The 72,089-nt window shown below is 46.3% G+C and overlaps 1 protein-coding gene across 1 annotated transcript; it reads left to right on the forward strand.

Moving 5' to 3' along the window:
- Nucleotides 1-14,367: 14,367 nt before the first annotated feature.
- LOC121847027 (skin secretory protein xP2-like) lies at nt 14,368-55,094 on the forward strand (the record flags this gene model as incomplete). The annotated part of the gene is made up of 3 exons (XM_042326318.1): nt 14,368-15,036; nt 54,355-54,651; nt 54,705-55,094. Coding segments are annotated over 3 exons (1,356 nt in total), but the record flags the coding sequence as incomplete, so codon positions are not given.
- Between the last annotated feature and the right edge of the window lie 16,995 nt (nt 55,095-72,089).

The following is a 72,089-nucleotide window of genomic DNA, read 5'->3' on the forward strand; positions in this document are numbered from 1 at the left end:
CATTACTTTAAGACATGAAGGTCAGTCAATGAGGAACATTTCAAGAACTTTGAACATTTCTTCAAGTGGAGTCGCAAAAATCATCAAGCTCTATGATGAAACAGGCTCTCATGAGGACCGCCACAGGAAAGGAAGACACAAAGTTACCTCTGCTGCAGAGGAAAAGTTTATAACAGTTACCAGCCACAGAATTTGAGGCCCAAATAAATGCTTCACAGAGTTCAAGTAACAGACACATCTCAACATCAACTGTTCAGAGGAGACTGCGTGAATCAGGCCTTCATGGTGAAATTGCTGCAAAGAAACCACTACTAAAGGACACCAATAAGAAGAGAATTGTTTGGGGGAAAAACATGAGCGTTGGACATTAGACCAGTGGAAATCTGTCCTTTGGTCTGATGAGTCCAAATATTCGATTTTTGATTCCAACCACTGTGTCTTTGTGAGACACAGACTAAGTGAATGGATGATCTCCGTATGTGTGGTTCCCTCTGTGAAGTTTAGAGGAGGAGGTGTGATGATGTAGGGGAGCTTTGCTGGTGACACTGTCAGTGATTTATTTAGAATTCAAGGAACACTTAACCAGCATGGCTACCACAGCATTTGGGATGAGTTGGACCGCAGAGTGAAAGAAAAGCAGCCAGAAAGTGCTCAGCAAATGTGGGAACTCCTTCAAGACTGTTGGAAAAACAACAGGTGACTACCTCCTTGAATCTGGATGAGAGAATGCAAAGCTGTCCTCAAGGCAAAGCGTGGCTACTTTCAAGATTCTAAAATATATTTTTTGTTTACAATGTAGATAATTGTAAAAATCTTTGAATGAGTAGGTGTTATCCAAACTTTTGACAGGTACTGTACATACAGTACATTCGGAAAGTATTCATACCTCTTGACTTTTTACACATTTTGTTACATCCTTATTCAAAAATGGATCAAATTATTTTTTCCCTCATCAATCGAAACACTATAATTACTACAATTACAAAGCGGAAACGGGTTTTTAGAAATGTTTGCAAATGTATGTAAGTTTTTACATACGTCTTCAGACCATTTGCTATGAGGTGCATCTTGTTTCCATTGATCATTCTTGAGATGTTTCTACAACTTGCTTGGCCCTGTGGTAAATTCAGACATGATTTGGAAAGGCACACACACCTGTCTCTATAAGGTCCAACAGTCTACAGTGCATGTCAGAGAAAAAAACAAGCAACGAGGTCGAAGGAATTGTCCGTAGAGCTCTGAGACAGGATTTTGTCGAGGCACAGATCTTGGGAAGGGTACCAAAAAATGTCTACAGCATTGAAGGTCCCCAAGAACACAGTGGCCTCCATCATTCTTAAATGGACAAAGTTTGGAACTACCAAGACTCATCCTAGTGCTGGCCGCCCGGCCAAACTGAGCAATCGGGGGAGAAGGGTTTTGGTCAGGGAACTGTTTTATACATTTACAAAAATGTCTAATGAAACTCTTTTTGCATTGTCATTATGGGGTATTGTGTGTAGAGTGATGAGAAAAAACATCAATTTAAATCAGTTTGTAATAAGGCTGTAACATAACAAAATATGGAAAAAGTCAATGGGTATGAATACTCTGAATGCACTGCATATGGCACTAATGTCCATCTCAGTCCAATACAGCTTTGTGCTGGTTTGACCTTAAGCAGTCAATGAGGTGTAGTGTCTGTGTGAGAGGAGAGGAGGGAGAGGAGAGAGAGGAGAGGAGAGGAGAGGAGAGGAGAGGAGAGGAGAGGAGAGGAGAGGAGAGGAGAGGAGAGGAGAGGAGAGGAGAGGAGAGAGGGAGAGGAGAGGAGAGGAGAGGAGAGGAGAGGAGAGGAGAGGGAGAGGAGAGGAGAGGAGAGGAGAGGAGAGGGTGTTGAGCAGTAGAACTGGTGATGGGGGTTGGGGTGAGCACAGAGAGAGAGAGAGAGAGAGAGAGAGAGAGAGAGAGAGAGAGAGGGTGGAGAGAGAGAGAGGTGGAGAGAGAGAGAGAGAGGTGGAGAGAGAGACAGAGAGAGAGAGAGAGTAGATGCATTGTAGAGAGACAGAGGGGAGTAGGGGAATTAAGAGAGGTTGAATGAAAAATAGAGGGCAAGGTGAGATGGAAGTAATTCTTTGTGAAGATGAGTGAGGTTTTCAGAGTGCAGTGGTGACTGTCTAAGAAAGACGGAGAGAGGGAGGGAAGTAAAGCGAGAGGGAGAGAGAGAATAAAACCCATAAATCATATTTTTCTCAGCACCATTATCCATCTGCTACCACGTGTCACAGTGTTGATCCCAGTAAAGGGCCCATGGAGGGGTCAGAGGCTGAGGATAAACCCGAAATTGGTGCCATGCTTTACGGGTATTATGCAATGCCTGGCCAGGCTAACTGGGGGGGCTTTCACTGGACATCTTGTCCTAGCCGTAATCCTGCCAACATTATGCCGCCCGGGAGACTAACACACACTGCCCCAAGAGGACACACACACATAGACACACACACAATATACAGTGCTGCTACTGCCAAGGCTGGGGACTGGACACTGACCTGGACTGATCTGGGATTTTACACATGCTCTCCATCTCTGGTACACACACACACGCACACACGCACACACGCACACACACACACACACACACACACACACACACACACACACGTACACACACACACACACACACGTTGCATTGCATCATTCCGCGACAGCAGCAGCTTTCCCATATCAAATCAAATCAAATCAAATTTTATTTGTCACATACACATGGTTAGCAGATGTTAATGCGAGTGTAGCGAAATGCTTGTGCTTCTAGTTCCGACAATGCAGTAATAATCCAACAAGTAATCTAACTAACAATTCCCCCCAAAAAACTACTGTCTTATACACAGTGTAAGGGGATAAAGAATATGTACATAAAGATATATGAATGAGTGATGGTACAGAGCAGCTTAGGCAAGATACAGTAGATGGTATCGAGTACAGTATATACATATGAGATGAGTATGTAAACAAAGTGTCATAGTTAAAGTGGCTAGTGATACACGTATTACATAAGGATGCAGTAGATGATATAGAGTACAGTATATACGTATACACATGAGATGAATAATGTAGGGTATGTAAACATTATATTAGGTAGCATTGTTTAAAGTGGCTAGTGATATATTTTACATAATTTCCCATCAATTCCCATTATTAAAGTGGCTGGAGTTGAGTCAGTGTGTTGGCAGCAGCCACTCAATGTTAGTGGTGGCTGTTTAATTAACAGTCTGATGGCCTTGAGATAGAAGCTGTTTTTCAGTCTCTCGGTCCCAGCTTTGATGCACCTGTACTGACCTCGCCTTCTGGATGATAGCGGGGTGAACAGGCAGTGGCTCGGGTGGTTGTTGTCCTTGATGATCTTTATGGCCTTCCTGTAACATCGGGTGGTGTAGGTGTCCTGGAGGGCAGGTAGTTTGCCCCCGGTGATGCGTTGTGCAGACCTCACTACCCTCTGGAGAGCCTTACGGTTGTGGGCGGAGCAGTTGCCGTACCAGGCGGTGATACAGCCCGCCAGGATGCTCTCGATTGTGCATCTGTAGAAGTTTGTGAGTGCTTTTGGTGACAAGCCGAATTTCTTCAGCCTCCTGAGGTTGAAGAGGCGCTGCTGCGCCTTCCTCACGATGCTGTCTGTGTGAGTGGACCAATTCAGTTTGTCTGTGATGTGTATGCCGAGTAACTTAAAACTTACTACCCTCTCCACTACTGTTCCATCGATGTGGATAGGGGGGTGTTCCCTCTGCTGTTTCCTGAAGTCCACAATCATCTCCTTAGTTTTGTTGACGTTGAGTGTGAGGTTATTTTCCTGACACCACACTCCGAGGGCCCTCACCTCCTCCCTGTAGGCCGTCTCGTCGTTGTTGGTAATCAAGCCTACCACTGTTGTGTCGTCCGCAAACTTGATGATTGAGTTGGAGGCGTGCGTGGCCACGCAGTCGTGGGTGAACAGGGAGTACAGGAGAGGGCTCAGAACGCACCCTTGTGGAGCAGGGTGGAGATGTTGTTGCCTACCTTCACCACCTGGGGGCAGCCCGTCAGGAAGTCCAGTACGCAATTGCACAGGGCGGGGTCGAGACTCGAGCTTGATGACGAGCTCGGAGGGTACTATGGTGTTGAATGCCGAGCTGTAGTCGATGAACAGCATTCTCACATAGGTATTCCTCTTGTCCAGATGGGTTAGGGCAGTGTGCAGTGTGGTTGAGATTGCATCGTCTGTGGACCTATTTGGGCGGTAAGCAAATTGGAGTGGGTCTAGGGTGTCAGGTAGGGTGGAGGTGATATGGTCCTTGACTAGTCTCTCAAAGCACTTCATGATGACGGAAGTGAGTGCTACGGGGCGGTAGTCGTTTAGCTCAGTTACCTTAGCTTTCTTGGGAACAGGAACAATGGTGGCCCTCTTGAAGCATGTGGGAACAGCAGACTGGTATAGGGATTGATTGAATATGTCCGTGAACACACCGGCCAGCTTGTCTGCGCATGCTCTGAGGGCGCGGCTGGGGATGCCGACTGGGCCTGCAGCCTTGCGAGGGTTGACACGTTTAAATGTTTTACTCACATCGGCTGCAGTGAAGGAGAGTCCGCATGTTTTCGTTGCAGGCCGTGTCAGTGGCACTGTATTGTCCTCAAAGTGGGCAAAAAAGTGATTTAGTCTGCCTGGGAGCAAGACATCCTGGTCCGTGACTGGGCTGGTTTTCTTCTTGTAGTCCGTGATTGACTGTAGACTCTGCCACATACCTCTTGCCTGTAATACAGCTGTGAGTTTGGCCACCTGCCCTCTGAAAAGGGGAGATAGCGGGAGAGGAAGATCTCTAAAACACCAGGCTCAGAATATGTCCATATCTGTCCATTTCTTTGCTGCTCGTGAAGATGGAGCAAGGTAGACAGAAAAACATGTATATTGTACAGAAACCAGATGAAAATCAATTTAAAAAATCATCATCTTTAAAATCTCGAATCTAAAACCACTTGTTGAATACACAGACGTTCTATTCACGTCAGTATAATCCTGCTTGTCAACCTCAGGGTTATTCTAGCGTTGATGGATAATACGTCTATATTTAAGAATATGAAAAGAGACTAAATCCAATTTATCTCAGAGCTCTTTACACCCTCTTCCCCGTCCATTAGATTTATCCTGTCTGCATCCCAAACGGCAACCTGAGCTCTACATAGTGCACTAGTATAGGGAATGAACTATATGCACTTTAGTAGTGCACTGTATAAGGAACAGGGCTAGGCAGAGCAATCGGCTTTCTGTTAGAAAAATGGTGATGATGACTTTATCTGACATTTGTAAAAAAAATATAGATAAAAAAAAAAGGGCAGATTTCGGTGAGTATTATCAGGCTGTGAACAGTCTCTCTTCTTCTCCCTCCCCCTGACTTCACCTACAGACTGGGGGAGGGGGGGGGAATTCTGTTCTTGGGTGTAAAGAGGATGGTTTATCTTTGGTGCTGTCTACTGCTGTTTAGTGTGTGTGCATGCGTGCGTGCGTGCGTGTGTGTGTGTGTGTGTGCGCGCGTGTGTGTGTGTGTGTGCAGGGCCTATGATCAGCCTCACAGAGTGCAGGAGGAGAATGATAATGGTGGAGGTCAGGTCATTATCTCCATGGAGATCTGAGAGAGAAGACATGAAATACACTCCTAATGCTGGTCTCAAACCTGAAGCACAACTCTCACACACACACACAAATACACACACACACACACACACACACACACACACACACACACCCACACAAATACACACACACGCACACACACCCACACAAATACACCCACACAAATACACACACACACCACCCCTATGATGTGAGATTAACAGGTGTAGCCGAAAGCTGTGTATTAGAGGCATTGTTTTGATGAATCTGATGTGAAAAATACACATGATCCTCTTTCACTTCACCGGCATCAAAACATTCCAGACGGAGCCCATTTAAATACACTGCTTCTTCCTGCCCTGAATCCCCTGGTTTCACTTGATGGGGATGTATCCTCCGGCAGCGTGTGTGAGTGTGTGTGCGTTCGAGTGTGTGTGTGTGCGTTCATTCGTGTGTATGTGCATGTGCATGTGCATGTATGTGTGTGTGTTTATGTGTATGTGTGTGCGTGTGCGTGTGCGTGTGCATTCGTGTGTGCGTGTGCGTGTGCATTCGTGTGTGTGTGTGTGTGTTGCATGGTGCAATGTCCTCTAGCTCCCTCAATACAGGTCACATTCTATTAGCTGAGCTGGGAGTTAAGTGAACCCTGATGGTTCTAAGGCCCTGTCAAGTCTGCTCTGTTCTGTTGGGGAGGAGAATATACATCTGCTGTCTGAAATATACTTTCTTATTTCGCTGTAGCCATCTAGAATTTCAGCCAGGTCACCCGTGATACAAGTCAGTATTGGACGTCCATCCCTGTCTGAGGACGTTATGAGATGATGTTAAAACTGGCCACTAGGGGCAACAGTGAGCAGTATTACTTTCAAGTCGGTTTCTGGGGTTACGGGCGGGGATGGTGGATGGGAGTAAGCATCTGCCTCTGATTCCTAAGGGCCTAAGGTTTTCAGTTCGAATCCAGCAAAGGAAAGTTATTTTTGTTTTAAGCCTATCCCAAAATGTAACCCTAACCTTAAACATTCTGAGTTAATGCCTAAACTTAACCTTAAACACTGCGAAATGTGATTTTTTGAACCACTTTGAAATGTGATGTTTGAGAAACATTGATGAACATCTAATTTTGACGTGAGATGAGAGAGAGCTAGTTGTAGAATGTATCTTCATACCCCATTCTAGAATCTGTAAACAGAACCATATCCTGCTTCCTCCATGGTACGACTCTCAGAATGTTCTGGCTAGCACGCTGCTTTGCTAACACAGCTATCCTGGAAAAACAACAATAACACCACTCTCTCTGTCCTTCCTCTGCTCTATGTACGCATCTCCTAGAGATTGTTCTCAACGTGTATGGGGGGAAAGTGGAGAGTGATTTGATGCATACTCAAACAGACACACACACACTGCAAAACAATACACGAAGCTGTCTTAGTTGCCATGGTTACTTAAAACCCGAAAGCAGAGAAATACAGATAGAGAGATGAAGAGAGATGGAGAGCAGCATCCTCTTACAAACGATTGAAGCCAGAAGGAAGAGATGAGCACCAGTGATTCCCTAACGTGGGCCCTTTTGAACCCCCCCCACCCCCACACACACACTTGTCTATTTATACATATGCTCTCTGTCTGTCTCTTTCCATATGTATGTATTGATATGTTTATCTATTTATTCTCTCCACAAGGGCAAACAAGGCCAGGGCCGCTCACTTATTGAATGAACAGCTATGGGGAAGCATTAAGCAATAGTCTCCAGTAACCTGGCTCGATGTATTTGTTAAATTGGGACCAATGGAGAGAGGCTGTGGCCTACCGGCTAATTGATCTTCAGGGCTGGTGAGCTGGTGGAATGGAGGGTACAAGTCAGGGCTGCCCCAGGTGAGTGCACGGATTGAGGTAGATGCCGTGTGATACAATATATCTGTAGTTCTGTAGGGTCGGTGGTGTGGAAGGGTGGGTCAGGGTCTGTAGGGTTGGTGGTGGGTTGGGGTGGGTCAGGGTCTGTAGGGTTGGTGGTGGGTTGGGGTGGGTCAGGGGTCTGTAGGGTCGGTGGTGTGTAAGGGTGGGTCAGGGTCTGTAGGGTTGGTGCTGTGTAAGGTTGGGTCAGGGTCTGTAGGGTCGGTGGTGTGGAAGGGTGGGTCAGGGTCTGTAGGGTTGGTGGTGTGTAAGGGTGGGTCAGGGTCTGTAGGGTCGGTGGGCCAGGGTCTGTAGGGTTGGTGGTGTGTAAGGGTGGGTCAGGGTCTGTAGGGTTGGTGGTGTGGAAGGGTGGGTCAGGGTCTGTAGGGGTGGGTCAGGGTGTAGGGTTGGTGGGTGGTGGTAGGGTGGTGGGTCAGGGTCTGTAGGGTCGGTGGGGTCTCTGTAGGGTTGGTGGTGTGTAAGGGTGGTGGTGGGGGTCGGGGTGGGCTGTAGGGTTGGTGGTGTGTAAGGGTGGGGGGTCTGTAGGGTTGGTGGTGGTGGGGTGGGCCAGGGTCTGTAGGGTTGGTGGTGTGGGGTCTGGTGGTGGTGTAAAGGTGGGTCAGGGGTCTATAGGGTTGGTGGTGTGTAAGGGTGGGTCAGGGGTCTATAGGGTTGGTGGTGTGTAAGGGTGGGTCAGGGGTCTGTAGGGTTGGTGGTGGGTCGGGGTGGGTCAGGGGTCTGTAGGGTTGGTGGTGTGGAAGGGTGGGTCAGGGGTCTGTAGGGTTGGTGGTGTGTAAGGGTGGGTCAGGGGTCTGTAGGGTTGGTGGTGTGGAAGGGTGGGTCAGGGTCTGTAGGGTTGGTGGTGTGGAAGGGTGGGTCAGGGGTCTGTAGGGTCGGTGGTGTGGAAGGGTGGGTCAGGGGTCTGTAGGGTTGGTGGTGTGGAAGGGTGGTCAGGGGTCTGTAGGGTTGGTGGTGTGGAAGGGTGGGTCAGGGTCTGTAGGGTTGGTGGTGTGTAAGGGTGGGTCAGGGTCTGTAGGGTTGGTGTGGGTTGGGGTGGGTCAGGGGTCTGTAGGGTTGGTGGTGTGGTGTCTGTAGGGTCTGTGGTGTGTAAAGGTGGGTCAGGGTCTGTAGGGTCGGTGGTGTGTAAGGGTGGGTCAGGGTCTGTAGGGTTGTTGGTGGGTCGGGGTGGGTCAGGGGTCTGTGGGGTTGGTAGTGGATCAAGTTGGGTCATGTCTGGGGATCTGAACCCCAGTGAGAGGGTCATGTCTGGGGCTCTGAACCCCAGCGAGAGGGCTATGTCAAGTAGCTCTGATGGAGGATGGTTTGGGCTCCTGTTGTGGGCCAGTGTTGGATGGAGAGTAACCTGGGGACAGGGTCATCTCTGGAACCCAGAACAAAACTACTGTGTAAGTGTGTCAGATGCTCCTGGGGGCAGGGTGTTTATAAGTTCTGGGGGCGGGGTGTTTATAAGTCCTGGGGGCAGGGTGTTTATAAGTCCTGGGGGCAGGGTGTTTATAAGTCCTGGGGGCGGGGTGTTTAAGTCCTGGGGGCGGGGTGTTTATAAGTCCTGGGGGCGGGGTGTTTATAAAGTCCTGGGGGCGGGGTGTTTATAAGTCCTGGGTGCAGGGTGTTTATAAGTCCTGGGGCTGCGTGTTTATAAGTCCTGGGGGCGGGTTGTTTATAAGTCCTGGGGGCGAGGTGTTTATAAGTCCTTGGGGCGGGGTGTTTATAAGTCCTAGGGGCGTGGTGTTTATAAGTCCTGGGGCGGGGTGTTTATAAGTCCTGGGGCGGGGTGTTTATAAGTCATGGGGGCGGGGTGTTTATAAGTCCTGGGGGCGGGGTGTTTATAAGTCATGGGGGCGGGGTGTTTATAAGTCCTGGGGGCGGGGTGTTTGTAAGTCCTGGGGGCGGGGTGTTTATAAGTCCTGGGGGCGGGGTGTTTATAAGTCATGGGGGCGGGGTGTTTATAAGTCCTGGGGCGGGGTGTTTGTAAGTCTTGGGGGCAGGATGTTTATAAGTACTGGGGCAGGATGTTTATAAGTACTGGGGGCAGGGTGTTTATAAGTCCTGGGGGCAGGGTGTTTATGTCCTGGGGGCGGGGTGTTTATAAATCCTGGGGGCAGGGTGTTTAAGTCCTGGGGGCGGGGTGTTTATAAGTCCTGGTGGCATATTTGTTTACGGACATATTCAATCAATCCCTATACCAGTCTGCTGTTCCCACATGCTTCAAGAGGGCCACCATTGTTCCTGTTCCCAAGAAAGCTAAGGTAACTGAGCTAAACGACTACCGCCCAGCACTCACATCCGTCATCATGAAGTGCTTTGAGAGACTAGTCAAGGACCATATCACCTCCACCCTACCTGACACCCTTGACCCACTCCAATTTGCTTACCGCCCAAATAGGTCCACAGACGATGCAATCTCAACCACACTGCACACTGCCCTAACCCATCTGGACAAGAGGAATACCTATGTGAGAATGCTGTTCATCGACTACAGCTCGGCATTCAACACCATAGTACCCTCCAAGCTCGTCATCAAGCTCGAGACCCTGGGTCTCGACCCCGCCCTGTGCAACTGGGTACTGGACTTCCTGACGGGCCGCCCCCAGGTGGTGAGGGTAGGCAACAACATCTCCTCCCCGCTGATCCTCAACACTGGGGCCCCACAAGGGTGCGTTCTGAGCCCTCTCCTGTACTCCCTGTTCACCCACGACTGCGTGGCCATGCACGCCTCCAACTCAATCATCAAGTTTGCGGACGACACAACAGTGGTAGGCTTGATTACCAACAACGACGAGACGGCCTACAGGGAGGAGGTGAGGGCCCTCGGAGTGTGGTGTCAGGAAAATAACCTCACACTCAACGTCAACAAAACTAAGGAGATGATTGTGGACTTCAGGAAACAGCAGAGGGAACACCCCCATCCACATCGATGGAACAGTAGTGGAGAGGGTAGCAAGTTTTAAGTTCCTCGGCATACACATCACAGACAAACTGAATTGGTCCACTCACACAGACAGCATCGTGAGGAAGGCGCAGCAGCGCCTCTTCAACCTCAGGAGGCTGAAGAAATTCGGCTTGTCACCAAAAGCACTCACAAACTTCTACAGATGCACAATCGAGAGCATCCTGGCGGGCTGTATCACCGCCTGGTATGGCAACTGCACCGCCCTCAACCGTAAGGCTCTCCAGAGGGTAGTGAGGTCTGCACAACGCATCACCGGGGGGCAAACTACCTGCCCTCCAGGACACCTACACCACCCGATGCTACAGGAAGGCCATAAAGATCATCAAGGACATCAACCACCCGAGCCACTGCCTGTTCACCCCGCTGCCATCCAGAAGGCGAGGTCAGTACAGGTGCATCAAAGCTGGGACCGAGAGACTGAAAAACAGCTTCTATCTCAAGGCCATCAGACTGTTAAACAGCCACCACTAACATTGAGTGGCTACTGCCAACACACTGTCAATGACACTGACTCTACTCCAGCCACTTTAATCATGGGAATCGATGGGAAATGATGTAAATATATCACTAGCCACTTTAAACAATGCTACCTTATATAATGTTACTTACCCTACATTGTTCATCTCATATGCATACGTTGATACTGTACTCTATATCATCGACTGCATCCTTATGTAATACATGTATCACTAGCCACTTTAACTATGCCACTTGGTTTACATACTTATCTCATATGTATATACTGTACTCGATATCATCTACTGTATCTTGCCTATGCTGCTCTGTACCATCACTCATTCATATATCCTTATGTACATATTCTTTATCCCCTTACACTGTGTATGACAGTAGTTTTTTTTAGGAATTGTTAGTTAGATTACTTGCTCGTTATTACTGCATTGTCGGAACTAGAAGCACAAGCATTTCGCTACACTCGCATTAACATCTGCTAACCATGTGTATGTGACAAATACAATTTGATTTGATTTGATTTGATTTGGCAGGGTGTTTATAAGTCCTGGGGGCAGGGTGTTTATAAGTCCTGGGGGCAGGGTGTTTATAAGTCCTGGGGGCAGGGTGTTTATAAGTCCTGGTGGCAGGGTGTTTAATTCCTGGGGGCGCAGTATTTGATCATGGAGAAGAAGCAGAGCTCTACACCCCTCTCTTTGCAAGTTAGGGGATTTGTATGGGCCAAAGTTAGGGGATTTGTATGGGCCAAAGTTAGGGGATTTGTATGGGCCAAAGTTAGGGGATTTGTATGGGCCAAAGTTAGGGGATTTGTATGGGCCAAAGTTAGGGGATTTGTATGGGCCAAAGTTAGGGGATTTGTATGGGCCAAAGTTAGAGGATTTGTACGGGCCAAAGTTAGGGGATTTGTATGGGCCAAAGTTAGAGGATTTGTACGGGCCAAAGTTAGGGGATTTGTATGGGCCAAAGTTAGGGGATTTGTACGGGCCAAAGTTAGAGGATTTGTATGGGCCAAAGTTAGGGGATTTGTATGGGCCAAAGTTAGAGGATTTGTATGGGCCAAAGTTAGGGGATTTGTATGGGCCAAAGTTAGAGGATTTGTATGGGCCAAAGTTAGGGGATTTGTACGGGCCAAAGTTAGGGGATTTGTATGGGCCAAAAGTGGCGAACACTTGAAAAATTGTGATATGTCTAAATGATCTACTAAAAATCTGTCCTTGTATCCCACAGTCTGTTGACAGGCGCTACGATGTCCATGAGTCAATAGAAACAGGGTTAGCGTTCATCTCCCATGAGAGGCCATGAAGTGACAGTGTTCAGTGAACCCACTCTGTTTCTGTTGTTTTGTAATACAAGACACTTCCCATGTTTAAACTAACGAGGAAAAACCACCATCTACGACTAAGAAACTTGGAAAGGTTTATAAAACACTCACACTCTAAAGATTGTATTGTAGTTGAATTGTATGAATATTGTATTGTAGTTGAATTGTATGAATATTGTATTGTAGTTGAATTGTATGAATTTTGCATTGTATCTCTATGGAGCGCTATTCTTCAAAACACAAGTCCCAAGCACCATGCCATTGTCAGTGTCAATGTGTAAGTGGGTAGACCAATCTTTTCTCACTATTTTCTCTAAACATGTGGTTTGGTTTCTCTGCCCGCCTGTCTGTCCATTGTAGCAGCAGCATATGGTAGGTGCAGCACTGACTGTGTGGTTGTGTAAATGCCTCCCTCAGCTAGACAGGGAGTCCCAACTGACACCTTATTCCCTATTTAGTGCACTACTTTTTACCAGGGCCCATTTGGGACATATCCTTGGTCTGTTATCTATTTGTGTATCAGATGAAAGGGGACAGAGGACTACACGGAGGGAGTAGAGAGAATCCTAAAGGGTTTAATAAGAAAAGCGATCTTGATGGATTACAGACCTTCTCCACTTCTCAGACATTTTCAAAATGATAAATCGCAAAGGCCATGTTTTTTCCCCTCCCTCCCTCCCTCCCTCCCTCCCTCCCTCCCTCCCTCCCTCCCTCCCTCCCTCCCTCCCTCCCTCCCTCCCTCCCTCCCTCCCTCCCTCCCTCCCTCCCTCCCTCCCTCCCTCCCTCCCTCCCTCCCTCCCTCCCTTCTCTACTTCCTACTACCCTCTGCCTTTCTTTTTCCTTCTCTTCATCATACCTTCTCTCTCTTCCTCCCTTATCTCATCCTCCCTTCTTCTCTCTCTCTCTTCTCCTGCCTTTGTCATGGTCTCAGGAGCCTTTCTATAGTGAAAGATTACAGGAGAATTGCAGGACCGTGGCCCGTCAAGGGACTTTTATTCATATTTATAATGCATGTATAACAAGGCAATCTCAGCAGCTGCTATTCCCCCTACTGCTGTTTAGTGTGTGTGTGTGTGTGTGTGTGTGTGTGTGTGTGGGTGAGTTTACATGCACACCTGCTCGCTTCAATCCGTACGTTTGTGTGCTTCTACCTCTGGGCTGTGTGGGCTCTGTAATGCCCCTCGAACACCAGTCAGTGGTCATGCATCCCGAGTCCACCCCTAGCTCCTCCCCCAGCTCCATCCCCATCCCCAGTTCCATCCCCAGTTCCATCCCCAGTTCCATCCCCAGCCCCATCCCCCCAGCTCCATCTCCAGCCCCAGCTCCATCCCCAGCCCCAGTTCCATCCCCAGCCCCATCCCCAGCTCCATCCCTAGCTCCATCCCCATCCCCAGTTCCATCCCCAGCCCCCCATCCCCAGCTCCATCCCCAGCTCCATCCCCAGCCCCAGCTCCATCCCCATCCCCATCCCCAGCTCCATCCCCAGCCCCAGCTCCAGCTCCATCCCAATCTCCAGCTTCATCCCCATCTCCCATCCCCAGCTCCATCCCCGGCTCCATCCCCATCCCCAGCTCCATCCCCAGCCCCAGCTCCATCCACAGCTCCATCCCCATCCCCATCCCCAGCTCCAGCTCCATCCCAATCTCCAGCTTCATCCCCATCTCCCATCCCCAGCTCCATCCCTAGCTCCATCTCCATCCCCAGTTCCATCCCCATCCCCATCCCCATCTCCATCCCCAGTTCCATCCCCATCCCCATCCCCAGCTCCATCCCCAGCTCCATCCCCAGCCCCAGCTCCATCCCCATCCCCAGCTCCATCCCCAGCCCCAGCTCCAGCTCCATCCCAATCTCCAGCTTCATCCCCATCTCCCAGCCCCAGCTCCATCCACAGCTCCATCCCCAGCCCCATCCCCAGCCCCATCTCCCAGCCCCAGCTCCATCCCCGTCTCCAGCTTCATTCCCAGCACCAGCTCCATCCCAACCTCTAGCCCCAGCCCCATCCCAAGCTCCTTCCCCAGCTCCAGTTTCAGCCCCAGCTCCAGCTCCAGCTCCAGTTCTATCCCCAGCACCAGCTCCATCCCCAGCTCTAGCCCCCCATCCCCAGCCCCAGCCCAAGCTCCTGCCCCAGCTCCAGTTCTATCCCCAGCTCCAGCTCCAGTTCTATCCCCAGCACCAGCTCCATCCCCAGCTCTAGCCCCAGCCCCAGCCCAAGCTCCTGCCCCAGCTCCAGTTCTATCCCCAGCTCCAGCTCCAGTTCTATCCCCAGCACCAGCTCCATCCCCAGCTCTAGCCCCAGACCCAGCCCAAGCTCCTGCCCCAGCTCCAGTTCCATCCCCATCTCCAGCTCTAGCTCCAGCTCCAGCTCCAGCTCCAGCTCCATCCCCAGCTCTAGCCCCAGACCCAGCCCAAGCTCCTGCCCCAGCTCCAGTTCCATCCCCATCTCCAGCTCTAGCTCCAGCTCCAGCTCCATCTCCAGCCCCAGCTCTAGCCCCATCTCCAGCTCTAGCTCCAGCTCCAGCTCCAGCCCCAGCTCTAGCCCCATCTCCAGCTCTAGCTCCAGCTCCAGCTCCAGCTCCAGCCCCAGCTCTAGCCCCAGACCCAGCTCTAGCTCCAGCTCCAGCTCCAGCTCCAGACCCAGCTCTAGCTCTAGCTCCAGCTCCAGCCCCAGCTCTAGCTCCAGCTCCAGCCCCAGCTCCAGCTCCAGCCCCAGCTCTAACTCCAGCTCCAGCCCCAGCTCTAGCTCCAGCCCCAGCTCTAGCTCCAGCTCCAGCCCCAGCTCCAGCTCCAGACCCAGCTCTAGCTCCAGCTCCAGCCCCAGCTCTAGCCCCAGACCCAGCCCCAGCTCTAGCCCCAGACCCAGCTCTAGCTCCAGCTCCAGCTCCAGCCCCAGACCCAGCCCCAGCTCTAGCCCCAGACCCAGCTCTAGCCCCAGCCCCAGCTCTAGCCCCAGCCCCAGCTCCAGCCCCAGCTCTAGCCCCAGACCCAGCTCCAGACCCAGCTCTAGCCCCAGACCCAGCTCTAGCTCCAGCCCCAGCTCCAGCCCCAGACCCAGACCCAGCTCTAGCTCCAGCTCCAGCTCCAGCCCCAGCTCTAGCTCCAGCCCCAGCTCCAGCCCCAGACCCAGCTCTAGCCCCAGACCCAGCTCCAGCCCCAGACCCAGCTCTAGCCCCAGACCCAGCTCCAGCTCCAGCTCCAGCTCTAGCCCCAGACCCAGCTCTAGCCCCAGACCCAGCTCCAGCTCCAGACCCAGCTCTAGCCCCCCAGACCCAGCTCCAGCTCCAGCCCCAGCTCTAGCTCCAGCCCCAGCTCCAGCCCCAGACCCAGCTCTAGCTCCAGACCCAGCTCCAGACCCAGCTCTAGCCCCAGACCCAGCTCTAGCTCCAGACCCAGCCCCAGACCCAGCTCTAGCTCCAGACCCAGCTCTAGCCCCAGACCCAGCTCTAGCTCCAGACCCAGCCCCAAACCCAGCTCTAGCCCCAGACCCAGCTCCAGACCCAGCTCTAGCCCCAGACCCAGCTCTAGCTCCAGACCCAGCCCCAGACCCAGCTCTAGCCCCAGACCCAGCTCCAGACCCAGCTCTAGCCCCAGACCCAGCTCTAGCTCCAGCCCCAGCTCCAGCCCCAGACCCAGACCCAACTCTAGCTCCAGCTCCAGCTCCAGCCCCAGCTCTAGCTCCAGCCCCAGCTCCAGCCCCAGACCCAGCTCCAGACCCAGCTCTAGCCCCAGACCCAGCTCTAGCTCCAGCCCCAGCTCTAGCTCCAGCCCCAGCTCCAGCCCCAGACCCAGCTCCAGACCCAGCTCCAGACCCAGACCCAGCTCCAGCTCCAGCTCCAGCCCCAGCTCTAGCTCCAGCCCCAGCTCCAGCCCCAGACCCAGCTCCAGACCCAGCTCCAGCCCCAGACCCAGCTCCAGCCCCAGCTCCAGCCCCAGACCCAGCTCCAGACCCAGCTCTAGCCCCAGACCCAGCTCTAGCTCCAGCCCCAGCTCTAGCTCCAGCCCCAGCTCTAGCTCCAGCCCCAGCTCCAGCCCCAGACCCAGCTCCAGACCCAGCTCTAGCCCCAGACCCAGCTCTAGCCCCAGACCCAGCTCTAGCTCCAGCCCCAGCTCCAGCCCCAGACCCAGACCCAGCTCTAGCCCCAGCTCCAGCTCCAGCCCCAGCTCTAGCTCCAGACCCAGCTCTAGCCCCAGACCCAGCTCTAGCCAGCACAGAAGCAGTGTATAAGCCCACCTTTGTCCACCTCCATCCTTACCAGCATGTTCTGTTCCTGCTCCAAGGTTAACATTTTAATGCAGTGGGCTAAATCAGGTTCACAGAGTGATACTTGGTAGTTTTAAAACACACATCACAGGAGAGACCAAAACAGAGGGAGACTAATCCTTCATACATAATAGATAACGGAATCCTCTAAAACAGAAGAACGAGAGAGAGAGAGAGAGAGAGGTGGAGAGAGAGAGAAGTGGAGAGAGAGAGAAGTGGAGAGAAAGACAGAGAGAGAGAGAGAGGTGGAGAGAGAGAGACAGAGAGAGAGAGAGGTGGAGAGAGAGAGAGAGAGGTGGAGAGAGAGAGAGAGAGAGAGGTGGAGAGAGAGAGAAGTGGAGAGAAAGACAGTGAGAGAGACAGAGAGAGAGACAGAGAGAGAGAGAGAGAGAGAGGTGGAGAGAGAGAGGTGGAGAGAGAGAGAAGTGGAGAGAAAGACAGAGAGAGAGACAGAGAGAGAGACAGAGAGAGAGAGAGAGGTGGAGAGAGAGAGAGAGAGGTGGAGAGAGAGAGAAGTGGAGAGAAAGACAGAGAGAGAGACAGAGAGGGAGACAGAGAGGGAGACAGAGAGAGAGACAGAGAGGGAGACAGAGAGGGAGACAGAGAGGGAGGGAGGGAGGGAGGTGAAAAGATAGAAAGCCTGACATTGTTAAGTTTATGAAAAGCACGGTGGCTAGGAAAAACTCCCTAGAAAGTCCAAAACCTAGGAAGAAACCTAGAGAGGAACCAGGCTATGAGGGATGGCCAGTCCTCTTCTGGCTGTGCCGGGTGGAGATTATAACAGAACATGGCTAAGATGTTCAAATGTTCATAAGTGACCAGCAAGGTCAAATAATAATAATCACAGTAGTTGTCGAGGGTGCAGCAAGTCAGCACCTCAGGAGTAAATGTCAGTTGGCTTTTCATAGCCAATCATTAAGAGTATCTCTACCGCTCCTGCTGTCTCTAGAGAATTGAAAACAGCAGGTCTGGGACAGGTTGCATGTCCGGTGAACAGGTGAGGATTCCATAGCCGCAGGCAGAACATGTAACGGAATTCTTCGTCCTCCACTAACGAGGAGTAAGAAATGTCGGACCAATGCGGAGCGTGGTATGTATTCATGATGATTTATTTTACTGACACTGAAAATACAAAATAACAACGTGAAAATAAACGAAAACCTAAACAGTCCTGTAAGATGCGTAAAACACTAAAACAGAAAATAATCACCCACAAAACACAGGTGGGAAAAGGCTACCTAAGTATGATTCTCAATCAGAGACAACGAAATACACCTTCCTCTGATTGAGAACCATACCGGGCTAAACACATAAACACAACATAGAAAAAAATAACATCGACTACCCACCCCAACTCATGCCCTGACCATACTAAAACAAAGACATAACAAAGGAACTAAGGTCAGAACATGACAGAACAGTTTAAACTGGAGCAGCAGCACGGCCAGGTGGACTGGGGACAGCAAGGAGTCATCATGCCAGGTAGTCCTGAGGCATGGTCCTAGGGCTCAGGTCCTCCGAGAGAGAGAAAGAGAGAATTAAAGAGAGCATACTTAAATTCACAAAGGACACCGGATAAGACAGGAGAAGTACTCCAGATATAACAAACTGACCCTAGCCCCCCGACACATAAACTACTGCACATAAATACTTGAGGCTGAGACAGGAGGGGTCAGGAGACACTGTGGCCCCATCCGATGATACCCCCAGACAGAGCCAAACAGGCTTACACACAATGATGGATCTATCCCTTGGCCGCAGAGCTCAGCTAAAACCTCTCTCTCTCTCTCTTGTTGCTTCTCTCTTATTCACTGTCAATACTGCGTTAAGTATGTAGACAGTTTAGTAGAAATGAATAATAATCACGTTATCATTTTCATTCTCAGATAACATGGTTAATTAAAAAAGGGGCAATATTCAAGCTATAAGATCATTATAATAATTCTAATAATCACATTAGAAGTGTATGCCTGCTTTTTGTACATCAGCTGCACAAAATGCATCCATCCCTACTTCCAGCTAATTCTACAACATCTGTATTCTCAGTGGATTGCAGAAATAATACAGTAATATCCCTGTATTCCTGTATCCTGTATCCTGTGTGCTCTGTGCGTGTGTGCGTGTGTGTGTGTGTGACAGGTGTTAGAGTTGGTTGTGAGTGAGTGGTGATCTAGCTGTGAATACATGTTTATGTCCTCAGGCTAACTGTAAAAACCCATCACTGCTACAATGCACACACACACACACACACACACACACACACACACACACACACACACACACACACACACACACACACACACACACACACACACACACACAAACACAAAGGCTAGCTGTACGATCCAATCACTGCTACACACAGATAGGGAGCCTGAACACTATGGGGGCTTGTTCACAACAATGTGTGGAATAGAGAGAGAGAAGAAAAAAGAGTGGGATGGAGGGAGAGAGAGAAGAGAAACAGAGAAAGTCCTTAGACGCGTGTGGGCTAGGTGTAAGAACCTTCCTCAAAAAAACACTCCATCAAAATTTGTCTCCTCCTCTTCCTCTTCCTTCAACTCTTCTTCCTCGGCAGGCGATTAGGCCTGATCCATCCTCTACACTCCTACCGCTCACTTCTCTTCCCCCCCAAAAAACAAGTGTGCTTCCCAAAATGGCACCCTATAGGCAGTGCACTATATAGGAAAGAGGCCGCCATTTGGGCCACTCTGACCGACACAAGCCACTCTGACCGACACAAGCCACTGTGACCGACACAAGTCACTCTGACCGCCACAAGCCACACTGGACAACACAAGCGTACATAGATGCTGTCATGACATAAACAACAGACTGTAACATATTACATGCAGTGCTTTGCTTTTATTGGCCAGGTCGCAGTTGTAAATGAGATCTTGTTCTCAACTAGCCTACCTGGTTAAATAAAGGTGAAATAAAAAAACATATTACATCAATGTTCGATATCTCCAGCTCCTCCACCACCAATCAGTAGTTCATACATGTTCACTATGTCTATTCAAACACATCCTATATCCTTATAGGGAAGACCATTTTGTTGCCATGTTGGCTGCATGAAGTGTCACAACTTAACTTAGTTATTTTCGTTTGCTGTTACCTCTGTCTTGAGAGAGACATTCCCAGGAGAATAAGGAGTGTTGAGAAAGGGTCTAGGGGACAAAGAGCTGTCACCTTACAAAGAAGTGCTTCAATTTGCACCACTTTGAAATTATCTGAGCGCAAATAGCCTTGACCCCGGGCTATCTATGTCTAGGGATAGCACAGAGCAACCTGCACAGCACAGTCTCTTTCTATCTCTGTTCCTTCCGTCTCTGCTCTCCGCCACGGCACAATGTAGAGAAAGGCAGGTATACCACTGCTGAATGAATGGTTTTATCTACAACACATCCTCTCAGAGCTGGATAATCAACCAGGGAATAATTGCAGTAGTTTAGCGATGGCTGGAGTTCTATTTAAAGCTGAAGCTGTTCCTCTTATAAAATAACCAGCTTGTGTCGGAATTTAGAATTCCCAGTGGGAAAAGTAATTGGTTTCTTTGGTTCTGCGGGGGTCTCCAGAGCCGGAATGGTTCCGGTCGGCTCAGACATCTGGCAGTATCCCATTTTAATTCCATGTTTCAATGGGTAACCTGGAATCTGGAACACAAATGGCCTTGGAGAACCCCTAAACTGCTTTGAATTGTGTTAATGAAACACGTACTGTAATGTGGAACTATACTGAACAGAAATATAAACACAACATGTAAAGTGTTCTCTCATGTTTCATGAGTTGAAATAAAAGATCACATCATTTTGCATTAGCACAAAACGCTCTTCTCTCAAATTTTGTACACACAATTGTTAAAATAATCCAAGATAATCCTTACACCTGACAGGTGTGGCATATCAAGAAGCTGATTAAATAACATGATCATTACACAGGTGCACCTTGTGCTAGGGAAAATAAAAGGCCACTTTATAATGTGCAGTTTTGTCACGCAACACAGTTTTGCCACAGATGTCTCAGATTTTGAGAGAGCATGCAATTGGCATGTTGACTGCAGGATTGTCCACCAGAGCTGTAGCCAGATAATTGAATGTTAATATCTCTACCATAAGCCGCGTCCAACATCATTTTAAGGAATTTGGCAGTACGTCCAACCGGCCTCATAACTGCAGACCACGAGTAACCATGCCAGCCCTTCCACATCTGGCTTCTTCACCTGTGGGATCATCTGAGACCAGCCACCCAGACAGCTAGGGAGAAATTCTGTCTGTAATAAAGCCCTTTTGTGGGGAAAAACTCATTCTGATTGGCTGGGCCTACCTCCCCAATGGGTGGTCCTGGCTCCCAAGTTGGTGGGCCTATGCCCTCCCAGGCCCACCCACCCACCCCTGCCCAGTCATGTGAAATTCATAGATTAGGGCCCAATGAATTTATTTAATTTGACTGATTTCCTTATATAAATTGTACATCAGCAAAATCTTTGAAATTGTTGCATGTTGCCTATATTTTTGTTCAGTATATATGAAAACATGTGCTCTCTCTCTTGCACACACACACACACAAGCTCTCCACCCCACACCCCAACTCCTCCCCACATACAACTTCCATCACCGTGTTGTTTCCTGGTCCAGCTCTACATTAGTTCTCTCTACTAGGAAGCATGGTGCTGTAGACTAGAAACCTCACCATGTTGTTTCCTGGTCCAGCTCTACATTAGTTCTCTCTACTAGGAAGCATGGTGCTGTAGACTGCCTGTCTGCCTGCCTGCCTGCCTGCCTGCCTGCCTGCCTGCCTGCCTGCCTGCCTGCCAGCTGCAAACCCACACAGAGGCATATGGGGGCTTGATGTTGTTAGCTTGTAAAACAATTTCAACAACAACCACAATTGGATGGAGATAACAGAGCAGCCAAAGCAAAGAAAAATAAGTATGGTCAATTTAATGCAGCTGATACCAGTTGTGATGCTAGTTGTGTTTGTGTTTGCCAGCTGTGATGTGGTGTGGTGGGGTTACAACATCTGGCTAAACCAATGCAGAATTCAACTGAAGGCTGTGCATGTACGTGTGTGTTAGACTCATTTTGAATAGTAAACAGTGAAGAAAGTGACCATAATCACTGGGATGATTAGACAAGGAAGGGAAAGGTCACTGGGGGTTGATCCATCTCTCTCATTTGCTGATTTATTTCTGGCTACCCTTACCCTTCATTACACTCTCTCCCTTCCCCTCTCTCCCCTCATTTCTTCCTCTCTCTCCAGTTCTTTCAATCTCTCTCTCTCCCTTCCCCCCTCTCCCCTCATTTCTTGCAAGCCAAGGTTATTGTACTATAAAGAATCATTGCAATGGACTTTGTTTGTCCTGTTTAGACATCAGTGAGAGAGAGAGAGAGTGACTGAGTGCAGCATTGTAGTTCACCTCAGTGCCAAGAGAGGTCATGTGTGTGCTGTTATTTCATTTAACTTTATATGACAGTCAATTAATATCTAATTATTACTGGTTATTGCAGCATAATGAACATGTAGGAGGAGAGGAGAGAATTTGACCTCCAAGTCTTTGGGAGCTAAGTGATCCCTCAGCATGGTGTCATTTCAATAAACCGGTGAAGGATGTGTCTTTACAGAACATCCTGTACAACGCTATATTGAACTGGTTGTTATGGTTCACGTAGAAACAGCTCTATGAGGACCCTTTCTGTATCCCAAATTTGGCAAGGCCCAAAAATGTAGAGAAATGGAGAGGGGTGGAGAGAGAGGGGAGAGAGATACAAATAGAGAGGGTTAACATGATGCACAGAACACAGTGCCTCCCAGGCTCTCAAGATAGAAGAAGAAGAAGAAACCAAGAGAGGAAACTGAGTACAGCGGAGGAGAGGAAATGAGAGGACTATTTAAAGAGGCTTATACTGTATATTGGGAGAGATGGGACCTGCATTACCTGAGGGACGCATATGGATAGGACGCACTCCTCTGTCCCCTGTCAGGACATTAGTTAGAACAGGGCTGAGGCTGAGGAGAGAGATGAGATCTGAAGTAGGGGCTAAGGAGAAAGAAGGAGAGAAAGAGAGAGAGAGAGAGAGAGAGAGAGAGAGAGAGAGAGAGAAAGAGAAAGAGAAAAACTGAAAGAGAGACATCAAGTAAGTGTCTGTTTTTACAAGGTGTTGTGGACGGGGGTGGTGGATGGTTTGGGATAGTATATTTTTAATAAAATCAAATCAAATTCTATTTGTCACATACACATGTTTAGCAGATGTTAATGCGAGTGTAGCGAAATGCTTGTGCTTCTAGTTCCGACCATGCAGTAATAACTAACAAGTAATCTAACAATTTCACAACAACAGCAGGCTGGTGTGTCTACGGACATATTCAATCAATCCTTATCCCAGTCTGCTGTTCCCACATGCTTCAAGAGGGCCACCATTGTTCCTGGTTTCAAGAAAGCTAAGGTAACTGAGCTAAATGACTACCGCCCCGCAGCACTCACTTCCGTCATCACGAAGTGCTTTGAGAGACTAGTCAAGGGCCATATCACCTCCACCCTACCTGACACCCTAGACCCACTCCAATTTGCTTACCGCCCCAATAGGTCCACAGACGACGCAATCGCAACCACACTGCACACTACCCTAACCCATCTGGACAAGAGGAATACCTATGTGACAATAATGTTAATCGACTACAGCTCAGCATTTAACACCATAGTACCCTCCAAACTTGTCATCAAGCTCAAGACCCTGGGTCTCGACCCCACCCTGTGCAACTGGGTACTGGACTTCCTGACGGGCCGCCCCCAGGTGGCGAGGGTAGGTAACAACATCTCCATCCCGCTGATCCTCAACACTGGGGCCCCACAAGGGTGCGTTCTGAGCCCTCTCCTGTACTCCCTGTTCCCCCACGACTGCGTGGCCTCCAACTCAATCATCAAGTTTGCAGACGACACTACAGTGGTAGGCTTGATTACCAACAACTACGAGACGGTCTACAGGGAGGAGGTGAGGGCCCTCGGAGTGTGGTGTCAGGAAAATAACCTCACACTCAACGTCAACAAAACAAAGGAGATGATTGTGGACTTCAGGAAACAGCAGAGAGAGCACCCCCCTATCCACATCGATGGAACAGTAGTTCCGTCAAAATTTAGGGAGCCTTGTTTTCAGATTAGCCTTGTTAAAATCCTCAGCAACAATAAATGCAGCCTCAGGATATATGGTTTCCAGTTTACATAGAGTCCAATGAAGTTCTTTCAGGGCCGTCGATGTGTCTGCTTTGGGGGGGGGGATAAACGGCTATGATTATTATCGAAGAGAATTCTCTTGGTAGATGATGCGGTCAGCATTTGATTTGTAGGGAATTCTAGGTCAGGTGAACAAAAGGACTTGAGTTCCTATATATTGTTATGATCATACCATGTCTCATTAATCGTAAGGCATACACCCCCGCCCTTCTTCTTACCAGAGAGGTGTTTGTTTCTGTTGGCGCGATGATTGAAGAAACCAGGTGGCTGTACCGAGTGAGCCATGTTTCTGTATCCCGAATGAGCTATGTTTCCGTGAAATAAAGAATGTTACAATCTCTGATGTCTCTCTGGAAGGCAATCCTTGCTCAGATTTCGTCTACCTTGTTGTCATGAGACTGGACATTGGCGAGAAGTATACTCGGGAGCAGTGCGCGATGTGCCCATTATGGAGCCTGACCAGAAGACCACTCTGTCTGCCCCTTCTGCGGCGCCGTTGTTTTGGGTTGATGGCTGGGATCCGATCCATTGTCCTGGGTGGTGGACCAAACAGAGAATCCGCTTTGGGAAAGTTGTATTCCTGTTCGTAATGTTGGTGCGTTGACGTTGCTCTTATATCCAATAGATCCTCCAGGCTGTATGTAATAAAACTTAAGATTTCCTGGGGTACCAATGTAAGAAATAATACAGAAAAAAATTAAGTACTGCATAGTTTCCTAAGAACGCGAAGTGAGGCGGCCATCTCTGTCAGCGCCGGAAGTCTCAAAACCACAAATTCCTAGGATTTATAGTGTTAATTAACCTCTCTGGGATATGTGGGACGCTAGCTGATGATAGCACCATAGTAACAAAGAGAAAAAAAGCATATTTCAACCCTGCAGGCGTGACACAAAACGCAGAAATAAAAATTTAATTCATGCCTTACCTTTGACGAGCTTCTTCCGTTGGCACTCCAATATGTCCCATAAAACATCACAAATGGTCCTTTTGTTCGATTAATTCCGTCCATATAGATAGAAAATGTCCATTTATTTGGCGCGTTTGATCCAGAAAAACACTGGTTCCAACTTGCTCAACACGACTACAAAATATCTCAAAAGTTACCTGTAAACTTTGCCAAAACATTTCAAACTACTTTTGTAATACAACTTCAAGTAATTTTTTACGTAAATAATCAATAAAATTGAAGATGGGATGATCTGTGTTCAATACAGGAAGAAAACACTGAAACATGGCTGGGTCTTTCAGCATGACAATGATCCCAAACACACCGCCCGGGCAACGGAGGAGTGGCTTCGTAAGAAGCATTTCAAGGTCCTGGAGTGGCCTAGCCAGTCTCCAGATCTCAACCCCATAGAAAATCTTTGGAGGCAGTTGAAAGTCCGTGTTGCCCAGCAACAGCCCCAAAACGTCACTGCTCTAGAGGAGATCTGCATGGAGGAATGGGTCAAAATACCAGCAACAGTGTGTGAAATCCTTGTGAAGACTTACAGAAAACGTTTGACCTCTGTCATTGCCAACAAAGGATATATAACAAAGTATTGAGATAAACTTTTGGTATTGACCAAATACTTATTTTCCACCATAATTTGCAAATAAATTCATTAAAAATCCTACAATGTGATTTTCTGGATTTTTTTTTCAAATTTTGTCTGTCATAGTTGAAGTGTACCTATGATGAACATTTACAGACCTCTCTCATCTTTTTAAGTGGGAGAACTTGCACAATTGGTGGCTGACTAAATACTTTTTTGCCCCACTGTAAATATTCTGCGGGTGGTGTTTTTTGTAATGATTTCAGTGACCAGTGCTGTTGTTGCTGTTAGAATTACTAAGGTTCCTAAGACAAACCCACGTTTTATTCGTAAGAGAAGTTTGAAGTGTTTTAACCTGTCTAGGACTGGGGTTCCGCTAGCGGAAGTATTAGGCACCGTTTTAAAGATAAAATTCTCATTAATCCAGCCACAGTGTCTGATTTAAAAAATGTTTTACAGCGAAATCTCCACAAACTATTATGGTAGGTCACCTCCAAAATCACAGAAAAATCACAGAAAAACCCAGCCATTTTTCCAGCCAAAGAGAGGAGTCACAAAAAGCACAAACAGAGATAAAATGAATCACTAACCTTTGATGATCTTTATCAGATGACACTCATAGGACTTCATGTTTTGTTTGATAAAGTGCATATTTATATCAAAAAAATCTCATTTTACATTGGCGTGTTACGTTCAGTAGTTCTAAAACATGCTGTGATTGTGCAGAGAGCCACATGAATTCACAGAAATACTCATTATAAATGTTGATGAACATTCAAGTGTTATGCATGGAACTTTAGTTACACTCATCAGACACCGGCTTTAACCAACCAACTAACTTAGGTTTGGATTTTTTTTTACAAACATCAGAATCTGAAGTCAAACTGGGTAAACTGGTAGATCTTGTTGATTAGATATTGAGGAGAGCAGAGGAGAGGCACTAGAATCTGAGGACACACACAGAACACAAACACACACACAGATTGAGTCATTAGGGTGTATGAGCGTATCCAGTCGTTAGGATAGGAGACCACTGGCTGTTTGTTCTGAGACTAAGTGCAGACTAATGGGATCATACTAACATGACCCGTCCTGCTCCGTCCCAACACTCAGGGAGAGACGGATAGGAGAGAGAGAGAGAGAGAGAGAGAGAGAGAGAGAGAGAGAGAGCAGGGTCATTACACATCGCTCCACTACCACATCCAGATAACTCAGAAGGAGGAGAGAGGAAGGGAAGGAGGAAGAAGGGAGGAGACTGCTGCTTTTCTCCTCCAGCTCCTCCACTCATCCCACATCCCTCTACACAGGATAAGAGAGGGAGGAGAAGGATGGCTCCTTTATACTGCAGTTGGATGACAGGGGTAGGAGAGGGGAAAAGAGGGGTAGGAGAGAGGATGAGAGGGGGTGGAAGGGGTAGGAGAGGGGATGAAAGAACATGAGAGGGGTAGGAGAGCGGATGACGTTATGACAGGGGAAGGGGATGAGAGGGGATGACTGGAGTAGGAGAGGGGATGAGAGGGGTAGGAGAGGTGATGAAATGGTTAGGAGAGGGGATGAGAGGGGAAAAGAGGGGTAGGAGAGGGGATGACAGGGGTAGGAGGGGTAGGAGGGGTGATGAAAGGGGATGAAAGGGGTAGGAGAGGTGATGAGAGGGGTAGAAGAGGGGATGAGAGGGGTAGGAGAGGTGATGAGAGGGGTAGGAGAGGGGATGAGAGGGGTAGTAGGGGTGATGAGAGGGGATGACAGCGGTAGGAGAGGGGATGAGGGGGAGGGGGAGGTGGGGAGAGAGGGAGGAGGAGGGGAGAGAGGGAGGAGGGGAGAGAGGGAGAGAGGAGAGAGGGGGAGGAGATGGGGAGAGAGGGAGGAGGAGGTGGGGAGAGAGGGAGGAGGAGGGGAGAGAGGGAGGGAGGAGGAGGGGAGAGAGGGAGGTGGAGGTGGGGAGAGAGGGAGGGAGGAGGGAAGAGAGGGAGGGAGGAGGTGGGGAGAGAGGGAGGGAGGAGGTGGGGAGAGAGGGGGAGGAGGGGAGAGAGGGAGGGAGGAGGAGGGGAGAGAGGGAGGGAGGAGGAGGGGAGAGAGGGAGGGAGGAGGTGGGGAGAGAGGGAGGGAGGAGGTGGGGAGAGAGGGAGGGAGGAGGAGGGGAGGGGAGGGGGAGGTGGGGAGAGAGGGAGGAGGAGCGGAGAGGGGTAGGAGGAGGGGAGAGAGGGAGGAGGGGAGAGAGGGAGAGAGGAGAGAGGGGGAGGAGATGGGGAGAGAGGGTGGAGGTGGGGAGAGAGAGGGAGGGGGAGGAGATGGGGAGAGGGGGGAGGAGGAGGGAGAGAGGGAGGGAGGAGGTGGGGAGGAGAGGGAGGGAGAGAGGGAGGAGGTGGGGAGAAGAGAGGGAGGGAGGGGGGAGGGAGGGAGGGAGGGAGGGAGGGAGGGAGGGAGGGAGGGAGGGAGGGAGGGAGGGAGGGAGGGAGGGAGGGAGGGAGGGAGGGAGGGAGGGAGGGAGGGGCGAGAGGGGATGGGAGGGGTTGGAGAGGGGATGAGTGGGGTAGGAGAGGGGATGAGAGCAGTGGTGGAGGGGATGAGATGGGCATGAGAGGGGTAGGAGTGGGGATGAGAGGGGTAGGAGAGGGGATGAGAGAGGTAGTGGAGGGGATTAGATGGGGATGAGAGGGGATGCGTGGGGTAGGAGAGGGGATGAGAGCGGTAGTGGAGGGGATGAGATGGGGATGAGAGGGGTAGGGGTGGGGATCTGAGTGGTAGGAGAGGGGATGAGAGGGCTAGGGGTGGGGATGAGATGGGGATGAGAGGGGTAGGGGTGCAGATGAGAGTGGTAGGAGAGGAGATGAGAGCTGTAGGAGAGGGGATGAGAGCGGTAGTGGAGGGGATGAGATGGGATGAGAGGGGTAGGAAAGGAGATGAGAGTGGTAGTGGAGGGGATGAGATGGGATGAGAGGGGTAGGAAAGGAGATGAGAGCGGTAGGAGAGGGGATGAGATGGGATGAGAGGGGTAGGAATGAGGAGATGAGAGCGGTAGGAGAGGGGATGAGAGGGCTAGGGGTGGGGATGAGAGGGGTAGGGGAGGGGATGGGATGAGATATGATGAGAGGGGTAGGAGAGGGGATGAGAGCGGTAGTGGAGGGCTAGGGGTGGGGATGGAGGGGAGGGGATGAGACTGGGATGGGATGAGAGGGGTAGGAAAGGAGATGAGAGCGGTAGGAGAGGGGAGGGATGAGATGGGATGAGAGGGGTAGGAAAGGAGATGAGAGCGGTAGGAGAGGGGATGGTGGAAGGTGACATGTTAAAGAGAGTTTAGTAGGAAGAGGAGACAATTCTCTCTGTCTTCATGGAGTACCCGTGTGTGTTTCCGGTCCACTTCATCCCCCTGTGTATGTCCATTCAAACACAGTGCCACAGGCTTGCCCCGGAGTATGTCCACTCAGGCACAGTGCCACGGGCTTGCTTAGCAGGCGTCTGACCCCCGCCCTCCCTCCCCTCATTATAATTCCTTATAACACCTTTCATAATGCATTGTAACACTGACAGTGAGCATAACAGAGTAACTTTATAGAAAGTGTTACCGGGATGTTTTCTAAACATTGTTACAAGGTTTTTATCCTAGTCATGCATGATTGTCCAAAAACGTTCCGACAACATTAGTGGAGACAATTCTCTTCTTTTCCTACTTAAACGTTCAAAGACATTTCCTCTGGAGCTCGTAACATTTCTTGACTGTTCCTGGAATGTTTTCGGGAACAAACTTTCTGACAAAGTTTACAAGATCTAGGTTAGGGAACAAAATATCTAGGTTAGGGAACAAAATATCTAGGTTAGGGAACACAATATCTAGGTTAGGGAACAAAATATCTAGGTTAGGGAACAAAATATCTAGGTTAGGGAACACAATATCTAGGTTAGGGAACAAAATATCTAGGTTAGGGAAAAAAATATTTAGGTTAGGAAAAAAAATATCTAGGTTAGGGAACAAAATATCTAGGTTAGGGAACAAAATATCTAAGGTTAGGAAACAAAATATCAAGGTTAGGGAATGGAATATCTAGGTTAGGGAGTAGAATATCTAGGTTAGGGAAAAACATATCTAGTTTAGTAAATAAAATATATAGGTTAGGGTATAGAATATCTAGGTTAGGGAATAAAATACCTAGGTTAGGGTATAGCATATCTAGGTGAGGGTATAGAATATCTAGGTTAGGGTATAGAATATCTAGTTTAGAGAATAAAATACCTAGGTTAGGGTATATAATATCTAGGTTAGGGTATAGAATATTTAGGTCAGGGTATAGAATATCTAGGTTAGGGTATAGAATATCTAGGTCAGGCAATACAATACCTAGGTTTGAGAATAGAATATCTAGGTTAAGGTATAGAATATCTAGGTTAGGCAATAGAATATCTAGGTTAGGGAATAGAATATCTAGGTTAGAGAATAGAATATCTAGGTTAGGCAATAGAATATCTAGGTTAGGCAATAGAATATCTAGGTTAGGCAATAGAATATCTTGGTTAGGGAATAGAATATCTAGGTTAGGGAATAGAAGTGTGTCATACACAACCTAGCAGAATGGTTCATGGAACTAACATTGTTAATTGAGCATTTCTATGCTATTCTGTATTCATTCATTGGAAGGAAAGACACCGATCTCCAATGGGCTCAGGATGTAAAGTAGCATAGATAGCTTAAAGAAATGCTCCTCCTTTTCTCCCATCCTCCCACTCTCCCATCCTCCCACTCTCCCCTCCTCCCACTCTCTCATCCTCCCACTCTCCCATCCTCCCTCTTCCCAAAGCAATTCACTTTTTGTCCTGAGTACAAGGTGTTATGTTTGGGCCAATGCTCTCCATGTTTTCAATCATAGTGAAATAAGAGGAATACCAGAAAGTAAGAAGATATACACAGTGTCAGTTCCAATACCCTATTTACAATGTGCAGGGATCCTGGAGAGGTACAAATGTAGGATCTTAATTTGATCGCTCTTTTTTGTTGAGAATATTACTGCACAGCAATAAATGCAAACTTATAGTGTATTCAAGTTTGAATTAAAAAGGCGCCAAAAGTTTGTAATTTCCACTTTAAAATGTCAGACTTGACAAAAACTGTATCAATCCCAACAAACAAAATTCCATTAATTATAATCCACATAATAATTCACATTTCCTGTTGTTAATTGATAATTTTCCTACTGTAGCAAGCTGGCTCAAATTAAGATTCTACATCTGTAGAGGTAAAGGTGACTAGGCATCAGAATATATGATAAACAGAGAAGCAGCAGTGTAAATTATGATTGTATGTGAGTGTGTGCGTGTGCGTGTGCGTGTGCGTGTGCGTGTGTGTGTGTGTGTGTGTGTGTGTGTGTGTGTGTGTTGGTGTGTCGAATCCTATGAGTGTGCATAAAGTCAGTGCCAAAAAAAAGGCAGAATGCAGAAAGTCCATGGAGCCAGTCTGTTTGCTACTTAGCAGTCTTATGGATTAGGGACAGAAGCTGTTCAGGAGTCTGTTGGAGTCAGACTTGACGCACCGATACTGCTTGCCATTTGGGGAAGCAGAGAGAACTGTCTATGGCTTGGGTGACTGGAGACTCCATTCACCCAAGCACCATGCAATCTAGGGTGGTACAGTAGCCATTCCAAGCAGTGATGCAGCCAGTTGAGATGCTCTCTATGGTGTAACTGTTTGTGTGTGTTTGTGTGTGTGCATGAGTGAACCACACATACCCTCACTCAGTGTTGTTTTCTGGGGTGAGATGGACAGATAGGGAAGCTATTGATGAAATGAGAGGACAATGAAGAGAAGAGCTCCACCAACAAATGGACAAAATGCCCCCAGCCTAACAAAACACAGCTCTGTGTGTTCCCCTGGCTGGAGGAGATGGAGAAGCACAAATTCAATTGGACTTGCTTTTCTATTTGGAGAAATGTGAGTGAGCAACTTCCAGGAGAAAGATTGTGTATCTGGTGACTCAAGCACAGCTTTGCTTCCTTCTCCTCCAAATTTCCTAAAGTCTACATCTTTAAAATGAACACAACCTTTACCACTGAGTCTACACCTTTAAAATGACCACAACCTTTACCACTGAGTCTACACCTTTAAAATGAACATAACCTTTACCACTGAGTCTACACCTTTAAAATGAACATAACCTTTACCACTGAGTCTACACCTTTAAAATGAACATAACCTTTACCACTGAGTCTACACCTTTAAAATGAACATAACCTTTAACCACTGAGTCTACACCTTTAAAATGAACATAACCTTTAACACTGAGCCTACACCTTTAAAATGAACATAACCTTTAACCACTGAGTCTACACCTTTAAAATGAACATAACCTTTAACCACTGAGTCTACACCTTTAAAATGAACATAACCTTTACCACTGAGTCTACATCTTTAAAATGAACATAACCTTTACCACTGAGTCTACACCTTTAAAATGAACATAACCTTTACCACTGAGTCTACACCTTTAAAATGAACATAACCTTTACCACTGAGTCTACACCTTTAAAATGAACATAACCTTTACCACTGAGTCTACACCTTTAAAATGAACATAACCTTTAACCACTGAGTCTACACCTTTAAAATGAACATAACCTTTACCACTGAGTCTACACCTTTAAAATGAACATAACCTTTAACACTGAGTCTACACCTTTAAAATGAACATAACCTTTACCACTGAGTCTACACCTTTAAAATGAACATAACCTTTACCACTGAGTCTACACCTTTAAAATGAACATAACCTTTACCACTGAGTCTACACCTTTAAAATGAACATAACCTTTACCACTGAGTCTACACCTTTAAAATGAACATAACCTTTACCACTGAGTCTACACCTTTAAAATGAACATAACCTTTACCACTGAGTCTACACCTTTAAAATGAACATAACCTTTAACACTGAGTCTACACCTTTAAAATGAACATAACCTTTACCACTGAGTCTACACCTTTAAAATGAACATAACCTTTACCACTGAGTCTACACCTTTAAAATGAACATAACCTTTACCACTGAGTCTACACCTTTAAAATGAACATAACATTGTACCACTGAGTCTACACCTTTAAAATGAACATAACCTTTACCACTGAGTCTACACCTTTAAAATGAACATAACATTGTACCACTGAGTCTACATCTTTAAAATTAACATTTCTATTTCTCTACATGCTGCATCTCCTGTCTATCGTTCTGTCTCTTCCTCTCTCTATCTGTCTGTATTTACCTGTCTATCGTTCTGTCTCTTCCTCTCTCTGTCTGTCTGTATTTACCTGTCTATCGTTCTCTCTTCCTCTCTCTGTCTGTCTGTATTTACCTGTCTATCGTTCTGTCTCTTCCTCTCTCTGTCTGTCTGTATTTACCTGTCTATCGTTCTGTCTCTTCCTCTCTCTGTCTGTCTGTATTTACCTGTCTATCGTTCTGTCTCTTCCTCTCTCTCTCTGTCTGTATTTACCTGTCTATCGTTCTGTCTCTTCCTCTCTCTGTCTGTCTGTATTTACCTGTCTATCGTTCTGTCTCTTCCTCTCTCTGTCTGTCTGTATTTACCTGTCTATCGTTCTGTTTCTTCCTCTCTCTCTCTGTCTGTATTTACCTGTCTATCCTTCTCTCTTCCTCTCTCTATCTGTCTGTATTTACCTGTCTATCGTTCTGTCTCTTCCTCTCTCTGTCTGTCTGTATTTACCTGTCTATCGTTCTGTTTCTTCCTCTCTCTCTGTCTGTATTTACCTGTCTATCCTTCTCTCTTCCTCTCTCTATCTGTCTGTATTTACCTGTCTACCTGTTTCTTCCTCTCTCTGTCTGTCTGTATTTACCTGTCTATCGTTCTGTTTCTTCCTCTCTCTCTCTGTCTGTATTTACCTGTCTATCCTTCTCTCTTCCGCTCTCTATCTGTCTGTATTTACCTGTCTATCGTTCTGTCTCTTCCTCGCTCTGTCTGTCTGTATTTACCTGTCTATCGTTCTGTTTCTTCCTCTCTCTGTCTGTCTGTATTTACCTGTCTATCCTTCTCTCTTCCTCTCTCTATCTGTCTGTATTTACCTGTCTATCGTTCTGTCTCTTCCTCTCTCTGTCTGTCTGTATTTACCTGTCTATCGTTCTGTTTCTTCCTCTCTCTCTCTGTCTGTATTTACCTGTCTATCCTTCTCTCTTCCTCCTCTATCTGTCTGTATTTACCTGTCTATCGTTCTGTCTCTTCCTCTCTCTGTCTGTCTGTATTTACCTGTCTATCGTTCTGTTTCTTCCTCTCTCTCTCTGTCTGTATTTACCTGTCTATCCTTCTCTCTTCCGCTCTCTATCTGTCTGTATTTACCTGTCTATCGTTCTGTCTCTTCCTCTCTCTATCTGTCTGTATTTACCTGTCTATCCTTCTCTCTTCCTCTCTCTATCTGTCTGTATTTACCTGTCTATCGTTCTGTCTCTTCCTCTCTCTCTCTGTCTGTATTTACCTGTCTATCGTTCTGTCTCTTCCTCTCTCTGTCTGTCTGTATTTACCTGTCTATCGTTCTGTCTCTTCCTCTCTCTGTCTGTCTGTATTTACCTGTCTATCGTTCTGTCTCTTCCTCTCTCTGTCTGTCTGTATTTACCTGTCTATCGTTCTGTCTCTTCCTCTCTCTATCTGTCTGTATTTACCTGTCTATCGTTCTGTCTCTTCCTCTCTCTGTCTGTCTGTATTTACCTGTCTATCGTTCTGTCTCTTCCTCTCTCTGTCTGTCTGTATTTACCTGTCTATCATTCTGTCTCTTCCTCGCTCTATCTGTTTCTCGTCTCTCTTTCAATCCACCTGTCTCTATCTGCCTAGTTTTCCCTCAGTCTAACCCCTTTTATTCCTCTCTCCATCTCTTGCACCTCTTTTCCCCATCTCTCTTTCCCTCTCCTTTCACTCTCTCCTCCCTATCCCCCCATACCCCCTCTCTCTACCCCCCCTCTCTCTCTTTCTCTTTCCCTCTCTCCCCTCTCTCTCTCTCCTTTCCTCTCATTCATTATAGCTTGGTCTTGGCTGTGTCTGCTCTCTTCCCTTCTCTGTTGCTCAATTACTCTGTCTTCCCGGGGCAAGCGCTGATGTCAAGCTACCCTAATGACTTTCTGATTATCTGTCTTTAACTGATGAACGAGATGGAAATGTACCAGCACGGCCAACAAGGGTCTAGAGGGAGGACGTGGGAAGGAAGGACGGAAGGAAGAAAGAGAAAGAAAGAAAGAAAGAAAGAAAGAAAGAAAGAAAGAAAGAAAGAAAGAAAGAAAGAAAGAAAGAAAGAAAGAGGGAAGGAAGGAAGGACAGAAAGAAAGGAGGGAAGGAAAAAGGAAGTGAGGGAGCAAGGGAGCAAGGGAAGGAGGGAGCGAGGAAGAGAGAGAAGTTAGGGAAAGAATGGAGGCAGACATTCAGAGCAGAAATAACATTAATATGCAGAAGGAAAGTTCTGTTGTATAGCTAGTAGAGACTCTTTAAAAGATCTATCCCACTGACAGACACTAAGTGAGGAGCGAGGGTTCAACCTCTAACTTATATATATGTATAGATTCTGGAGGACGTGTTTCTGAGCCCTCGACGAGGCATAACAACAGCTCCATTAAGGACGTAAGGATCGTCCCTTCAGCGTCCTTATCTTCATTCCTTAAAGCACTACCACCCCAACCATCACCACCACCACCCCAACCACCACCACCCCACCACTACTATCCCTCCACCAAGACCACCACCCCTCCACCACCACCACCACCACCACCACAACCACTACCACTACTATCCCTCCACCAAGACCACCACCACCACAACCACTACCACTACCACTACTCCCTCCACCAAGACCACCACCCCTCCACCACCACCACCACCACCACCACAACCACTACCACCCCTCCTCCTCCATCACCACCACCAACCTTCCTCCACCATCACCACCACCACCACCACAACCACCACCACCCCTCCTCCTCCATCACCACCACCAACCTTCCTCCACCATCACCACCACCACCCTTCCTCTACCACCACCACCACCACCCTTCCTCCACCATCACCACCAACCTTCCTTCACTATCACCACCATCACCCCTCCTTCACCATCACCACCACCACCTTCACCACCTCCTCCACCATCACCTCCACCACTACCAGCACCACCACAACCACCACCACCACCACCACCACCAACACCAGCACCATCATCACCACCATCACCAGCACCATCATCATCACCACCAGCACCAGCACCATCACCACCACCATCATCACCACCACCACCATCATCACCACCAGCACCATCATTACCGCCATCACCATCACCACCTTACCAGCACCATTATCATCATCACCACCACCACCAGCACCTCCACCAGCACCGTTATCATCATCAACAACACCCTACCAACACCCTCAACACCACCACCACCATCACCACCACCACCCAGCCATCCAGCCTGGCAGGCCGCTCTGCCTGCATCTTATAAAGTGATTGTTGATGCTTGACTTTGACCTTCTAAAACACTATTGATTTCTCCTTCTTCCAGATGAGAGTTGATGTCAGTTAGGCCTTTAATGCGTTCTGGGTGAAAAATGTGTTTGACGTTAAAAGGATACACAAAATGTGTGTGTGGGGGGAATGCGAATTTGTAGTGCATTTGAGGTTTAAAAATGCTTCTAAAGTTTACAATTTCCACTTTGAAATTTCAGATTTGATTTGCCATAACGAAAAATGCCTCAACCACTAAAAAATAGGTCTATTAACTTAAATTCCACAAAATAATTCACATTTCCTGTTGCTGTCGGATTTTTCATTCTGTAGCAAACTGGCTCAAATTAAGATCCTACATCTGCAGGACCAGAGCCAGCAGAACTCTCTATTAATGTCTCTCTATAGTTACATCTCTCTCTCTCCATCACTGCCACTATAGTTCTCTTCCTCTCTCCGTCCTCCTTTCTCTCTCTCTCTCTCTCTCTCCCGCCCTCCCTCTCTCTCGCTCTCTCTCCCGCCCTCCCTCCCTCTCTCTCTCTCCTGCCCTCCCTCCCTATCACTGCCTCTTTCTCCCTCTCTCTCCCTCTCTCTCTCTCTCTCTATCCTCTCTATCCCTATCACTGCCTCTCTCTCTCTCTCTCTCTCTCTCTCTCTCTCTCTCTCTCCCTCCTCTCTATCCCTATCACTGCCTCTCTCCCTCTCTCTCTCTCTCTCCATCACTCTCTCTCTCTCTCTCTCTATCCTCTCTATCCCTCTCTCTCTCCCTCTCTCTCTCTCTCTATCCTCTCTATCCCTATCACTGCCTCTCCCTCCCTCTCTCTCTCTCCCGCCCTCCCTCCCTCTCTCTCTCTCTCTGCCCTCCCTCCCTATCACTGCCTCTTTCTCCCTCTCTCTCCCTCTCTTGCTCTCTCTCTATCCTCTCTATCCCTATCACTGCCTCTCTCTCTCCCTCTCTCTCTCTCTATCCTCTCTATCCCTATCACTGCCTCTCTCCCCCTCTTCTCTCCATCCTCTTCTCTCTCAACCCTCTCTATCCTCTCTCTCTCCCTCTCTTCTCTCTCTATCCCTCATCACTGCCTCTCCCTCCCTCTCTCTCTCTCTCCATCGCTCTCTCTCTCTATCCTCTCTATCCCTCTCTCTCCCTCGCTGTCTCTCTATCCCTATCACTGCCTCTCTCTCCTTCTCTCTCTCTCCCTCGCTCTCTCTCTATCCTCTCTATCCCTATCACTGCCTCTCTCTCTCTCTCTATCCTCTCTATCCCTATCACTGTCTCTCTGTAGTTGCAGAAGCAGCCTCTCTGCCTCTTTCTCTGTCTCTGCCTTTCTGTTGTCACCTTTTTCTCTTTCTCTCAACCCCTCTTTCTCTCTTTCTGACTTTCCTTTCTCTGTCAACCCCTCTTTCTCTCTTTCTGACTTTCCTTTCTCTGTCAACCCCTCTTTCTCTCTTTCTGACCTCCCTTTCTCTCTCAACCCCTCTTACTCTCTTTCTGACCTCCCTTTCTCTGTCAACCTCTCATTCTCTCTTTCTGACCTTCCTTTCTCACATTTATACCTTCTCTTCCTTTTATTCATCCCCCTTTAAGAATGCCTTTTGTCCTGCTCAATTACCCCTCCTTTCTTTCATTCCTCCATTGGGCCGGTGTGGACACAGTAATGACATTCTGATTATCACTCTGTAAATGAGAACTGAAATGAGTGTGTGAGGCCTTGCCAAGGAAGATTAGAATAGAGCAGCGAGAGGACTTTCAATGCGAAATAGGGAGGAGGGAGGAAAGGAGGGAGTATAGCGACAACAAGACGTTTGAAAAAGGTAAAATATTTGACAGCACACAGCGGATTAAATAACATTACCGTTCAGGATTTAATTGACCCCTGTTTAAGTTTTGTATTAGAGTGGACACAATACAGGTGAAGAGTCCTTCATGTCTTCCAACAATAAAACATCTCTGTTGAAGATATGTTCTACTCCCCTCTAAGACTCCCCTCTAAGACCATGAACTGTAGTTGTCCTCTTATACAGTATGTGACTCTGGGTGGCGAATTGGTCTGTACAAAAAAAGCTACAAACTCCTAGTGTACAATTGTGTGTGTGTGTGTGTGTGTGTGTGTGTGTGTGTGTGTGTGTGTGTGTGTGTGTGTGTGTGTGTGTGTGTGTGTGTGTGTGTGTGTGTGTGTGTGTGTGTGTGTGTGTGTGTGAAAAACAGCTTCTATCTCAAGGCCATCAGACTGTTAAACAGCCACCACTAACATTGAGTGGCTGCTGCCAACACCACTGACTCAACTCCAGCCACTTTAATCATGGGAATTCATGGGAAATGATGTAAAATATATCACTAGCCACTTTAAACAATGCTACCTAATATAATGTTTACATACCCTACATTATTCATCTCATATGTATACGTATATACTGTACTCTATATCATCTACTGCATCTTTATGTAATACATGTATCACTAGCCACTTTAACTATGCCACTTTGTTTACATACTCATCTCATATGTATATACTGCACTCAATACCATCTACTGTATCTTGCCTATGCCGCTCTGTAACATCACTCATTCATATATCTTTATGTACATATTCTTTATCCCCTTACACTTGTGTCTATAAGTAGTAGTTTTGGAATTGTTAGCTAGATTACTTGTTGGTTATTACTGCATTGTCGGAACTAGAAGCACAAGAAGCACAAGCATTTCGCTACACTCGCATTAACATCTGCTAACCATGTGTATGTGAGAAATAAAATTTGATTTGTGTGTGTGTGTGTGTGTGTGTGTGTATGTGTGTGTGTGTGTGTGTGTGTGTGCGTGTGTGTGTGTGTGTGTGTGTGTGTGTGTGTGTGTGTGTGTGTGTGTGTGTGTGTGTGTGTGTGTGCGTGTGTGTGTGTGCGTTGATGTGTTGGTGTGGGCAAGCGAGCGTGTGTGTGCTTGGGTTTTTGTGAATGCATTTGTGTCTGTGTAGCAGATGCTGCTTGCTTCCGGAGCAGATTCTGCTTGCCTCCCAGGCAGATGCTGCTTGCTTCCTGAGCAGATGCTGCTTGCTTCCTAAGCAGATACTGCTTGCTTCCTAAGTAGATGCTGCTTGCTTCCTAAGCAGATGCTGCTTGCTTCCTAAGCAGATACTGCTTGCTTCCTGAGCAGATGCTGCTTGCATCCTGAGCAGATGCTGCTTGCTTCCTGAGCAGATGCTGCTTGCTTCCTAAGCAGATACCGCTTGCTTCCTGAGCAGATGCTGCTTGCTTCCTAAGCAGATACTGCTTGCTTCCTAAGCAGATGCTGCATGCTTCCTAAGCAGATGATGCTTGCTTATATAAGTCTTTGCTGCCTGAATCCATCCAATAGCATTTGTATTTTCCACTTTAATAAAATCTCAGATGATATGTTTCTTGCTCTAGGGAACTAGCTCAACTTAAGATCATACACCTGTAGTTGAACACACCCCAGTTGTCAGGGCAATGTCCCAGCAATGCCACTGTAGCTGTCATATAACCCCACAAGATGTAGGCTGGTGCCATATCCGTTTGTGCTGTCTAGCCAAGCTTGGTGTGACAATGACCATAGGAGTTGACTAGACAGCACAAACAGATCTGGGACCAGGCTACCACGCATGACAGTGACCATAGGAGTTAGCAAGACTGCATAAAAATATCTGGGACAAGGCTACAACAGAGTAGCATCACTGGCAGATACTCAGTCTCTCTCTCATTCCCATCCAATCAGCTAGCTATACTCCTCTCCAAGTCTACAGACTGCTGTTTAATAGTATCGCAACTTCCTGACCAATCACTTTAATTGATATTTCTCCAGCACTAACTCTCAGAGGGTCTAACAGATGTAATCGTCAGATAGGAAATCTGATCCCTGTGGACTGATTTGGGTCCATTATGACTGCAGGCTTGACTGGGGACTGGAGAGTGATGCCAGTGGCAAGATAGATATAGAGAGATAGACAGAGACGTCTACAGAGCAGCCTCCTGGTCTCGCTCCGTAGACATGCACATCGCCCACCGCTCCAGAGTATAGTACTCGCCAATGTCCAGTCTCCTGACAACAGGTAGATGGAATTCGAGCAAGGGTTGGCTTCCAGAGAGACATCAGAGATTGTAACATTCTCTGTTTCACAGAAACATGGCTCTCGGGATATGTTGTTGGAAACGGTTCAGCCACCAGGCTTCTCCATGCATCGCGCCGACAGAGATAAACTCTTCTCTGGGAAGAAGAAGAGAGTATGCTTTATGATTAATGACTCATGGTGTAATCATAACAACATACAGGAACTCAAGTCCTTCTGCTCACCCAACCTAGAATTCCTTACAATCAAATGCCGGCCATATAACCTCCCAAGACAATTCTCGTCAGTTATTGTCCCAGTGGTGTACATTCCGCCTCAAGCAGACACCATGACGGCCCTCAAGGAACTTCACTGGAGTCTATGTAAACTGGAAACCATATATCCCGAGGCTGCATTTACTGTAGCTGGGGATTTCAACGAAGCAAATTTGAGAACAAGGCTATCTAAACTCTATCAGCATATTGATTGCACTACGCACGGGTGTAATACACTTGATCAATGCTACTCTAACTTCCACGATGCATACAAAGCTCTTGCCCGCCCTCCCTTCGGCAAATCCGACCACGGCGCCATCTTGCTCCTACTGTCTTATAGGCAGAAACTCAAACAGGATGTACCAGTGACTAGAACCATTCAACGCTGGTCTGACCAATCGATCACGCAGACTTGGATATGTGGGGTGGCAGGGTAGCCTAGTGGATAGAGCGTTGGACTAGTAACCGGAAGGTTGCAAGTTCAAACCCCGAGCTGACAAGGTACAAAATCTGTCGTTCTGCCCCTGAACAGGCAGTTAACCCACTGTTCCTAGGCCATCATTGAAAATAAGAATTTGTTCTTAACTGACTTGCATAGTTAAAAAGGTAAAATAAAATAAAAAAATGTTCCGGTCAGCCTCTGATAACAACATGGATCTATACGCTGACTAGGTGAGTGAGTTTATTATAAAGAAGTGCATTGGAGATGTTGTACCTACCGTGACTATTGAAACCTACCTTAACCAGAAACTGTGGATGGATGGCGGCATTTGGACAAATCAAAGCACGAACCACTGCATTTAACCATGGAAAGAGGACTGGGGATATGGCTGAACATAACCAGTGTAGTTATTCCCTCCACGCGACAAGCGAAATACCGGTACAGGGACAAAGTGGAGTTGCAATTCAACAGCTCAGATATGAGACGTATGTGGCAGGGTCTACAGGAAATCACGGACTACAAAAGGAAAACCAGCAACATCATGGACACCAACGTTACGCTTCCAGACAAACTAAACACCTTCTTTGCTCGCTTTGATGATAAAATAGTGCCACTGTCACAGCCCGATAACAAGGACTGCGCCCCTCTCCTTCTCCGAGGCCGACATGAGTAAAACAACAACAGATACATATTACAATAAAAACACAAACATCTTGATTAAAAACAGCTGGCCTAAAAACAATTACACTCTTCTATGATATAGATATCGATCAAGTGTTTAAACTCCACCAACGAAAGTAGGGTTTGGTAGAGGAGTCACACACACACACACACACACACACACACACACACACACACACACACACACACACACACACACACACACACACACACAAGACATCTCACTGAGAAATGGGTCCATTTCCATGAGGGTAGATCACTAAACCAAGCCAACCCACACACACACACACACACTCATAGGCAGACAGACACAAACAAACACACACAGACACACACAGGCAGAAACATACAGACAGACAGACACACACAGGTGAATAGGCACGTACATCTACTGTACAAAACACATCTAGAGGCTATTATCAAGTAATCACACACTCACACCCATGCAGTAGTGATGGAGATGTTGGTTGACTCCTCTCCTTTCTCAGTGGCAGAGATTAAACATTACACACAGAGATCACTGTTCCCCCTGTTCTGCTCCGTCTCAGTCTACACACACACACACACACACACACACACACAGACACACACACACACACACACAGACATACACACAGACACACACACACAGACACACAAACAGACACACACGCACACACACAGACACAGACACACACACACACACACCTGTTTGTGTTTCTGCAAATTCTGCCTGTAACAGAGTCTGTCTCCCCAGCAAACCACTGAGCCTTGCAGACAGAGACGCCAATCAGTTAAACATGAAAATGTCAATCCTCATATTGAACCATTCAGGTGTGTCTGTTCAGTATGCATGACCACAATGTATTCTGATGTCACTAATCGATGTCATTCTGACGTCATCTTCTGCATATCAATGGTTAAATGAGACAGAGAGGAGTGCTACCCAGAATGGCAAGAGCTAGTGACTTTTACTGCAGTTGGTTAAATCAGGGTCACACAGTGTTTCTTGGAAGTGTTACATCTCACACACATCTCATACACATCTCATACACATCTCACACACATCTCATACATATCTCCCACACATCTCACACACATCTCACACACATCTCATACACATCTCATACACATCTCACACACATCTCATACACATCTCACACACATCTCCCACACATCTCACACACATCTCATACACATCTCACACACATCTCCCACACATCTCATACACATCTCACACACATCTCACACACATCTCACACACATCTCACACACATCTCACACACATCTCCCACACATCTCACACACATCTCCCACACATCTCACACACATCTCATACACATCTCACACACATCTCACACACATCTCACACACATCTCACACACATCTCATAGACATCTCACACACATCTCACACACATCTCACACACATCTCATACACATCTCACACACATCTCATACACATCTCACACACATCTCATACACATCTCCCACACATCTCACACACATCTCACACACATCTCCCACACATTTCCCACACATCTCACACACATCTCACACACATCTCACACACATCTCACACACATCTCATACACATCTCACACACATCTCACACACATCTCACACACATCTCATACACATCTCACACACATCTCCCACACATCTCACACACATCTCAGAGACATCTCACACACATCTCACACACATCTCATACACATCTCACACACATCTCACACACATCTCACACACATCTCATACACATCTCACACACATCTCATACACATCTCACACACATCTCAGAGACATCTCATACACATCTCCCACACATCTCACACACATCAAATCAAATTTATTTATATAGCCCTTCGTACATCAGCTGATATCTCAAAGTGCTGTACAGAAACCCAGCCTAAAACCCAAAACAGCAAGCAATGCAGGTGTAGAAGCACGGTGGCTAGGAAAAACTCCCTAGAAAGGCCAAAACCTAGGAAGAAACCTAGAGAGGAACCAGGCTATGTGGGGTGGCCAGTCCTCTTCTGGCTGTGCCGGGTGGAGATTATAACAGAACATGGCCAAGATGTTCAAATGTTCATAAATGACCAGCATGGTCGAATAATAATAAGGCAGAACAGTTGAAACTGGAGCAGCAGCACAGTCAGGTGGAAGTTGAAACTGGAGCAGCAGCATGGCCAGGTGGACTGGGGACAGCAAGGAATCATCATGTCAGGTAGTCCTGGGGCATGGTCCTAGGGCTCAGGTCAGTTGAAACTGGAACATCAGCATGGCCAGGTGGACTGGGGACAGCAAGGAGTCATCATGTCAGGTAGTCCTGGAGCTCAGGTCCTAGGGCTCAGGTCCTCCGAGAGAGAGAAAGAAAGAGAGAAGGAGAGAATTAGAGAACGCACACTTAGATTCACACAGGACACCGAATAGGACAGGAGAAGTACTCCAGATATAACAAACTGACCCCAGCCCCCGACACATAAACTACTGCAGCATAAATGCTGGAGGCTGAGACAGGAGGGGTCAGGAGACACTGTGGCCCCATCCGAGGTCACCCCCGGACAGGGCCAAACAGGAAGGATATAACCCCACCCACTTTGCCAAAGCACAGCCCCCACACCACTAGAGGGATATCTTCAACCACCAACTTACCATCCTGAGACAAGGCTGAGTATAGCCCACAAAGATCTCCGCCACGGCACAACCCAAGGGGGGCGCCAACCCAGACAGGATGACCACAACAGTGAATCAACCCACTCAGGTGACGCACCCCCTCCAGGGACGGCATGAGAGAGCCCCAGTAAGCCAGTGACCCAGCCCCTGTAATAGGGTTAGAGGCAGAGAATCCCAGTGGAAAGAGGGGAACCGGCCAGGCAGAGACAGCAAGGGCGGTTCGTTGCTCCAGAGCCTTTCCGTTCACCTTCCCACTCCTGGGCCAGACTACACTCAATCATATGACCCACTGAAGAGATGAGTCTTCAGTAAAGACTTAAAGGTTGAGACCGAGTTTGCGTCTCTGACATGGGTAGGCAGACCGTTCCATAAAAATGGAGCTCTATAGGAGAAAGCCCTGCCTCCAGCTGTTTGCTTAGAAATTCTAGGGACAATTAGGAGGCCTGCGTCTTGTGACCGTAGCGTACGTGTAGGTATGTACGGCAGGACCAAATCAGAGAGATAGGTAGGAGCAAGCCCATGTAATGCTTTGTAGGTTAGGCAGTAAAACCTTGAAATCAGCCCTTGCTTTGACAGGAAGCCAGTGTAGAGAGGCTAGCACTGGAGTAATATGATCAAATTTTTTGGTTCTAGTCAGGATTCTAGCAGCCGTATTTAGCACTAACTGAAGTTTATTTAGTGCTTTATCCGGGTAGCCGGAAAATAGAGCATTGCAGTAGTCTAACCTAGAAGTGACAAAAGCATGGATTAATTTTTCTGCATCATTTTTGGACAGAAAGTTTCTGATTTTTGCAATGTTACGTAGATGGAAAAAAGATGTCCTTGAAATGGTCTTGATATGTTCTTCAAAAGAGAGATCAGGGTCCAGAGTAACGCCGAGGTCCTTCACAGTTTTATTTGAGACGACTGTACAACCATTAAGATTAATTGTCAGATTCAACAGAAGATCTCTTTGTTTCTTGGGACCTAGAACAAGCATCTCTGTTTTGTCCGAGTTTAATAGTAGAAAGTTTGCAGCCATCCACTTCCTTATGTCTGAAACACATGCTTCTAGCGAGGGCAATTTTGGGGCTTCACCATGTTTCATTGAAATGTACAGCTGTGTGTCATCCGCATAGCAGTGAAAGTTTACATTATGTTTTCGAATAACATCCCCAAGTGGTAAAATATATAGTGAGAACAATAGTGGTCCTAAAACGGAACCTTGAGGAACACCGAAATTTACAGTTGATTTGTCAGAGGACAAACCATTCACAGAGACAAACTGATATCTTTCCGACAGATAAGATCTAAACCAGGCCAGAACATGTCCGTGTAGACCAATTTGGGTTTCCAATCTCTCCAAAAGAATGTGGTGATCGATGGTATCAAAAGCGGCACTAAGGTCTAGGAGCACGAGGACAGATGCAGAGCCTCGGTCCGATGCCATTAAAATGTCATTTACCACCTTCACAAGTGCCGTCTCAGTGCTATGATGGGGTCTAAAACCAGACTGAAGCATTTCGTATACATTGTTTGTCTTCAGGAAGGCAGTGAGTTGCTGAGCAACAGCCTTCTCTAAAATTTTTGAGAGGAATGGAAGATTCGATATAGGCCGATAGTTTTTATATTTTCTGGGTCAAGGTTTGGCTTTTTCAAGAGAGGCTTTATTACTGCCACTTTTAGTGAGTTTGGTACACATCCAGTGGATAGAGAGCCGTTTATTATGTTCAACATAGGAGGGCCAAGCACAGGAAGCAGCTCTTTCAGTAGTTTAGTTGGAATAGGGTCCAGTATGCAGCTTGAAGGTTTAGAGGCCATGATTATTTTCATCATTGTGTCAAGAGATATAGTACTAAAACACTTGAGCGTCTCTCTTGATCCTAGGTCCTGGCAGAGTTGTGCAGACTCAGGACAACTGAGGTTTGGAGGAATACGCAGGTTTAAAGAGGAGTCCGTAATTTGCTTTCTAATAATCATAATCTTTTCCTCAAAGAAGTTCATGAATTTATCACTGCTAAAGTGAAAGTCATCCTCTCTTGGGGAATGCTGCTTTTTAGTTAGCTTTGCGACAGTATCAAAAAGGAATTTCGGATTGTTCTTATTTTCCTCAATTAAGTTAGAAAAATAGGATGATCGAGCAGCAGTAAGGGCTCTTCGGTACTGCACGGTACTGTCTTTCCAAGCTAGTCGGAAGACTTCCAGTTTGGTGTGGCGCCATTTCCGTTCCAATTTTCTGGAAGCTTGCTTCAGAGCTCGGGTATTTTCTGTGTACCAGGGAGCTAGTTTCTTATGAGAATTTTTTTTAGTTTTTAGGGGTGCAACTGCATCTAGGGTATTGCGCAAGGTTAAATTGAGATCCTCAGTTAGGTGGTTAACTGATTTTTGTCCTCTGGCGTCCTTGGGTAGGCAGAGGGAGTCTGGAAGGGCATCAAGGAATCTTTGTGTTGTCTGTGAATTTATAGCACGACTTTTGATGTTCCTTGGTTGGGGTCTGAGCAGATTATTTGTTGCAATTGCAAACGTAATAAAATGGTGGTCCGATAGTCCAGGATTTTGAGGAAAAACATTAAGATCCACCACATTTATTCCATGGGACAAAACTAGGTCCAGCGTATGACTGTGACAGTGAGTGGGTCCAGAGACATGTTGGACAAAACCCACTGAGTCGATGATGGCTCCGAAAGCCTTTTGGAGTGGGTCTGTGGACTTTTCCATGTGAATATTAAAGTCACCAAAGATTAGAATATTATCTGCTATGACTACAAGGTCCGATAGGAATTCAGGGAACTCAGTGAGAAACGCTGTATATGGCCCAGGAGGCCTGTAAACAGTAGCTATAAAAAGTGATTGAGTAGGCTGCATAGATTTCATGACTAGAAGCTCAAAAGACGAAAACGTCATTTTTTTTTTTGTAAATTGAAATTTGCTATCGTAAATGTTAGCAACCCCTCCGCCTTTGCGGGATGCACGGGGGATATGGTCACTAGTGTAGCCAGGAGGTGAGGCCTCATTTAAAACAGTAAATTCATCAGGCTTAAGCCATGTTTCAGTCAGGCCAATCACATCAAGATTATGATCAGTGATTAGTTCATTGACTATAATTGCCTTTGAAGTAAGGGATCTAACATTAAGTAGCCCTATTTTGAGATGTGAGGTATCATGACCTCTTTCAGTAATGACAGGAATGGAGGTGGTCTTTATCCTAGTGAGATTGCTAAGGCGAACACCGCCATGTTTAGTTTTGCCCAACCTAGGTCGAGGCACAGACACGGTCTCAATGGTGATAGCTGAGCTGACTACACTGACTGTGCTAGTGGCAGACTCCACTATGCTGGCAGGCTGGCTAACAGCCTGCTGCCTGGCCTGCACCCTATTTCATTGTGGAGCTAGAGGAGTTAGAGCCCTGTCTATGTTGGTAGATAAGATGAGAGCACCCCTCCAGCTAGGATGGAGTCCATCACTCCTCAGCAGGTCAGGCTTGGTCCTGTTTGTGGGTGAGTCCCAGAAAGAGGCCATCAAGGCCATCAGACTGCTAAACAGCCACTACTAAGTCAGAGAGGCTGCTTCCTACATTGAGACCCAAACACTGGCCACCTTAATAAATGTATCACTAGTCACTTTAAACAATACCACTTTAACAATGTTTACATATCTTAGACTACTCATATCATATGTATATACTGCATTTTATAGCATCTATTGCACCTTGCCTATGCCGCTCAGCCATCGCTCATCCATATACTTACATGTACATATTCTCATTCACCCCTTTAGATGTGTGTGTATTAGGTAGTTGTTTGGAAATTGTTAGATTGCTTGTTAGATATTACTGCACTGTCAGAACTAGAAGCACAAGCATTTTGCTACATTCGCATTAAACTCTGCTAACCATGTGTATATGACCAATATAATTTGATTTGATTTGAGAGATAGAGAGGGAACTTGGATGGAGATATAGAGGACTAGCACTGACTTTGCTGATAACTACATTGTTGAGGGAAAATGTACTTGCTACAATTGTGATATGTTGTTGCCTCACCTCGCTATCTTCAGATGAATGCACCAATGTAAGTCGCTCTGAATAAGAGTGTCTGCTAAATGACTAACATGTCAAATGTAAATGTAGATAGAGCAGATAGGTAGTAGCTAGGGTCTTTGTTGGGAGGATCAGAACATGATTCATGTTCAGTGGCATCAGTGGGGGCTTGATAAGCTGAAGGATTTTGAAAGTGTAGTTATTTAAAACTTGTATGTTTTGATATGTTTCCATTCCCTTGTTGTCGTATTATGTTGTTAAAGGCCCAGGTCAAAAACATGCTTTGAGGTTGGAATAATACTGTGAAACTGTGAAAAAGATGGTAACGCCCTTTTAGTGGAAGAGCTGAGAAAACACTGCCTGAAATTCCAGCCTATTTTGGTGTGATGGAGATTTGGCCTTCCATGGTGACATCACTATGCGGTAAAATAGTTAATAGACCAATAACAAAGAGAGTTCCAAACCGCTCTGCCATTAACAGCTCATTTTCTGTTGTCCCCTCCCCACTTAGACCAGTCCCAGACAGTCCAAGCTAAATTATTGCTTGAGAATTTGCCCTTTACAAAGAAGTTGTGTTTTTTTATTTTACCATTTTAGTTCCTCTTAAGCCTCTTTAAAACCATCACAGTAAGGTACTTCAATGTTACACAGAAATAATTTGATATTGAGATAAAAACGGCTGCATTAGACCTTTAAAAACTGTCTAAGCCTACAAATGCACCTGTGTGTGAGTATCTGTGTTGTATCTGTGTGTGGCTAATTGTATGTATTGAGTGTGTGTAGCTCTAGTTAAATCTCTTCTCTACCTCAGCCCAGTGGTTCCCGAATCTGGATGTCAGTGGCAATGATACCATATGGCATTCTTATGTTCCGCATTCTGCATTCCATGTTCCGCCAACCTCAGGAGTCACTCGCAGTGTCTTCATTAATTGTGACTAACTCCTGTGTGCCAGAGAGCTGCTGCCTGCAATGTAGCAATCTGGGGCTCCGGCCTGCTGACGATAGCACCATCACACACCACTCACTCTGCCACCAGCCTCTGCCCCCCTTGGCAGCAGCACAGCAAGAAGGATGGGCATGATTGTTTGCAAAGAGTTTTAATATTTCTCTGTTGGAAATGATCTGAACAAGAGTCTTGCAGCTAACATCTCTGTATTCAAATAGGTAAAGGATTGTTGTGCCATAACTACAAAAACAGTTCTTGACTATCAACAGCTTATTCAGAGAGAAGGAGAGAGGAAGACCATAGACCATGAGACGTTTTTATTGGGAGACATAGTCTGAAACAACCCACGACACAAACATAACTCTGTAACTCGCTGTCATTCATACAGTGTGTATGCCCATGGTGTATGGTGTGGAAGTGATTAAATGTGGTTCTTTCTCTAGGTCATGTTGGGGTGTTGGACACAGTGAAGAGGCATAGAGGATGCAGATAGTGTCTGTAAACTGTCTCACTTACACTGACTGACTGCTGAAGACAACAACAACAGCTATTCCCATTGAACCAAGTCCAGCAAAAGTAAAGCAAAGGTAAAGCTTTTACTAAGATATTGATGGCTATTCAATATCCGGTAGAAGCTGAAAATGTGGCTGCCTCTTTTTAGTTCCAATTGAATGTGTGGCTGTTGGCAGGTTTGAATGTGTGGCTGTTTGCAGGTTTGAATGTATGGCTGTTGGCAGGTTTGAATGTGTGGCTGTTTGCAGGTTTGAATGTGTGGCTGTTTGCAGGTTTGAATGTGTGGCTGTTGGCAGGTTTGAATGTGTGGCTGTTTGCAGGTTTGAATGTGTGGCTGTTTGCAGGTTTGAATGTGTGGCTGTTTGCAGGTTTGAATGTGTGGCTGTTTGCAGGTTTGAATGTGTGGCTGTTGGCAGGTTTGAATGTGTGGCTGTTAGCAGGTTTGCATGTGTGGCTGTTAGCAGGTTTGAATGTGTGGCTGTTAGCAGGTTTGCATGTGTGGCTGTTAGCAGGTTTGAATGTGTGGCTGTTTGCAGGTTTGAATGTGTGGCTGTTAGCAGGTTTGCATGTGTGGCTGTTAGCAGGTTTGAATGTATGGCTGTTAGCAGGTTTGAATGTATGGCTGTTAGCAGGTTTGAATGTATGGCTGTTAGCAGGTTTGAATGTGTGGCTGTTTGCAGGTTTGCATGTGTGGCTGTTAGCAGGTTTGAATGTGTGGCTGTTAGCAGGTTTGAATGTGTGGCTGTTTGCAGGTTTGAATGTGTGGCTGTTAGCAGGTTTGCATGTGTGGCTGTTGGCAGGTTTGAATGTGTGGCTGTTAGCAGGTTTGCATGTGTGGCTGTTAGCAGGTTTGAATGTGTGGCTGTTAGCAGGTTTGCATGTGTGGCTGTTAGCAGGTTTGAATGTGTGGCTGTTAGCAGGTTTGAATGTGTGGCTGTTTGCAGGTTTGCATGTGTGGCTGTTAGCAGGTTTGAATGTGTGGCTGTTAGCAGGTTTGAATGTGTGGCTGTTAGCAGGTTTGAATGTGTGGCTGTTAGCAGGTTTGAATGTGTGGCTGTTTGCAGGTTTGCATGTGTGGCTGTTAGCAGGTTTGAATGTGTGGCTGTTAGCAGGTTTGAATGTGTGGCTGTTAGCAGGTTTGAATGTGTGGCTGTTAGCAGGTTTGAATGTGTGGCTGTTTGCAGGTTTGCATGTGTGGCTGTTAGCAGGTTTGAATGTGTGGCTGTTAGCAGGTTTGCATGTGTGGCTGTTAGCAGGTTTGAATGTATGGCTGTTAGCAGGTTTGAATGTGTGGCTGTTAGCAGGTTTGAATGTGTGGCTGTTAGCAGGTTTGAATGTGTGGCTGTTAGCAGGTTTGCATGTGTGGCTGTTAGCAAGTTTGAATGTGTGGCTGTTAGCAGGTTTGCATGTGTGGCTGTTGGCAGGTTTGAATGTGTGGCTGTTGGCAGGTTTGAATGTGTGGCTGTTTGCAGGTTTGAATGTGTGGCTGTTTGCAGGTTTGAATGTGTGGCTGTTTGCAGGTTTGAATGTGTGGCTGTTTGCAGGTTTGAATGTGTGGCTGTTGGCAGGTTTGAATGTGTGGCTGTTAGCAGGTTTGCATGTGTGGCTGTTGGCAGGTTTGAATGTGTGGCTGTTTGCAGGTTTGAATGTGTGGCTGTTTGCAGGTTTGAATGTGTGGCTGTTTGCAGGTTTGAATGTGTGGCTGTTTGCAGGTTTGAATGTGTGGCTGTTGGCAGGTTTGAATGTGTGGCTGTTAGCAGGTTTGCATGTGTGGCTGTTAGCAGGTTTGAATGTGTGGCTGTTAGCAGGTTTGCATGTGTGGCTGTTAGCAGGTTTGAATGTGTGGCTGTTAGCAGGTTTGAATGTGTGGCTGTTTGCAGGTTTGCATGTGTGGCTGTTAGCAGGTTTGAATGTGTGGCTGTTAGCAGGTTTGAATGTGTGGCTGTTAGCAGGTTTGAATGTGTGGCTGTTAGCAGGTTTGAATGTGTGGCTGTTTGCAGGTTTGCATGTGTGGCTGTTAGCAGGTTTGAATGTGTGGCTGTTTGCAGGTTTGAATGTGTGGCTGTTTGCAGGTTTGCATGTGTGGCTGTTAGCAGGTTTGAATGTATGGCTGTTAGCAGGTTTGAATGTGTGGCTGTTAGCAGGTTTGCATGTGTGGCTGTTAGCAGGTTTGAATGTGTGGCTGTTAGCAGGTTTGCATGTGTGGCTGTTAGCAGGTTTGAATGTGTGGCTGTTAGCAGGTTTGAATGTGTGGCTGTTTGCAGGTTTGCATGTGTGGCTGTTAGCAGGTTTGAATGTGTGGCTGTTAGCAGGTTTGAATGTGTGGCTGTTAGCAGGTTTGAATGTGTGGCTGTTAGCAGGTTTGAATGTGTGGCTGTTTGCAGGTTTGCATGTGTGGCTGTTAGCAGGTTTGAATGTGTGGCTGTTAGCAGGTTTGAATGTGTGGCTGTTAGCAGGTTTGAATGTGTGGCTGTTAGCAGGTTTGAATGTGTGGCTGTTTGCAGGTTTGCATGTGTGGCTGTTAGCAGGTTTGAATGTGTGGCTGTTAGCAGGTTTGCATGTGTGGCTGTTAGCAGGTTTGAATGTATGGTGTTAGCAGGTTTGAATGTGTGGCTGTTAGCAGGTTTGAATGTGTGGCTGTTAGCAGGTTTGAATGTGTGGCTGTTAGCAGGTTTGCATGTGTGGCTGTTAGCAAGTTTGAATGTGTGGCTGTTAGCAGGTTTGCATGTGTGGCTGTTGGCAGGTTTGAATGTGTGGCTGTTGGCAGGTTTGAATGTGTGGCTGTTTGCAGGTTTGAATGTGTGGCTGTTTGCAGGTTTGAATGTGTGGCTGTTTGCAGGTTTGAATGTGTGGCTGTTTGCAGGTTTGAATGTGTGGCTGTTGGCAGGTTTGAATGTGTGGCTGTTAGCAGGTTTGCATGTGTGGCTGTTGGCAGGTTTGAATGTGTGGCTGTTTGCAGGTTTGAATGTGTGGCTGTTTGCAGGTTTGAATGTGTGGCTGTTTGCAGGTTTGAATGTGTGGCTGTTTGCAGGTTTGAATGTGTGGCTGTTGGCAGGTTTGAATGTGTGGCTGTTAGCAGGTTTGCATGTGTGGCTGTTAGCAGGTTTGAATGTGTGGCTGTTAGCAGGTTTGCATGTGTGGCTGTTTGCAGGTTTGAATGTGTGGCTGTTAGCAGGTTTGAATGTGTGGCTGTTTGCAGGTTTGCATGTGTGGCTGTTAGCAGGTTTGAATGTATGGCTGTTAGCAGGTTTGAATGTATGGCTGTTAGCAGGTTTGAATGTGTGGCTGTTTGCAGGTTTGCATGTGTGGCTGTTAGCAGGTTTGAATGTGTGGCTGTTAGCAGGTTTGAATGTGTGGCTGTTTGCAGGTTTGAATGTGTGGCTGTTAGCAGGTTTGCATGTGTGGCTGTTGGCAGGTTTGAATGTGTGGCTGTTAGCAGGTTTGCATGTGTGGCTGTTAGCAGGTTTGAATGTGTGGCTGTTAGCAGGTTTGCATGTGTGGCTGTTAGCAGGTTTGAATGTGTGGCTGTTAGCAGGTTTGAATGTGTGGCTGTTTGCAGGTTTGCATGTGTGGCTGTTAGCAGGTTTGAATGTGTGGCTGTTAGCAGGTTTGAATGTGTGGCTGTTAGCAGGTTTGAATGTGTGGCTGTTAGCAGGTTTGAATGTGTGGCTGTTTGCAGGTTTGCATGTGTGGCTGTTAGCAGGTTTGAATGTGTGGCTGTTAGCAGGTTTGAATGTGTGGCTGTTAGCAGGTTTGAATGTGTGGCTGTTAGCAGGTTTGAATGTGTGGCTGTTTGCAGGTTTGCATGTGTGGCTGTTAGCAGGTTTGAATGTGTGGCTGTTTGCAGGTTTGCATGTGTGGCTGTTAGCAGGTTTGAATGTGTGGCTGTTAGCAGGTTTGCATGTGTGGCTGTTAGCAGGTTTGAATGTATGGCTGTTAGCAGGTTTGAATGTGTGGCTGTTAGCAGGTTTGAATGTGTGGCTGTTAGCAGGTTTGAATGTGTGGCTGTTAGCAGGTTTGCATGTGTGGCTGTTAGCAAGTTTGAATGTGTGGCTGTTAGCAGGTTTGCATGTGTGGCTGTTAGCAAGTTTGAATGTGTGGCTGTTAGCAGGTTTGAATGTGTGGCTGTTAGCAGGTTTGAATGTGTGGCTGTTAGCAGGAATGTATGGCTGTTAATGTGTGGCTGTTAGCAGGTTTGAATGTGTGGCTGTTAGCAGGTTTGAATGTGTGGCTGTTAGCAGGTTTGAATGTGTGGCTGTTAGCAGGTTTGAATGTGTGGCTGTTAGCAGGTTTGAATGTGTGGCTGTTAGCAGGTTTGAATGTATGGCTGTTAGCAGGTTTGAAGACCAATTCTGAGGTCTACTGCACATTGTCCTTCATTTATACGGATGAGGTCTACTGCACATTGTTCTTCCTTTACATGGATGAGGTCTACTGCACATTGTCCTTCCTTTATACGGATGAGGTCTACTGCACATTGTCCTTCCTTTATACGGATGAGGTCTACTGCACATTGTCCTTCCTTTACACGGATGAGGTCTACTGCATATTGTCCTTCATTTATACGGATGAAGTCTACTGCATATTGTCCTTCATTTACACGGATGAGGTCTACTGCATATTGTCCTTCATTTATACGGATGAGGTCTACTGCACATTGTCCTTCATTTATACGGATGAGGTCTACTGCATATTGTCCTTCCTTTACACGGATGAGGTCTACTGCATATTGTCCTTCCTTTACATGGATGAGGTCTACTGCATATTGCCCTTAATTCACATAGATGAGGAGCATGGGGTGAGAATGAGAACAGTGGACAAGGTGTTAAGAAATATTAGCAAGTGTGAAAATCCATATCCTTCCAACGCTGACTTATTCAGACTGGTCAAGTCAGAGAAGAACACTGAACTTATCAAATCAACTTTTGAGCTGTCTATTTTATCATGACTTTGTGAAACTTAGCTTTTACTTGTTATTATGATTAAATAAATTTTGTCACACATAGAGAAGAGCTGTGAGCCACAGACTTTACAGACTGACAACGTAGAGAAGGGCTGTGAGTCACAGACTTTACAGGCTGACAACGTAGAGAAGGGCTGTGAGCCACAGACTTTACAGGCTGACAACGTAGAGAAGAACTGTGAGACACAGACTTTACAGGCTGACAACGTAGAGAAGAACTGTGAGACACAGACTTTACAGGCTGACAACGTAGAGAAGAGCTGTGAGCCACAGACTTTACAGACTGACAACGTAGAGAAGAGCTGTGAGCCACAGACTTTACAGGCTGACAACGAGAGAAGAACTGTGAGCCACAGACTTTACAGGCTGACAACGTGGAGAAGAGCTGTGAGCCACAGACTTTACAGGCTGACAACGTAGAGAAGAGCTGTGAGCCACAGACTTTACAGGCTGACAACGTAGAGAAGAGCTGTGAGACACAGACTTTACAGGCTGACAACGTAGAGAAGAGCTGTGAGACACAGACTTTACAGGCTGACAACGTAGAGAAGAGCTGTGAGCCACAGACTTTACAGGCTGACAACGTAGAGAAGAGCTGTGAGCCACAGACTTTACAGGCTGACAACGTAGAGAAGAGCTATGAGACACAGACTTTACAGGCTGACAATGTAGAGAAGAGCTGTGAGACACAGACTTTACAGGCTGACAACGCAGAGAAGAGCTGTGAGACACAGACTTTACAGGCTGACAACGTAGAGAAGAACTGTGAGACAGACTTTACAGGCTGACAGCGTAGAGAAGAGCTGTGAGCCACAGACTTTACAGGCTGACAACGTAGAGAAGAGCTGTGAGCCACAGACTTTACAGGCTGACAACGTAGAGAAGAGCTATGAGAACACAGACTTTACAGGCTGACAACGTAGAGAAGAACTGTGAGCCACAGACTTTACAGACTGACAACGTAGAGAAGAGCTGTGAGCCACAGACTTTACAGGCTGACAACGTAGAGAAGCGCTGTGAGCCACAGACTTTACAGGCTGACAACGTAGAGAAGAGCTGTGAGCCACAGACTTTACAGGCTGACAACGTAGAGAAGCGCTGTGAGCCACAGACTTTACAGGCTGACAACGTAGAGAAGAGCTGTGAGCCACAGACTTTACAGGCTGACAACGTAGAGAAGAGCTGTGAGACACAGACTTTACAGGCTGACAACGAAGAGAAGAGCTGTGAGACACAGACTTTACAGGCTGACAACAGAGAAGAGCTGTGAGAAACAGACTTTACAGGCTGACAGCGTAGAGAAGAGCTGTGAGAAACAGACTTTACAGGCTGACAACGTAGAGAAGAGCTGTGAGCCACAGACTTTACAGGCTGACAACGTAGAGAAGAACTGTGAGAACATCTTCTGGTGGTGTAGTTTAATCTAATCTACATGACTGCACACTGAGACGTCCCAGAAGCAGGTTTCATTGTATTAACAACTCTGGTGCTTCCTGAGTGGCGCAGCCATCTAAGGCACTGCATCGCAGTACTCGAGGCATCACTACAGACCCGGGATTCGATCCTGTATCACACCCGGACGTGATCGGGAGTCCCATAGCACAGGGCACAATTGGCCCAGCGTCGACCCGGGTTAGATGAGGGTTTGCCCGGGGGGCTTTCCTTGGCTCATCACGCTCTAGCAGCTCCTTGTGGTGGGCTGGGCGCCTGCAGGCTGACTTCGGCCGTCAGTTGAATGGCGTATCCTCTGACACGTTGGTGCGGATGGCTTCTGGGTTAAGCTGGCTGAGGCTGGTTGGGCGGGTTACGTTTCAGAGGACGCATGAATAGACCTTCAACTCCCGAACTCGTTGGGGAGGTGCAGCGATGAGAAAAGATCAACATTTGGGGAGAAAAAGGGGGGGAAATACAAAAAAAAATTAAATTACAACTCTACTGGTTCACAGTGCACACAAAGAACTATGTGTCCATCAAGAATCTTTATCCTTGCAGCCATGATGCCGAGTGCCTTCTCTGACTCTCTGACAAATGAGTGGTAGTAATTCCAGGTATGCCCAGGTTTATGGAGATGGACAACTATGAATGAGCGTTAACAAGAGAATGTCAGATACAGTATATCTATATGTTTTTTTTTTGTAAACAAAGACAATTTTCCAGGAACCATATTCCAAAAACCTTGATAAAATGACACCTCTCATATAGAGGTGCGAACATGTCTGCATTATTAACAACAGAAAGTAGAAACAGAAACAGTTTAATTCATTTCAACATTCTATTACCAACATTCCTTGATGAGTGCACATGAGGTTCTCGTGTAGGGGGAAATCTCCCAGGACAAAATGAGGACTTGGCGTTGTGGTACAAGGCAGGACAGCTGACGGTGGTAAATCCTGTGTCTTCTGCAGCAGTTTGGACCCCAAAAAACCTGAGCCTGTTGCATCCATCTTCTCTGTCTCTGTAACTCGCCTGTAGAGCCATCTTCTCTGTCTCCATATATGTCCTGTAGTGGCCATCTTCTCTGTCTCTGTAAATCGCCTGTAGAGCCATCTTCTCTGTCTCCATATATGTCCTGTAGTGGCCATCTTCTCTGTCTCTGTATCTCGCCTGTAGAGCCATCTTCTCTGTCTCCATATATGTCCTGTAGTGGCCATCTTCTCTGTCTCTGTATCTCGCCTGTAGAGCCATCTTCTCTGTCTCCATATATGTCCTGTAGTGGCCATCTTCTCTGTCTCTGTATCTCGCCTGTAGAGCCATCATCTTTGTCTCCATATCTTGCCTGTCGAGCCATCATCCCTGTCTCGATATCTCACTTACAGCGGGCATCTGCTCTGTCTCAGTATCTCACCTGTAGCGGCCATCTTCTCTGTAATATTGTTTGGTTGTAGATGGTTATTACCACCTCATCACCCTCTACTGTCCCAGGGTAATACTGTTTGGTTGTAGATGGTTATTACCACCTCATCACCCTCTACTGTCCCAGGGTAATACTGTTTGGCTATAGATGGTTATTACCACCTCATCACCCTCTACTGTCCCAGGGTAATACTGTTTGGCTATAGATGGTTATTACCACCTCATCACCCTCTACTGTCCCAGGGTAATACTGTTTGGCTGTAGATGGTTATTACCACCTCATCACCCTCTACTGTCCCAGGGTAATACTGTTTGGCTGTAGATGGTTATTACCACCTCATCACCCTCTACTGTCCCAGGGTAATACTGTTTGGCTATAGATGGTTATTACCACCTCATCACCCTCTACTGTCCCAGGGTAATACTGTTTGGCTGTAGATGGTTATTACCACCTCATCACCCTCTACTGTCCCAGGGTAATACTGTTTGGCTGTAGATGGTTATTACCACCTCATCACCCTCTACTGTCCCAGGGTAATACTGTTTGGCTGTAGATGGTTATTACCACCTCATCACCCTCTACTGTCCCGGGGTAATATTGATCCTTTCCCACTTTTTTTAAAGTTATATTATTTTTAGGGCGCTTGCGAGCACATTCATACTGTTTGGCCTAACTGAAGCATGCTGATGCCTAAAGTCAGAGATGGAAGCAGAACATTCAGATTCAGAAGTTGATTCATCTAATCACTATGCTTTTGGGAACTGGACGGTGTTCATGTGCTACTGAAATTGCTGTATTGTTGGTAGAGTGGATGGTGTCTTTGTGAGGGTGGAACAAAAAGAGTTTTCATGCATGTTTTTATTCCTTTGTTGAATGAGGTTTTGTCACATTTTACAGAGGTAAAATAGAAGATAGGGAGAGAGCGGAAGAGAGAGAGAGGGGGGAGAGAGGGAGGGATACAGAGACAAAGAGGGGGAGACCACCCACACATCCAGATAATTCAGAAGGAGGAGAGAGAAGGGGAAGAAGGGAGGACAGTGCTTTTTTTATCAACTTGGATGGGTATTTAACACCAATGCTTTATCAATAATGTAGGCCTACAGTACAAAATAGTCTTGTTTACGAAACAAAATCTGTAATTTTCAATGAACATGTTGGGTTTTAATTAAACATGTAAGTAAACCGAAACTAGAAGACTGTCGTCTTTAGAGAGAGTTATTAGTCTCTCTCTCTGACTGGTCTGTAGTGTGTGTTTGGCTGGGGAGTGACAAGGCTTTTCCAGACAGACCATAATAAAACTCTTCTGACTCTGAATAATAGATGCTGTCTGAGAGAGTTGAAGTAGTCTGTCCTTCCTTCCCTTCTTTACTTAGAAAGCATGGAAAGTCAAGCTGGAAAAGATCGTCCCAGAAATGGACACTTTTAAGATGTATTTTAGGGTCACAAAGGGAATAGAGAGGAAGAGGTTGAAGTTTTAGCTAACTGATGATACAGGTTGTCTGGTAGTTGTTCTCTCTTAGGGAGATCTCTGTATGTCTCTCTCTATCTCTCTTATTCTCTCTCTCCATCTCTGTATGTCTCTCTCTCTATCTCTGAATGTCTCTCTCTCTCTCTCTCTGTGTCTCTCTCTCTGACTCTCTCTCTCTCTCCTCTCTCTCTCTCTGTATGTCTCTCTCTCTGACTCTTTCTCTCGATCTCTCTCTCTCTCGCTCTCTGTTTGTCTCTCTCTCAATTCAATTCAATTCAATTCAAGGGGCTTTATTGGCATGGGAAACATGTTAACATTGCCAAAGCAAGTGAGGTAGATAATATACAAAAGTGAAATAAACAATAAAAATTAACAGTAAACATTACACATACAGAAATGTGTATATATATATATATATATACAGTGTTGTAACAATGTACAAATGGTTAAAGTACACAAGGGAAAATAAATAAGCATAAATATGGGTTGTATTTACAATGGTGTTTGTTCTTCACTAGTTGCCCTTTTCTTGTGGCAATAGGTCACAAATCTTGCTGCTGTGATGGTACACTGTGGTATTTCACCCAGTAGATATGGGAGTTTATCAAAATTGGATTTGTTTTTTAATTCTTTGTGGATCTGTGTTATCTGAGGTAAATATGTCTCTCTAATATGGTCATACATTGGGCAGGAGGTTAGGAAGTGCAGCTCAGTTTCCACCTCATTTTGTGGGCAGTGAGCACATAGCCTGTCTTGTCTTGAGAGCCATGTCTGCCTACGGCGGCCTTTCTCAATAGCAAGGCTATACATAGTCTGTACATAGTCAAGGCTTTCCTTAAGTTTGAGGCAGTCACAGTGGTCAGGTATTCTGCCACTGTGTACTCTCTGTTTAGGGCCAAAAATCATTCTAGTTTTCTCTGTTTTTTTGACACACACTCTGTTCTACTTGACACATTGGAAAGAATTATCTTTTTGTTTTCTCATGACTTGGATGGGTCTAATTGTGCTGCTGTCCTGGGGCTCTGTGGGGTGTGTATGTGTTTGTGAACAGAGCCCCAGGACCAGCTTGCTCTGTTTGTCTCTCTCTCTCTGTATCTCTCTCTCTCTCTCTGTATCTCTCACTCTCTCTGTATATCTCTCTCTCTCTCTGTATCTCTGTATCTCTCTCTCTGTATCTCTGTATATCTCTCTCTGTATCTCTGTATGTCTGTATGTCTCTCTCTTTCTCTCTCTCTCTGTATCTCTGTATGTCTCTATCTCTCTCTCTCTGTATCTCTGAATGTCTCTATCTCTCTCTCTCTGTATCTCTGTATGTCTCTCTCTCTCTCTCTGTATCTCTGAATGTCTCTATCTCTCTCTCTCTGTATCTCTGTATGTCTCTATCTCTCTCTCTCTGTATCTCTGTATGTCTCTATCTCTCTCTCTCTGTATCTCTGTATGTCTCTATCTCTCTCTCTCTGTATCTCTGAATGTCTCTATCTCTCTCTCTATTGCTGTGAAGTATGGTTACTTGTATGACTTTAAATGTCCTGTGTTTTGTTTAAATAATAATTTTCATCATGACTGCTCTGTATCCCTGACAACACCTACACACATCAGGTAGAAGTACTGTACAGGTATTACATTCAGAATGACTCTCTTTCTGTCACACACACTAACACACACACCAACTCACACTTTTTGTGACATTATGGATTAATTACTAGTTAGTATGTATCATTACCTAACTAAGCAGAGCTGAGAGAGAAAGAGAGAGATAGAAAGAGATACTCTCCACACTCAAAGTTGCTCTCTCTATTTCTCTCATCAGCATGACAATTCATCAGAGATTAGGTTATTCATGTGACTGAGGGCATCCTGTTTTCCTTTCCTCTCATAGAGGCAGAGAGAGAGTCAGTCCAACCTGACGTGGCACTTTCCTCTCAGAGAGGCAGAGAGTGAGTCAGTCCAACCTGATGTGGCCCTTTCCTCTCAGAGAGGCAGAGAGAGAGTCAGTCCAACCTGACGTGGCCCTTTCCTCTCAGAGAGGCAGAGAGAGAGTCAGTCCAAGCTGATGTGGCCCTTTCCTCTCAGAGAGGCAGAGAGAGAGTCAGTCCAACCTGACGTGGCCCTTTCCTCTCAGAGAGGCAGAGAGAGAGTCAGTCCAACCTGACGTGGCCCTCTCCTCTCAGAGAGGCAGAGAGAGAGTCAGTCCAACCTGACGTGGCCCTTTCCTCTCAGAGAGGCAGAGAGAGAGTCAGTCCAACCCGATGTGGCACTTTCCTCTCAGAGAGGCAGAGAGAGAGTCAGTCCAAGCTGATGTGGCCCTTTCCTCTCAGAGAGGCAGAGAGAGAGTCAGTCCAACCTGACGTGGCCTGGAGTGGGCATCCAATTGATCACCATGGTAACAGAGAGGAATGGTAGAGCACTCTCCACCTCCCTCACCTCCTTCTCTCCCTCCTTCTCGCTCCTTCTCTCCATCATTTCCTTTCCTTTCATGTGTAAATGCTTGTCCATTGTCAGGGTTCTGTCCTGGAGATGCTGAAGATGAGTGGAGAGTAGCATTCAGAAAAAAGAGGAGAGGCAGCAGCTACCATCTAGAGGAATAGATGAGTGGAGAGTAGCATTCAGAAAAAAGAGGAGAGGAGAGGCAGCAGCTACCATCTAGAGGAATAGATGAGTGGAGAGTAGCATTCAGAAAAAGAGGAGAGGAGAGGCAGCAGCTACCATCTAGAGGAATAGATGAGTGGAGAGTAGCATTCAGAAAAAGAGGAGAGGAGAGGCAGCAGCTACCATCTAGAGGAATAGATGAGTGGAGAGTAGCATTCAGAAAAAGAGGAGAGGAGGAGGCAGCAGCTACCATCTAGAGGAATAGATGAGTGGAGAGTAGCATTCAGAAAAAGAGGAGAGGAGGCAGCTACCATCTAGAGGAATAGATGAAAAAGTGGAGAGTAGCATTCAGAAAAGATGAGTGGAGAGGCATTCAGAAAAAGAGGAGAGGCAGCAGCTACCATCTAGAGGAATAGATGAGTGGAGAGTAGCATTCAGAAAAAAGAGGAGAGGAGAGGCAGCAGCTACCATCTAGAGGAATAGATGAGTGGAGAGTAGCATTCAGAAAAAGAGGAGAGGCAGAGGAGAATAGGCAGCAGCTACCATCTAGAGGAATAGATGAGTGGAGAGTAGCATTCAGAAAAAGAGGAGAGGAGGCAGCAGCTACCATCTAGAGGAATAGATGAGTGGAGAGTAGCATTCAGAAAAAAGAGGAGAGGAGAGGCAGCAGCTACCATCTAGAGGAATAGATGAGTGGAGAGTAGCATTCAGAAAAAAGAGGAGAGGAGAGGCAGCAGCTACCATCTAGAGGAATAGATGAGTGGAGAGTAGCATTCAGAAAAAAGAGGAGAGGAGAGGCAGCAGCTACCATCTAGAGGAATAGATGAGTGGAGAGTAGCATTCAGAAAAAAGAGGAGAGGAGAGGCAGCAGCTACCATCTAGAGGAATAGATGAGTGGAGAGTAGCATTCAGAAAAAAGAGGAGAGGAGAGGCAGCAGCTACCATCTAGAGGAATAGATGAGTGGAGAGTAGCATTCAGAAAAAGAGGAGAGGCAGCAGCTACCATCTAGAGGAATAGATGAGTGGAGAGTAGCATTCAGAAAAAGAGGAGGAGAGGCAGCAGCTACCATCTAGAGGAATAGATGAGTGGAGAGTAGCATTCAGAAAAAGAGGAGAGGAGAGGCAGGCTACCATCTAGAGGAGATGAGCAGCAGCTACCATCTAGAGGAATAGATGAGTGGAGAGTAGCATTCAGAAAAAAGAGGAGAGGAGAGGCAGCAGCTACCATCTAGAGGAATAGATGAGTGGAGAGTAGCATTCAGAAAAAGAGGAGAGGAGAGGCAGCAGCTACCATCTAGAGGAATAGATGAGTGGAGAGTAGCATTCAGAAAAAGAGGAGAGGAGAGGCAGCAGCTACCATCTAGAGGAATAGATGAGTGGAGAGTAGCATTCAGAAAAAGAGGAGAGGAGAGGCAGCAGCTACCATCTAGAGGAATAGATGAGTGGAGAGTAGCATTCAGAAAAAGAGGAGAGGCAGCAGCTACCATCTAGAGGAATAGATGAGTGGAGAGTAGCATTCAGAAAAAGAGAGGAGAGGAGAGCTACCAGCAGCTACCATCTAGAGGAATAGATGAGTGGAGAGTAGCATTCAGAAAAAAAGAGGAGAGGAGAGGCAGCAGCTACCATCTAGAGGAATAGATGAGTGGAGAGTAGCATTCAGAAAAAAGAGGAGAGGCAGCAGCTACCATCTAGAGGAATAGATGAGTGGAGAGTAGCATTCAGAAAAAGAGGAGAGGCAGCAGCTACCATCTAGAGGAATAGATGAGTGGAGAGTAGCATTCAGAAAAAAGAGGAGAGGAGAGGCAGCAGCTACCATCTAGAGGAATAGATGAGTGGAGAGTAGCATTCAGAAAAAGAGGAGAGGAGAGGCAGCAGCTACCATCTAGAGGAATAGATGAGTGGAGAGTAGCATTCAGAAAAAGAGGAATAGGAGAGGCAGAGGCAGCAGCTACCATCTAGAGGAATAGATGAGTGGAGAGTAGCATTCAGAAAAAAGAGGAGAGGAGAGGCAGCAGCTACCATCTAGAGGAATAGATGAGTGGAGAGTAGCATTCAGAAAAAAAGAGCAGGAGAGGAGAGGCAGCAGCTACCATCTAGAGGAATAGATGAGTGGAGAGTAGTAGCATTCAGAAAAGATGAGTGGAGAGTAGCATTCAGAGGAGAGGAGAGGCAGCAGCTACCATCTAGAGGAATAGATGAGTGGAGAGTAGCATTCAGAAAAAGAGGAGAGGAGAGGCAGCAGCTACCATCTAGAGGAATAGATGAGTGGAGAGTAGCATTCAGAAAAAGAGGAGAGGAGAGGCAGCAGCTACCATCTAGAGGAATAGATGAGTGGAGAGTAGCATTCAGAAAAAGAGGAGAGGCAGCAGCTACCATCTAGAGGAATAGATGAGTGGAGAGTAGCATTCAGAAAAAGAGGAGAGGCAGCAGCTACCATCTAGAGGAATAGATGAGTGGAGAGTAGCATTCAGAAAAAAAGGAGAGGAGAGGCAGCAGCTACCATCTAGAGGAATAGATGAGTGGAGAGTAGCATTCAGAAAAAGAGGGAGAGGCAGCAGCTACCATCTAGAGGAATAGATGAGTGGAGAGTAGCATTCAGAAAAAGAGGAGAGGAGAGGCAGCAGCTACCATCTAGAGGAATAGATGAGTGGAGAGTAGCATTCAGAAAAAGAGGAGAGGAGAGGCAGCAGCTACCATCTAGAGGAATAGATGAGTGGAGAGTAGCATTCAGAAAAAGAGGAGAGGAGAGGCAGCAGCTACCATCTAGAGGAATAGATGAGTGGAGAGTAGCATTCAGAAAAAGAGGAGAGGCAGCAGCTACCATCTAGAGGAATAGATGAGTGGAGAGTAGCATTCAGAAAAAGAGGAGAGGCAGCAGCTACCATCTAGAGGAATAGATGAGTGGAGAGTAGCATTCAGAAAAAAGAGGAGAGGAGAGGCAGCAGCTACCATCTAGAGGAATAGATGAGTGGAGAGTAGCATTCAGAAAAAAGAGGAGAGGAGAGGCAGCAGCTACCATCTAGAGGAATAGATGAGTGGAGAGTAGCATTCAGAAAAAGAGGAGAGGAGAGGCAGCAGCTACCATCTAGAGGAATAGATGAGTGGAGAGTAGCATTCAGAAAAAGAGGAGAGGCAGCAGCTACCATCTAGAGGAATAGATGAGTGGAGAGTAGCATTCAGAAAAAAGGAGAGGAGAGAGAGGCAGCAGCTACCATCTAGAGGAATAGATGAGTGGAGAGTAGCATTCAGAAAAAGCTAGGAGAGAGCAGCAGCTACCATCTAGAGGAATAGATGAGTGGAGAGTAGCATTCAGAAAAAAGGAGAGGAGAGGAGAGGCAGCAGCTACCATCTAGAGGAATAGATGAGTGGAGAGTAGCATTCAGAAAAAGAGGAGAGGAGACCATCTAGAGGAATAGATGAGTGGAGAGTAGCATTCAGAAAAAGAGGAGAGGAGAGGCAGCTACCATCTAGAGGAATAGATGAGTGGAGAGTAGCATTCAGAAAAAGAGGAGAGGAGAGGCAGCAGCTACCATCTAGAGGAATAGATGAGTGGAGAGTAGCATTCAGAAAAAGAGGAGAGGCAGCAGCTACCATCTAGAGGAATAGATGAGTGGAGAGTAGCATTCAGAAAAAAGGAGAGGAGGCAGCAGCTACCATCTAGAGGAATAGATGAGTGGAGAGTAGCATTCAGAAAAAGAGGAGAGGCAGGAGAGGCAGCAGCTACCATCTAGAGGAATAGATGAGTGGAGAGTAGCATTCAGAAAAAGAGGAGAGGCAGCAGCTACCATCTAGAGGAATAGATGAGTGGAGAGTAGCATTCAGAAAAAAGAGAGGAGAGGCAGCAGCTACCATCTAGAGGAATAGATGAGTGGAGAGTAGCATTCAGAAAAAGAGGAGAGGAGAGGCAGCAGCTACCATCTAGAGGAATAGATGAGTGGAGAGTAGCATTCAGAAAAAAGAGGAGAGGAGAGGCAGCAGCTACCATCTAGAGGAATAGATGAGTGGAGAGTAGCATTCAGAAAAAAGAGGAGAGGAGAGGCAGCAGCTACCATCTAGAGGAATAGATGAGTGTTTGTGTTCTCTGTATGTGTATCATGTATAATGAAACGGTCTGGCTTAGACAAGGGCTTTGTTTGTGTGTCAGTTCAAGCATAAGAGGACCAATGAGGAGCTCTGACGTTACACAGCCAACTGTAGAAGAGTTCTTCAGTCCTGGTCAGACACAGACCACACACACACACACCTGGTCCTAGAGAGCCACAGGGTGTGGTTCCTGGTTCAGGCTTCGGTTCAAGACCAGCACACAATTAAAAACTGCTGATTCAACAAGTCAAACCCTGCACCACTGTAGTTCTCCAGGTCTAGAGATCTAACTAAAGCTAACATACCCTGTAGTTCTCCAGGTCTAGACTTCTAACTAAAGCTAACATACCCTGTAGTTCTCCAGGTCTAGACTTCTAACTAAAGCTAACATACCCTGTTAGTCTCCAGGTCTAGAGATCTAACTAAAGCTAACATACCCTGTTAGTCTCCAGGTCTAGAGATCTAACTAAAGCTAACATACCCTGTTAGTCTCCAGGTCTAGAGATCTAACTAAAGCTAACATACCCTGTTAGTCTCCAGGTCTAGAGATCTAACTAAAGCTAACATACCCTGTTAGTCTCCAGGTCTAGAGATCTAACTAAAGCTAACATACCCTGTTAGTCTCCAGGTCTAGAGATCTAACTAAAGCTAACATACCCTGTTAGTCTCCAGGTCTAGAGATCTAACTAAAACTAACATACCCTGTTAGTCTCCAGGTCTAGAGTTCTAACTAAAGCTAACATACCCTGTAGTTCTCCAGGTCTAGACTTCTAACTAAAGCTAACATACCCTGTAGTTCTCCAGGTCTAGACTTCTAACTAAAGCTAACATACCCTGTAGTTCTCCAGGTCTAGACTTCTAACTAAAGCTAACATACCCTGTAGTTCTCCAGGTCTAGACTTCTAACTAAAGCTAACATACCCTGTAGTTCTCCAGGTCTAGACTTCTAACTAAAGCTAACATACCCTGTAGTTCTCCAGGTCTAGACTTCTAACTAAAGCTAACATACCCTGTAGTTCTCCAGGTCTAGACTTCTAACTAAAACTAACATACCCTGTAGTTCTCCAGGTCTAGACTTCTAACTAAAGCTAACATACCCTGTAGTTCTCCAGGTCTAGACTTCTAACTAAAACTAACATACCCTGTTAGTCTCCAGGTCTAGAGTTCTAACTAAAGCTAACATACCCTGTAGTTCTCCAGGTCTAGACTTCTAACTAAAGCTAACATACCCTGTAGTTCTACAGGTCTAGACTTCTAACTAAAGCTAACATACCCTGTAGTATCAATGAGTAGAGTTTATTTTATTTAACCTTTATTTAACTAGGCAAGTCAGTTAAGAAAATAATTCTTATTTACAATGGCAGCCTACCAAAAGGCAAAAGGCCTCTTGCTTCGGATTAAAAATATAAAATAAATGCAAATACATCTGGGACAAAACACACATCACAACAAGAGACAACCCACCACTACATAAAGAGAGACCTAAGACAACAGCATAGCAAGGCAGCAACATATGACAACACAGCAGCATAGTAGCAACACAACATGGTAGCAGCACAAAACATGGTACAAACATTATTGGACACAGACAACAGCACAAAGCACAAGAAGTTAGAGACAACAATACATCACACAAAGCAGCCACAACTGTCAGTAAGATTGTCCATGATTGAGTCTTTGAATGAAGAGATTGAGATAAACTGTACAGTTTGAGTGTTTTTTGCAACTCGTTCCAGTTGCTAGCTGCAGCGAACTGAAAAGAGGAGCAACCCATGGATGTGTGTGCTTTGAGGACCTTTAACAGAATGTGACTGGAAAAACAGGTGTTGTATGTGGAGGATGAGGGCTGCAGTAGATATCTCAGATAGCGGGAATGAGGCCTAAGAGGGTTTTCTAAATAAGCATCAGCCAGTGGGTCTTGTGGTGTGTTTACAGAGATGACTAGTTTACAGAGGAGTGTAGAGTGCAGTGTAGAGTGATGTGTCCTATAAGGAGCATTGGTGGCAAATCTGATGGCCGAATGGTAAAGAACATCTAGCCGCTCGAGAACACCCTTACCTGTTGATCTATAAATGATGTCTCCGTAATCTAGCATTGGGTAGGATGGTCATCTGAATGAGGGTTAGTTTGGCAGCTGGGATGAAAGAGGAGCGATTACGATAGAGGAACCAAGTCTAGATTTAACTTTAGCCTGCAGCTTTGATATATACTGAGAGAAGGACAGTGCACCTTCTAGCCACACTCCCGAGTACTTGAATGAGGTGACTACCTCAATCTCTAAACCCTCAAAGGTAGTACTAACACCTGTGGGAGGAGGGGCATTCTTCTTACCAAACCACATGACCTTTGTTTTAGAGTTGTTCAGAACAAGGTTAAGGACAGAGAAATCTTGTTGGATACTAAAAGCTTTGTTGTAGAGCGTTTAACACAAAATCCGGGGAGGAGCCAGCAGAGTATAAGACTGTGTCATCTGCATATAAATGGATGAGAGCACTTCCTACTGCCTGTGCTATGTTGTTGATGTAAATTGAGAAGAGCGTGGGACCTAGGATCGAGCCTTGGGGGTACACCCTTGATGACAAGCAGTGGCTGAGACAGCAGATTTTCTGACTTTATACACTGCACTTTTTGATTGAGGTAGTTAGCAAACCAGCCCAAATACCCTTCAGAGACACCAATAATCCTTAGCCGGCCCACAAGAATGGAATGGTCTACCGTATTAAAAGCTTTGGCCAAGTCAATAAAAAGAGCAGCACAATATTGCTTAGAATCAAAGGCAATGTTGACATCATTGAGGACCTTTTAAGGTTGCAGTAACACATCCATAACCTGAGCAGAAACCAGATAGTGTCCCCGAGAGAATACTATAGACATCAAGAAAGACAGTCAGTTGATTATTGACAAGTTTTTCCAACATTTTTGATAAACAGGGCAAAATAGAAATAGGCCTATAACAGTTAGGATCAGCTTTATCTACTCCTTTAAATAAAGGACAAACCGTGGCTGCCTTCCAAGCAATGGGAACCTCCCCAGAAAGGAAAGACAGGTTTAAAAGGTTAGAGATAGGCTTGGCGATGATAGGGGCACCAACATAAAGAAGAAAGGGTCTAAACCATCTGACCCAGATGTTTTTTTTGCCAAGTTTAAGGAGCTCCTTTAGCACCTCGGACTCAGTGACTGCCTGCAGGGAGTAACTTTGTAGTAGGGCAGTAGGAAAAAGTGGGAGAGGCATCGGGGATAGTCGCATTAGAAAAGGTGGGAGTTGAGGAAATGTTGGATGGGCAAGGAGGCATGGCTGAGTCAAATAGGAATCCTGACTTAAAGTGGTGATTAAAGAGATCAGCCATGTCCTTCTTGTCAGTAACAACCACATCATCAACATTAAGGGACATGGGAAGCTGTGAGGAGGAGGGTTTATTCTCCAGGTCTCCAGGTGCACTTATTTCTCATTTGCCTGAACAAAAGCCAGTCAGCCTGAGCATGCATATGCCGAGTCTTTCGCCTAATGCATTTCTTGAGGTGGAGTAATTCTGCAAGATCACTGGTCAAACCAGCAGCTGAACCTGTTTTTATTTCTCATTTTCTTTATCGGGCGTGTTTGTTAACAATACCACAGCAAATATTAAAAAATAAGGTCCAAGCGTCTTCGACAGAGGAGATCAAGCTAATTCTATATCATTTTACAGAGGCCAGTTCATGAAGGAAGGCTTGCTCATTAAACTTTTTTAGCAAGCGTCTATGACCAATTAGGACAGGTCGTTTCACTGAGAAGCCATTACGAACACAGGCTGTAAAACAGTGATCACTAAGGTCATTACAGAAAACACCAGACTGATACCTATCAGGATTATTTGTGAGGATAAGATCAAGAAGAGTAGCCTTTTCTGGGTGTTTGGAGTCATACCTTGTGGGATTGGGAATCATCTGAGAAAGATTTAGGGAGTCCCATTGCTTTAGGACTTGGTCATATGGTTTAAGCATGTCCAAGATTAGGTCATCTAGCAGGACAAATTCAGACTTAGTGCAAGGGGCCAGGAGAGAGCCAAGAGTTGGTGGGGTACAGGCCGGTGCGGATGGAGGACGATAGCACCTAGCAACAGTCAACAAAGAGCTATTTGAAAGTTTAATGCTTAAAACCAGCAAATCAAATTGTTTGGGGACAGACTTGGTGGAGACAACCGAGCACTGAAGGTGACCCTTGGTAAAGATGGCCACTCCCCCACCAACTGTCTTGCCGAAAAAGGTTATAACCAGGAAGGTTAACATCAGTATTCAAAACACTCTTCCTTAACCACGTCTCAGTAATGACCAACACATCTGGATTGGAGCTGTGAACCCACACTTTCAATTGATCCATTTTAGGTAATAAGCTTCTAGTGTTAATGTGCAGGAAACCCAGAGCAGGAAACCCAGAGCAGGAAACCCAGAGCAGGAAACCCAGAGCAGGAAACCCAGAGCAGACGTCAGAGCATAAGTCAGAATTACAGCTAGCAACAGTAGATGGGCCAGGGTGTACATGCACATTTCCAGATATCATCAACAGTAATACTATCAAGGCACAGCATTGGACAGGGAGAGCTCTGCAGTGCTGATTTACGACATCTGAATGTGCATCAGATGGCAACAAGATCATATTGTACAGCAATTTCATCAGGTAACATGAATACATATCCAGTTCTAACTGGGTTCTAACTAAAGCTGATTTACCCTGTAGCTCTTCAGGACCAGAGAAGGTGACAACTGCCTCAAAGTTTAGGATCGCCTTTTTTATGTGACAAATATGATTAGTGTGATGAATGATGATCTGCAGTGATGAACTAATGGCTGAAATGACTACTAAGGAAATGCAGTGATGAATGATGATCTGCAGTGATGAACTAATGGCTGAAATGACTACTAAGGAAATGCAGTGATGAATGATGATCTGCAGTGATGAACTAATGGCTGAAATGACTACTAAGGAAATGCAGTGATGAATGATGATCTGCAGTGATGAACTAATGGCTGAAATGACTACTAAGGAAATGCAGTGATGAATGATGATCTGCAGTGATGAACTAATGGCTGAAATGACTACTAAGGAAATGCAGTGATGAATGATGATCTGCAGTGATGAACTAATGGCTGAAATGACTACTAAGGAAATGCAGTGATGAATGATGATCTGCAGTGATGAACTAATGGCTGAAATGACTACTAAGGAAATGCAGTGATGAATGATGATCTGCAGTGATGAACTAATGGCTGAAATGACTACTAAGGAAATGCAGTGATGAATGATGATCTGCAGTGATGAACTAATGGCTGAAATGACTACTAAGGAAATGCAGTGATGAATGATGATCTGCAGTGATGAACTAATGGCTGAAATGACTACTAAGGAAATGCAGTGATGAATGATGATCTGCAGTGATGAACTAATGGCTGAAATGACTACTAAGGAAATGCAGTGATGAATGATGATCTGCAGTGATGAACTAATGGCTGAAATGACTACTAAGGAAATGCAGTGATGAATGATGATCTGCAGTGATGAACTAATGGCTGAAATGACTACTAAGGAAATGCAGTGATGAATGATGATCTGCAGTGATGAACTAATGGCTGAAATGACTACTAAGGAAATGCAGTGATGAATGAATGGGGATGGAAGTGTTCATTTGGGAAGAAAATCACCATCTATCATTTCTCTGTGTGAACATATGGGATATTTAGTTTGTTTTTGTCTACAGTGTTGTATTTGCATTATGATGGAGAAGGGATCAGAGGAGGAGAGAGGGCAGAAGTGGGGTCAGAGAGAGAGAGAGAGGACGGGAAGGAAGAGAGGGTGAGTGAAACTGTTTAGCAAGAAGAGTGGAGATGCACTGTAATTGTTTGTGATGAAGACAATCGTGAGTCGTCTTTTCTTTAAGCCTTAAAAACAGTGAGGAATAAAGTCAGTGACATTGCTGTGATAACCAGGTCACTCACCGTTAAGAGGAAAAACGTTGATATTAAACCTTTCATACTAAGACGTTTTTCTGCCAACTTTAGCTTCCCAACAACTTTTTGTCAACTTTCATTATATCTGAAAGGTATTGCCGGTGACAAAGCCTATCATTTTATTTTTGCCAACCGACATAGTCATGATTGTGGTACAATTCTGCCTACGGCTTGGAATTTCTGAACCAGAATTGACTTCCTGACACATGACACTTGTGTAAACCTATCACAAAGTTTCACAGGGATGAAGTACTTCCTACTTCTATCAGTGCCATTTCAGCTTCGTATTGTCGTCCTCTTTTCCTCGTACTGCTTTGAATGTCCTGTTCAGGGTCCTCTATTCGCCGTGATGTCAGTGATGTCTGGGCCTCAGATAGCCAATAAAAAGTGATAACTGCTTGAAAACAAATAAAGCCTGCTCCTTGACCACCATCTTTGCAGGAAATGCGACAAAAAACTGACATTATAACAGGAAGTGATACACACCATCTGTCTCACACTTTTACACCCCTCCCACCGTTCAGAGTTCCTAACCCCTCCCACCGTTCAGAGTTCCCAACCCCTCCCACCGTTCAGAGATCCTAACCCCTCCCACCGTTCAGAGTTCCTAACCCCTCCCACCGTTCAGAGTTCCTAACCACTCCCACCGTTCAGAGTTCCTAACACCTCCCACCGTTCAGAGTTCCTAACCCCTCCCACCGTTCAGAGTTCTTAACCCCTCCCACCGTTCAGAGTTCTTAACCCCTCCCACGTTCAGAGTTCCTAACCCCTCCCACCGTTCAGAGTTCCCAACCCCTCCCACCGTTC

Source organism: Oncorhynchus tshawytscha, linkage group LG08 (genome assembly GCF_018296145.1).
Source record: "Oncorhynchus tshawytscha isolate Ot180627B linkage group LG08, Otsh_v2.0, whole genome shotgun sequence".
NCBI lineage: Eukaryota > Metazoa > Chordata > Actinopteri > Salmoniformes > Salmonidae > Oncorhynchus > Oncorhynchus tshawytscha.